Raw genomic sequence first — 72,089 nt, forward strand, 5'->3', positions numbered from 1 at the left:
AGGGACCAAGTCATTCAATATGATTGGTCATATTGTAGGGTCCTCCAGCTCATCCCCACTTCTTTCTCTGTCTTGGGAAACACAGAGTGCCTTGACCACCCTTGTGGCCCAGCCAGCTGCATGTTTCCCCTGGCAGCCTGAACCCAAGCCGGGCCTTGAACATTCCCAGGCACTGTTAAAGTCATTTAGGTTGTTGTCCAAAACAGTAAAAATCACCCATGTTGCTGCACGTAGATACTAGCCCTGGCCCTGAGTCAAAGTTCTTAAAGCCTCATGTAAACTCTTATAACCTGACGCACAAATGTTAAAAGCAACAAGACAACTGCTACAGTGGAGATGTGTGCAAAGTGCTCTGGGAGGAGCTCAACATGAGGTAGTTGAATGACCTTTCAGCTGAGTCCTGACATGTGAGTTCATCCAGGAAAGGAATAGCAGAAGAGGATTTGACCAAGAAAACTACCTACAAAGCTTGAAGGATGGCTGGAGCTTGGGGTTTGTGAGAGAGAACATCAGGAAGTGAGCCTAGAAAGGTAAATTGGCACCAGGTTAGGGAAGGTCATATTTGCCAAAGTAGAAAGTCTGCACTCCAGAAGTGGAAAGTGACAAAAAACAGGTTTGTATTTTAAGAAAATGATTATAGGTGGATGTTGTAAGATAAGAGCATATTATTATACAAAATAAACTACCATGTTATTCTTTTATTTTTTTAATCATGGCCTTTCATGATGTCTGTTTCTTTTTCTCTATTCCCAATGTTCCTTTCATCTGATGATAATGTGTTATAGAAATTGTCATGGGTGATTAGCGACTATCTGGGGCTGGTGGCATGGGGGTAAGAAAAATTTATCAAGATAGTTGTAGGTAATGAAGGGCAGATTTATTCGATAAAGTATGAAAATAGGTTGCAAGAGAGCAACAGGCAGCACAGCAGAGAAGGAGCTGTCTTTAAGGAGACAAAGGCGTGCTGGAGATTTTACAGGATGGTGCTCGCGCTGTGTGCTGAAGAGGGTTTGTGCAGTACTGATAACGCTAAGGCTGCAGTGAGCTAACTTGCATTTTTCTATCAGCTGAAAGTCTGGTGATAGCTGGGTGAAGGAAGATTGTGAGTTAATTGTGCAGGAGGGCTATGTGTCCTGGACCAGGAAGAAGGTAGGTCAGTCTTATAGCTTATCTGCTTCCTTTCTTTCTTTTTTTTTTTTTTTTGCTTTCCTGTGGTCCTGCCAGCCTGACTTCTTTTCCCTAAGGAGAACGCCACAGAAATGAATTCTGGGCAATTTCCATACTCTACAAAGGAGACTACAGCTATAGATCATTATACAACATTACCTAATTCATCAAGACCAACATAAATAGTCCTACCCTGCAGGACAATAACCAGTAACCACACTTTACAATTAGAATTAGTTCAAGACAAAAGGAAATATTTTCCATTTTACCTGCAGTTACATGACTGCATTTTAGCTAACCGGAACCTGTGACGGACAACCAAAACATGGGTTTTCTTCAAAGATATTTTTCTTTTGACTCATTAGTTTACTGTGAAAAGATAACTTTTTCTTTCAGAGATTGTGATTTTTCAAAAGTGTTTTTGAATCCTTGGACTCATATTTGTTGCAAAGCAGCATCAACATACCATGAAGCACTCTAAAAACTTTTCGCATATGTGTTGATGTGTAAAGAGAATCACTAAATTCAAACTCAACTCTGCCCAGGTAGTAATAATTCCTAAGAGACTATTTTAACTCACTTACATATGTTCTTCTGGTTTGGTCTGGTTTGGTTTCTGTTATCAGCTACCTGGGAAGCAGCACTCAAGATTAGGGGAAGAAGTAGGTTTATTCTGGATCATAAATTTTTTAACTTTTTCAGATTAATGTGTTTTTTTCCTATAATATTCTTAAAAATTCCAGAGGCGATTTTCTCTGTACACCTTTGAAAATGAAATACATGTCACGACTAAAGCCAAGCAAAGTGGAATAGATTATACTTCATAACGGAGGTGAAATTCAAGAGAGAATCCAAAAAAGTCACACATCTTAAGTTTTCCTATCTGTCAGATTTGGCATCAGAGAGTCCATCCAGTGGAATTACTCATTTGGAACCTGAATAGACTTTTATTTCCCAAGTTCCGGTATTTTTATACATCTCAGAAGCAAAGACTCCTGTGGGTTCCTTGCCTCTTTTCTGAAGTATAATCACTGAGGAATTCCCAAGGGACTAAAAGATGAAACTTAGAATTTATATTTCACTTTTATCAGTTATGTAAAGAGACTTTTCCATTTGTATGCAGGTAGACATGGTTTGTATACACACACACACACACACACACACACACACTCTTTAAACCCAGTATATACCTCAATCCTCCAGTCCTGTCAGCACATGCTCTAAGATCACAAAAAGCACTGAAAGATTGCTAATCACACTGACCATTTTTATGGTGGTGGCACAAACAAATGAATGTCCTTTTATGAGCTGTAATAGTAATTTTAAAAGAAGACACAAGCAATCAACACACAGATTCAAAATCTGTGGGGATATTAATTTCCTGATTTGTAATGAGTTGTATCTATAATTACTGATTGGCCAAATTTTCTCTTTCTTTTCTTATTCTGTCAAAAGGACAATGCTTCCTATGACGGTTTTCTGAAATAAGTGTTTTGTCTTGTACATGGAAATGGTGTGGGTCCTGCTTTGGTAACCTAAGGTTATCCCTCTTTTATGAGGCATACAACTCTTCGTCAGTAAATAAACAACCCTAATGAGATGTTTGTATAAAAACTGGCACCATCAATGATAAAGAAAACATCCCGTGCAGTCTATAAACACCCATTTTGAGGGGGGGCTATATAAAACTCTCAGGAGGGAAGGAGCATTTTGGAGTCAAGGCAACTGGTGTTTTGCAGCCAGTCTCTGTCTTTGCTTCTAGAAGGATGACTTCTGACTGCTCCTCCACGCCCTGCTCTCCTGAGTCCTGTACCAGGGCTTCCTGTTGTGCACCTGCCTCAAGCTGTTCCATGGACACAGCTTGTCTCCCCGGTTCCTGTGCTGCATCCCGATGTCAGACCCCTAGCTTCCTATCCAGGTCTCTCGGGCTGACCGGTTGCCTCCTGCCATGCTACTTTACTGGGAGTTGTAGTAGTCCCTGCTTGGTGGGGAACGGTGCCTGGTGTGAGGATGGAGTGTTCACTAGTAATGAGAAGGAGACGATGCAGTTCCTGAATGACAGACTCGCCAACTATCTGGAGAAGGTGCGCAGCCTGGAGGAGACCAATGCAGAGCTGGAATCCAGGATCCAAGAGCAATGTGAACAGGATATCCCACTGGTGTGCCCTGATTATCAGTGTTACTTCAACACCATTGAAGATCTCCAACAAAAGGTGTGTGTCCTGCTGCCCTAGTGCTCCAGCTTCCCGATCTATGGTTTGCTTTATCTTTCTACTAGAAGGGGCTGTTTTACAGAAGGAAACCGAGAGAAAGGAGAGTTCTAAGGTTAAGGATACATAGGGAAGAGCACTGTACTGGAAGTCAGGAAACCTCAGCCCCAGCCCCAGAGCTACCCCTGATTACTGAGTAACTGTAACAAAGTAACTTGTCTGTAGACTTTTCCTTCATCATCTATAGAATGCAAAAAGACTGTATTATCCAAAATCGCATTTGTATGTGACACTGAACATTTATATTATCTGAACTCAGATTGTGAAATGCCATCTTTTTAACTCTCTAGTCATTTTCTTCTCTCCCTGATGAATTTCCATTATTATGGGAGAGGATATTGCATAATACAAACTACTGATGAAGAAAAACGTTAATGGCTTCAACTGCCTAGTGCAAAATGTCTTACGTTACGAAAAAAAGTAAACCTTTTTATTTCTCTATTTTGTTTCTAAATTGGCACTGCTTGTTTTCTTCATGAAGTGACACGGTTAATAAGGAAAGCAGGCTGAAGGCGATTTTATATTTTATTATAAAGACTTTCAAAAGATAACTGATGGCATAGCTCTTGGATAGAAGTTTATTTAGGTTTCTCTCAAAGAATAATTTATTAAATAAGGACTTTCTTCCCAGATCTTATGCACGAAGGCAGAGAATTCTAGACTTGCTGTACAGCTTGACAACTGCAAACTGGCCACTGAGGATTTTAAGTCAAAGTAAGTTTAATTTAATTTATTTTGAGATGGAGTTTCACTCTTGTTGCCCAGGCTGGAGTGCAGTGGCACTATCTTGGCTCACTGCAACCTCCTCCTCCTGGGTTCGAGCAAGTCTCCTGCCTCAGTCTCCCAGGTAGCTGAGATTACAGGCAGGCGTGTGCTGCCATGCCCAGCTAATTTTTGTATTTTTAGTAGAGAAGAGATTTCACCATGTTGGCCAGATAGTCTCAAACTCCTGACCTCAGGTGATCTGCCCGCCTTGGCCTCCCAAAGTGCTGGGATTACAGGCATGAGCCACCACACCCAGGCTTAATTTTATTTTGAAAATAATTTATGGCGCTCTCTCTCTCTCTCTCTCTCTCTCTTTCTCTCTCTCTCCCTCTCTCTCTCTCTCACACACACACAAATATTCTCTATATAATATCTTAAAGTTAAGAATGTCTTAAAAGCTTGAATTTATCATTTCTCAGGAATTAAGAGAAATTCTGCATGTGGCTTCCTGAAGTCCGTATGTCAGTCCTCCATGTATCCCCACACATTGCACAGTATTCAACAGAGTAAGCGTTGGATTTCTTTTTTGCTGTGAAAGGTACGACAGTGAACTGTCCCTTCGCCAGCTGTTAGAGGCCGACATCAGCGGCCTGCGTGGGATCCTGGATGAGCTGACCTTGTGCAAATCAGACCTGGAGGCCCATGTGGAGTCTCTGAAGGAAGATCTCCTTTGCCTTAAGAAAAACCATGAAGAGGTAAGGAAAGTGGCAACTCCGTTGAAGGACTCCAAGAGTGACGTAGTTACACTGACAGATGATCTGTTGATGTTTGTGAATTGAACTAGGCAGATGTTGCTTAAGCTGGACTAAAACTACTCAAGGCATTATTACTGTTCAGACTGATCATTCCAGTGTGTCTCTGAGTTAAGATGTGAAATAGCCCCTGGCCGGTGCCAGACAAAGAAATCAAACTCTTCTCCTGCCCTTGCTTTTGTGGAGAAGGTGAATAACTCCACAAATGGCTTTCCTTGGAGGCTTTATGCCACCCCTAACTCCAATCCACAGGGTATAAAAATAAGGCTGAGAAACAGACTGTGAAGTCCATTTCAAAAAGGGATAAAGACCCATTCACTACCTGGACCAGCGTTTTCAAATATTCCACATTTATAAACTTTTAAAACTCATAAAATATAAAGCAATTGATATATTAATAAAGCTAGAAAATGAAAAGCTGAATGAGGTAACAAATTACATTTGCTCTTTGAACATTTGTTGATGGCCATCATAGCTAACATTTATAGAGACCTTACTATGTGCCAAGACTTTTATAAGTTAATTATATGTAGATTAACTCTTCTAGATCTCATAGTAACCTTCTGGAGAAATGTCCACTTATTACGCCCATTTTACAGATGAAGAAACTGAGACCCTTGTAAGTGGTGAAAAGAGATTCAGCCCAGGCAATCTGAATCAAAATCTCACACTTTTACCCACTACTCCAAAAAACAGAAGTGGAACGCCATTGGATGTCAAATGGATTTTTCCTTCACCATTCTGTGACATTCTTTACGCCATTCCACTTTCAGGAGGTCAACTTGCTTCGCGGACAGCTTGGTGACCGCCTCAGTGTGGAGCTAGATACTGCCCCCACTCTTGACCTCAACAGGGTCCTGGATGAGATGCGCTGTCAGTATGAAACAGTGCTCGCCAACAATCGCAGAGAAGCAGAAGAATGGTTCGCTGTTCAGGTCAGCACCCAGATCAAAAAAATGGCAGGCTTACAGACATCTGCCTTTTTTCAATTCTCTAATGGTACCTGTGTTTCAGACAGAAGAGCTGAATCAGCAGCAACTGTCCAGCGTGGAGCAGCTGCAGGGCTGCCAGACAGAGATCTTGGAACTGAAACGCACAGCCAATGCTCTGGAAATTGAACTCCAAGCACAGCAAAGCCTGGTGCGTGAGGCAAAGGCAGTATCTGTTGTGTCACTGATAAGTCAGGCCCTGAGATGTTAAGCCCTCTTCCATATCCAGGGATCGTATTTCCTTGCCTTTCCCAAGTACTGCCATTTACCCAGCTATTAATAGAAGCAGAAGTGACAGAACGACAGCCTGTATTGCTCTCTATGATGCCTCGCCTTCACTCCTGGACTAGAGTCTGATGCTTCGGCAGCTTCCAGAGACAGGGAGGGAGAAGCAGAGCAAGAGAGAGACCTCCAGGCTAAGGTCACTTAAGCATTCCAGCAGGTTTTAATTCTCATTTGATTCAGGCCAGTTTTCCAGGCTCACTGTCATATCAAAAACAAAGAATCATTTTCAAACGTTTCATCCTACCGTTTCCCAGAATCTACACTTCAACCTAACACTTCACTGCCTCCCACCCCACTCAAGTAACAAGAACACCATGCGTTCAAGATTACATTCACCAGTTCTGATCAAGCACCACTGTGTGCATTTCATTAGGTCCTGTAGAGAGTACCTAGAAGAATGATAGCTGAGCATTCATCCTGTGAGAGGAACCATGCTCATTTAAGCCTCACAATAACTTTATGGGATAGATACCTTTATCCCATAACACAGATAAGGAAAACTGAGACTCAGATTAAGTAACTTGCAAAGGATGCAATTCTAAGAGGTAAACATGGAAGCTGAGTTCAGCCAGACGAATCCCAGAGTCTCTTCTCTCTCTTTTTAAATTTATTTTTTATTGATATACAATATTCATAAATATTTATGGAGTACATGTAATATTTTGTTAGATGCATAGAATGTGTAATGATCAAGATATTTAGGGCATCCATCACCTTCAGTATTAATTCTATGTGTTGGGAACACTTCAAGTCTTCTAGCTACTTTGAAATACACAGTGTATTGTTGTTAACTGTAGTCACCCTTCTCTGCTATCCAACATGAAAACGCATTCCTTCTATCTACCTCTATGTTTGTACCCATTAACCAACCTCTCTTCATCCCCTTACCACACATATACCCTTCCCAGCCTCTGGTACCGCGAGCCTCTTCTCGTAACAGCACTATACTACCCGTCTCTGCCAAGAGCACAAACTCAACATTTTCTTTCAAATGCTATTGATAGTCCTTAAGCTTCACAAATATGTCATGGATTGCTGTAGTCATAGCGGTGGTAGTAATAGCTGACATGTAGGACAGGGGTCGTATGGCTGGCACTGTCCTAAGTGCTTTACACATACTAACTCTTAATCTTCACAACCCTCTAATGAGACGAATACTTTGCATTCCCCAATATATAGAGAATAAAACTGAGGCTTGTAGAAGGCAAATAATTTGCCAGTAGTCACATAGCTAGAAAAGGGTAGAGCAAGGATTTGAAAGTAGGCACTCTGGTGGCTGGGCACGGTGGCTCACACCTGTAATCCTAGCACTTTGGGAGGCCAAGGAGGGAGGATTGCCTGAGCTCAGGGGTTCGAGACCAGCCTGGGCAACATGGTGAAACCCCCTAAAATACAAAAAATTAGCTGGGCGTGGTGGCAGGCGCCTGTAGTCCCAGCTACTCGGGAGGCTGAGGCAGGAGAATTGCTCGAATCTGGGAGGCGGAAGACTGGCCCCAGAGACTGCACATCACGGTCCTTTGGACAATGTTTCCTCCTGCAGACAGAATCTCTGGAGTGCACCGTGGCAGAAACCGAGGCCCAGTACAGCTCCCAGCTGGCCCAGATTCAGTGCCTGATCGATAATGTGGAGAACCAGCTGGCCGAGATCCGCTGCGACCTGGAGCGACAGAACCAGGAGTACCAGGTGCTGCTGGATGTGAAGGCCCGGCTGGAGGGCGAGATCAACACGTACCGGGGCCTGCTGGACAGTGAGGACAGCAGGCAAGTTCCACAGTCACTCATGAAACCCCCCAGAGTCTCAGAGACGCTGATGTAAGAGAATCCTGCTTCCCCAACGTCTGGCCCAGTTCAAACCTCCCTAATGTTCAGGGATCTTCTTAAAAGAGTGCTGAAAAGTAGCTGAGGCTAAGTGCATGACACGAGAAATATTTTTAAAATATTCTAAAGGCAGATTAATTATTAGTGTAACTTGTCATGCTGGCATCTCCCTTTGTTTCTGTTTTCCACTGACAGAAAATCAGGAATAGCCCTAAGATAACATTCGCAAAATCAAGAAAAAAGATAAAAGACTCTTCACCTGCCACTGCTGCAGTGAACATGAAGTGGCAGTTCTGGGTGCGAGGAAGAAATAGGCTTCGGTCGATGTGATTGTGCAGAGTTTTTTTCAGAACGTAATTTATAGGGCAAATTTTGACATGGTTTTTCTGAGTTGCCATTTTATCAAGATTCCCTTGTTAAGTTTAGTTTAAAATCGATTTTCCCCCAGGCTTTCCTGTAACACATGTTCAACCACATGCACACGGAGCAACACTTGTGAGCCATGCTCAGCCTATGTAATCTGCACAGTTGAAAACTGCTGTTTGTGAATGTGAAGGACAGCAGGTGGAGGAACCAAAGCCAGCAGCGTCCTAGAAAGGAGATGGGGCTTCAACCATGGACGCCCAAACTGGAAGCACAAGTCCAGGGGGCTTTCATATCCTGGAATTGACCTCCGGCCATCCTCAGTCTTTCTGCTTTACTATTTCCTCTCCTTCTGGCTTACTTGTGGTATGCTGGGAGCCCATAAAGCATTCTTGCAAATCTTCAAATAAAACGTGTTTTATTCCTTTAGCATGGTAAGTATAGCTCTGTGGCTGATTGCTGTTGATGGAATATTCATTTTATGGAAAGGAAATCATCTAAACCCATAACCATAGTTTCAATGTACATAAACCCAGGCTGAAAACATTTTTTAACTCCTCAAATCCAAATAAATTAATGAACCCATGCAACATGTCATATATCTTAGAAGATAGTTGTATGTATCTTTCTGAGAGAAAATTTAGGAATAAAATGTGATAAAATTTATTTTTTGATTATAAAAGTACTAGATTCTCTTTTTTAAAATGTTGGCTCATTAAAAGGGAAAAGGTCACTTATGATTTCATCTTCCAAACAGCCATTGTCAATATTTCGGGGTTTCCACATAGCTATAATCATACTTACATATGCACACAGTTGTGTAATCTTTCTTTCATTTATGTCATCTGAACATTTTTAATTTTAATAAAAATGTAATATTGTATTGTGGCCATCATTTTACTGGTTGCATAACATACCATAAGGTGCATTGGTCTGTTATTGGACATTTAGGTTATAAAAATAATTATTCTCATACATTTAAAAAACAAGGTAGAGGACTTCCAGAATGATGAAGTAGGTGTATATTTCCATATTCCTCCTTCTAAGTCTACCTAAAAATGCTGGAAACTACATACCAAATAAACGTAAGAAGACTCTGAAAGGTAGAAGAAGAAGCCAAACCACCTAAAGATGTTGAGACCCCAGGAGTGACACTGTAGTGGGCTCCCTGGATTATCTTTTTATCTCATATATCCCAAAGTGGGAGCTGGAGAAACCAATAACCAGAAACGCCAACAGGTGCAGACAAAACAAATAAACAAACAAGAAGAGCTTGCTCTGCTTAGCTAAAGAACCAGAAAAGAGGCAGCCTAGAAAGACAGAAAGCCTTTAGACAATAACCACTCAACTCAGCCAAACACCACAGAAAATGTCATTTCGCCCACCCCTATCCACACCAGGAAAGGCCAGGTAGTGAGTCCACACTTCTGTCCTTCCCAGGCTATCACAAGGCACTCAAACTTCCCACTGGGGTGGAGTCAGGGAAGGCTAAGTGAGAGATCCAGGACTTTCATTCCTACTATGAGATGTGGAAGCACCCCCCTCCCACCACCACCACCACCACGGTGTCAGTGGAGAGCAGCCTAGACTTACCTCTGCAGGCTGCAGTGAGGCTCTTCTCTTCTTCTCTAGGGTTCGTGTCACAGGAGGCCTGCTGGACAGCCAGGACTCTTTCCCTCCCCCAGCAGTACCAAGGCCACTCCCCATGCCGTGTCAGTGGAAGCTGCATGGAAGCAATATCAAGATATTTCTGCCCCTCCTGGCCAGGGTGGTATCTGCAGAGGCCAGGTAAGGTGTCTACAATCCCCGCTCCCAGCAGTGATGAGGAGCTCTCCCCTTGGGTGTCCACAGAGGCAAAGTGGAGAAAACCTGTATTTCCACTCCCACCTGTTAGGAATGAAGCAGCATCCCCTTCCCCTACCAAAACAGTGTCAGAGGAGACCAGCTAGAACAGAAGATTAAATAATAACCTGAATTTATAACATAATATCCCAACGTCTGGGTTTCAATCAAAAATTGCTCTTCATGCCAAGGACCATAAAATCTCAACTTACATGAGAAAAGACAATCGACAAATTCCAACATCAAGAGGAAAAAGATGTTAGAATTAACTGACAAGGGCTTTTAACTTTTTATTTTTTATTTTTCTGGGTACATAGTAGATGTATATATTTTGGGGGTACATGAGATGATTTGATTACGTCCACCTTTTTTTTAATTATCAAACTTTAATCGATAGACTAATCTTACAGGATAAACAATAAGACAGCTAGTCAAGGTTACACTTTAAAAAAAAAATCCAGCAGTGCAAATCTAATAGACTAAATACGTTCATCTCCTCCCAAACAGGCATTTGATTTAAAAACAGAAACCAGAACAGAGCGTACACCACAAGGAAACATGGTACTCACATATATTGTCAAATAATTCTGCAGAACTCTTTAAGGGAAAAAAAGTTTCTTAGAAATTGAGAAAGCGGTAGAACCACCCAGACTGGCAGGTCAGTCTACCAGATGTTCTGCATCTGAGAGGGCTCACGACCACCTGTAACTTCAGAAAGGCCTCCAGGCACTATTACAAAGGAAACAGGTGCTGATCCTAACTGGAGATGACTTTATCACAAAGCCTTAAGACAAAGGGACCATCCTTTTCCAAGACAACAGGTGTGAACAGAGGCAAGGAGTGAGAGGAAAGGGCTCCCTCAGCAGACGGGTGGAAAGCAAGCCTGCCCCTGCACGGCCCTTGGCACACTCAATCTACCCGCTTTCCCTTCTCTGCCCCTGGCAAAGAAAGGCTGGGGAAGTGCAAGAGCCCAGAACGGCTCTCACCCACTTATGAGTGAGAACATGCAGTGTTTGATTTTGTGTTCTTGTGTTGGTTTGCTGAGAATGATGGTTTCCAGATTTATCCATGTCCCTGCAAAGGACATGAACTCATCCTTTTTATGGCTGCATAGTATTCCATGTGTACATGTGCCACATTTTCTATACAGTCTATCATTGATAGGCATTTGGGTTGGTTCAAGTCTTTGCTATTATAAACACTGCTGCAATAAATATATGTGTGCATGTGTCTTTATAATTGAATGTTTTAGAATCCTTTGGGTATATATCCAGTAATGGGATTGCTGGGTCATATGGTATTTCTAGCTCTAGATCCTTGAGGAATCGCCACACTGTCTTCTGCAATGGTTGAATTAATTTACACTTTCACCAACAGTGTAAAAGCATTCCTATTTCTCCACATCCACTCCAGCATCTGTTGTCTCCTGATTTTTTTAATGATCGCCATTCTAACTGATGTGAGATGGTATCTCAATGTGATTTTGATTTGCATTTTTCTAATGACCAGTGATGATGAGTTTTTCTTCCGTATGTTTGTTGGCTGCATAAATGTCTTAAAGGACTTCATGACTAAAACACCAAAAGCAATGGCAACAAAAGCCAAAAGAGACAAATGGGATCTAATTAAATTTAAGAGCTTCTGCACAGCAAAAGAAACTATCATTAGAGTGAACCAGCAACCAACAGAATGGGCAAAAAAAATTTGCAATCTATCCGTCTGACAAAGGGATAATTTTCATAGAATAAAATGCATCAATTGAAAGTATGCAGGTCAGACCAGGCACAGTGGCTCACAATTGTAATCCTAGTGCTTTGGGAGGCCAAGGTGGGAGGATCACTTGAGGTTAGGTGTTTGAGACCAGCCTAGGCAACATAATGAGGCCCCATCTCTATAAAAATATTTTTTTTCAATTAGCCAGGCATAGTGGCATGTGCCTGTAGTCCCAGCTACTCAGGAAGCTGAGGTGGGAAGATCACTTGAGCCCAGGAGTTCAAGGTTGCAGTGAGCTATGATTATGCTACTGAACTCCAGCCTGAGCAATAGAGTGAGACCCTGTGTCTAAAAATAAAACTAAAAGTATGTCGCTTCACGGAGTTTGAAAGCACGTGAACTTGTGTAATCAACACCCAGATCAAGATGCAGAATAGCATTTCAAAATGTAGAACATCAACCTTAGAAATTCCTTCTTGCTGCTTTCCAGCCAACACATCTCTTCCACAGAGACAACCACTATTCTGATCTCTAACCGTGCCAAAAATGAGTTTTGCCTGTTTTTGAAGTTAATATAAATGTAGGCATACTGTTTGTACAGTTTTGTGCCTGACTTCTTCAGCTCAACATGTTTTTGAGATTTTTCCGTGGTGTCGTGAGTACCAGCAGTTCAAATACTTTTGTGTGTATGAAATAAATACATTCATCTCTCTATCTCTCTTGGACATATACCTAGCCATAAAATTGCTGGGTCCTTGGTCCTTGGGGAGGTCCTCTGTGTGTGTGTGTCTGTGTGTGTGTGTGTGTGTGTGCCTGTGTGTAAAGTGCATGACTATAGTACATATATATAGTGAATAAATACATGTTTGTTTATTTTTATACACTATTTATATAGTCATGCACCACATAATGACATTTCAGTCAACAATGGAATACACACACAAAAGTTGTCCCAAAAAATTATAATGCCATATTTTAATGACATTTCAGTGAACAATGGAATACACACACAAAAGTTGTCCCAGAAAACTATAATGTCATATTTTTATTGTACCTTTTTTATGTTTAAAATGTGTTTATGGATACACAAATACTTACCTATTGTGTTACAATTGCCTACTGTATTCAGTACAGTAAGATGCTGTGCAGGTTTATAGCCTATGAGCAATTGACTATACCATACAGCCTAAATGTGTTATAGACCATACCATCCAGGTTCATGAAGCCCACCATGATGTTCACACAACAACAAAATCACTGCAGGGGAAGTTCTCAGAATATATTCCCATTGTTACAAAACATACAACTGTGCGTATGTATGTGTTCTAACGTGTGGAGGGGGTGGTATATGAAGAGAGACAGAAAGAATGTTTTCACCCAGGCTGTGGCTTGCCTTTTCACTTTCTTAACTATTTATTTGATCAGCAAAAGGTTTTTATTTTGATGAAGTCTAATCTATTTATTACAATATCTTCCATGAGCCAAGAAGTCTTCGCATGGCACAAGGTTATAAATATAATCTTCTAAGTTTTCTTCTAAAACCTTTACACTTGAAATCTTCACATTTAAGCATTTAATCCAATCTGAATGAATTTTTATACATAGCGTGAGGTAGAAATCAGGATTGATTCATTTTTGCTATACAAGTAGCCACTTGATTCAGCAACAAGTATTGAAAAGCATTGAAAAACAGTACTTAAAAAGCTTTCCTTTTCTCACTGACTTGCGTTGGGATCTTTGTCAGAAATCAATTGACCACATATAAGTAAGTCTGTTTCTAAACTCTATATTCTTTCTCATTGATCTACTTTCCAATCCTTACACCAATATCACACTGTTTTCATTATGTACTAAAGTAACTTGCATGGATTTACATTTCATTGCCACAAGCAATGAGAGTGCTATAGGCAGCGCAATGTATCTGTTACCAAACTTTGATTTTTTTCAGTTTGATAGGTAGAAAACTGAAGTATCTCAGTATAATTTAAATTTACATTTCTCTTTTCATGAGTGACATTGAGTACTTTTTCTTATTTTAAGTGCCTTTTGTATTTTCCTTTTGGTCGCTGTCTATAGTGTGATTGTAATATTGTTTCCCAGTTTATCATCTTGTCTTCTGGTTTTACAGGTCGCATTTTTCATCCAAGCAAAAGTTCAAACACTGTTATTTTATGGAGTTGAAAGTGTAAGGTTTTTATGGCTTCTTAATTTTGAGTCATCATTGGAAAAGTCTTCTGACTCCAAATTTATAAAATAATTATCCTCTTTTAGCATATGTATTATTTATTTTTCATATTTGGATCTTTGATCTACTTGTAATTTGTCCCACTATAAAGAATGCGTATGGTTTCAACATTCCGTGCCCTCGACCAAAGGGAATACAGAATTGTCGCCAAAGTACATATAATGGTCTACCTTTTCCTCCATGGCTTTTATTTTTTATTTATTTTATTTTATTAAAAATGAAGTCTTGCTGTGTTGCCCAGGCTGAACTTGAACTCCTGGGTTCAAGTAATCCTTCAGCCTCAGCCTCCAGAGCAGCTGGAACTATAGGTGCAGGCCACCATACCCAGTTTCTCATTGATTTTAAATGTCATGTTTATCATGTATTAAATTCCAGTCCGTTTGGGAATCTATTTCTAGATTCTCTATATTCTGTTGGTCTGTCTGACTATGTATCAATGCCATGCTATTTTAATTACTGAAGTTTTAAAACACATTTTAGTATCTGGAAAGACTATTTTTCAGAATATTCTTGGATATTCCTATTTGTTTAATTTTACTCACAAAACTTCGGAATTGTCATACCTAGTTTATCAGGCTGTAAGTTAAATTAAAATAGAGACAATTAACATTTTTAATGATGAATACGATTTTTCTCTCCAAGAACATGAAATATCTTTCCATTTATTCTAGCTTTCTGTTTTTCAGTATGTTTTAACATTTTACTCGTGTAGATTTTGTACTTTTCTAACTTTATTCCTACATATTTTATATTTGTTGGGACTACTGTAAATTATGGTTTTTTCCCCTTCCATTGTATGATACACAGAATAATGAGCCCCAAAGAGGTTCATGTCCTAATCCCAGAACCTGTGAATATGTTAGGCTACAAGGCAAATGGGAAGAAAAGCAAATCAGCTGAGCTTAAAGTAGTCAGATTATCTTGGATTATCTGGGTGGACCCAGTGTGATCACAAGTGTCCTTAAATTTGGAAGAGGGAAGCAGAAGTCTGTATCAGAGACTTTTTTCTCACATATCATGAGATAGGTTCAAGTGGCTCTTGCTGGGTTTAAAGATGCTCAAGGAAATAAGAAAGGACAGAAACAAATGGAAAAACACTCCATGCTCATGGATAGGAAGAATCAATATCATGAAAATGGCCATAGGGCCCAAAGTAATTTATAGATTCAATGCTATCCCCACCAAGCTACCATTGACTTTATTCACAAAATTAGAAAAAAACTACTTTAAATTTCATATGGAACCAAAAAAAGAGCCCATATAACCAAGACAATCCTAGGCAAAAAGAACGAAGCTGGAGACATCATGCTACCTGACTTCAAACTATACTACAAGGCTACAGTAACCACAACAGCATGGTATTGGTACCAAAGCAGATATATAGGCCAATGGAACAGAACAGAGGCCTCAAAATAATGCCACACATCTACAACCATCTGATCTTTGACAAATCTGACAAAAACAAGCAATGGGGAAAGGATTTCCTATTTAATCACTGGTGTTGGGAAAACTAGCTAACCATATGCAGAAAACTGAAACTGGACCCCTTCCTTACACCTTATACTAAAATTAACTCAAGATGGACTAAAGACTTAAACATAAGACCTAAAACCATTAAAACTCTAAAAGAAAACCTAGGTAATACCATTCAGGTATTAGGTAAAACCTAGGTAATACCATTACCATAGGCATGGGCAAAGACTTCATGACTAAAACACCGAAAGCAATGGCAACAAAAGCCAAAATTGACAAATGGGATCTAATTAAACTAAAGAGCTTCTGCACAGCAAAAGAAACTGTCATCAGGGTGAACAGGCAACTTACAGAATAGGAGAAAACTTTTGCAATCTATCCATCTGACAAAGGGCTAATATCCAGAATTTAGAAGGAACTTAAACAAATTTACAAGAAAAAAAACAAATCTACAAAGGATATGAACAGACACTTCTAAAAGAAGACATTTATGTGGCCAAAAAACATGTGAAAAAAAGTTCATCATCACTAGTCATTAGAGAAATGCTAATCAAAACCACAATGAGATATCATCTCAGGCCAGTTAGAATGGTGATCATTAAAAAGTCAGGAAAAAACAGATGCTGGGGAGGACATGGAGAAACAGAAATTCTTTTACACTGTTGGTGGGAGTGTAAATTAATTCAACTATTGTGGAAGACAGTGTGGCAATTCCTCAAGGATCTAGAACTACCATTTGACCCAGCAATCCCATTACTGAGTATATTCCCAAAGAATTATAAATCATTCTACTATAAAGACACATGCACATGTATGTTTATTGCAGCACTATTCAGAATAGCAAAGACTTGGAACCAACCCAAATGCCCATCAGTGGTAAACTAGATAAAGAGAATGTGGCACATATACACCATGGAATACTACACAGCCATAAAAAAGGATGAGGTAATGTCTTTTGTTTGCAGGGACATAAATGAAGCTGGAAACCATCATTCTCGGCAAACTAACACAGGAACAGAAAACCTAACACCGCATGTTCTCATTCATAAGTGGGAGTTGAATAATGAGAACACATGGACACAGGGAGGGGAGCATCACATACATGGACCTGTTGTGGGGTGGAGGGGCTAGGGAGGGATAGCATTAGGAGAAATACCGAATGTAGATGACGGGTTGATGGGTGCTGCAAACCACCATGGCACGTGTATACCTATGTAACAAACCTGCGCGTTCTGCACATATATCCCAGAACTTAAAGTATAAACAAATCTCATAATTAAAAAAAAAAAAACGATGAAAAGAGGCAACTAGCTGAGGATATAGACAGCCCCTAGAAGCTGGAAAGGGCAAGAAAATGGTGTTCCCCTAGAGCCTCCATAAAGTATTAGGAACAAGTAACTTTCTTAAGAAAATGCTGAGTAAGTATTCCTCAGAAAGAATAAAGAATAAAAGAATTATTTTTGAGGAATACTTACTCAGAAAGAAAACACACCCCTTTCAATGGATCCTATTGAAACATCCAGTATAAACCAACACTGTGACAAATTTTTAGCTAAGGTAATACCACGAGCAAACACAAATGTGGGCTTTGGAAAACTGAAAGATAGCCAGTCTCTTTTCCAAGAAATTTCTTATCAGCAATCAAATCCTACCTTTTCCCCATGGCTTTCGTTTTATTTTATATTTTATTTTATTCCATTTTATCACATTTTATGGAAAGCTGAAACATAAATCTAGCAATTATCTTTAAAACAAGCCTTTTAAAAGACTAACATTTTAATTCATACTCATAGTGCCCTGACACTGAAAATGGGGAAATCATTTGGGCACAACAAACTAAAATATTGATTTCTGGTTTCTAAGTCTACCAATAATTATTTGACATTAATAGTTTCCCTTTTCTAGAGAAGAAAGGAAAAGAAGGATGTACTCATTCCTGCTTAAGCTCAGTGCCAAGTGAAGAGGTCAACAGGAACGTAATGAGCTTAATATACTCACACCTGCTTAATAATGGATGCTGTTAGGACGGTTCCTTTTGAAGACATAATTTGAAGCTCTGGGTCCAATAGACAAGTAGTAGTTGTGATGGGTAATAACTTAGTAACAGCCTAAATGCACATTTTTATGAGACAAGTAACTCTTCTTAAGCAAGTAAAAAGCAGACTAATAAGATGTTCCTACGGGATTTGATATAAACCTGAGAAAGGAAAACATCCCACCTGTGTGACACTGCGTAGAGGAGAGGCTATATAAGCACTTCAAAGAGGAAAACACCAAGAGCCTTGGAATTTAGACTCTGCGCAAGTGCCTTGAGCTTTTCATCCCGGTGACCACAGACTTGGAAACAAACTAAAGCCAGACACATACTATGGATGCCAAAGGCCGTACAACAACCAATTCTCCTTCAACCCCATGTCAAAGCTGCTCTAGGATTACAAATGTTAGTAACATCTCTTCTCACAACAGCTGCCAATGTGGCGGTCTTGAAGTCAACAATCGTCAACCAGCTGGCCACGTTCAGAGAATTTTCCAGGACCAGGGCTGCCAACCCGCCCCTTGCTCTTGTTGCGTGCCCATCTACCTAGTTAACAACTTCAATGCTCACTCCTCTCTGGATGACTGCAACTGGTATAGCGAAGGCATCAACAGTAATGAGAAGGAGACCATGCAAATCTTGAACAATCGCCTTGCTAACTACATGGAAAAGGTGCGGATGCTAGAACGAGAGAATGCTGAACTGGAGTCTAAAATCCAGGAAGAGAGTAACAAAGAGCTCCCTGTTCTATGTCCTGATTACCTGTCTTACTACACTACCATCGAGGAGCTCCAGCAGAAGGTAAGATTCCTAGGAACTGTTTAATCATGTTGTGAATTGATGGTTTCCAAGCAACAGCTATTTGCTAAACATTAATATTTTTGTTCATTTGATGCTAAAAAATTTTTTGAAGCATAAAAAAAAAATCTCGAGTGAAATTGTCATCTTGAGGCAACATTCAGAGTCTGATAGTATTTCCAGCCAGGTGTAGTGGGCACACACCTGTAATCCTAACACTTTGGGAGGCTGAGGCAGACAGATCGCTTGAGTCCAGGAGTTCTAGACCAGCCTGGGCAACAAGATGAAACTCTATCTCTACAAAAAAAATACAAAAATTAGATGGGCATGGTGGCGCATGCCTGTGGCCCTGGCTACTTGGGAGGCTGAGGTGGGAGAATCACTTGAGCATAAGAACTCGAGGCTGCCATGAGCTGAGATCCTGCCACTGCACTACAGTCTGGGCAAAAGCAAGACTCTGTCTCAAAAAAATAAATAAATAAATAAATAAGAGTCTGTTAGTGTTTCTTTTCTCCAGAAATATACTCTACCATTATAACTAGATAACTCAGGACCAAAAAAATGTTAACATCAAGTTGTGACCATTTCTAAAATAAAAATGAGAAAACAGAGATCAGAGAAAATAAATTTTGTTTTAATGAGTTCCTAAACAGTTTAGTTTTTATCCGTTCGGCAACCATCACCGCCTTTTTCACCTTTTATGCTTGTGTTATCATCTCCACATTGCTTGGTTTGTTTCTACACCAAAACTAAGTTTGTTATGCACAGAGATATTCTGCTACTGCACATCTGGATTCATTCAGTTTTATTCATTCGACAAATATTTACTGAGTAGCAACAACAATGGACCAAACATTGTTCTAGATTCTGGGAAAATATTGGTGGACTTTAGAAAGTCCCTGCCTTCAGGGAGTTGACATTCTAGTAGATCGTGGTATTTATATAAATTTAGGATGGATTTTATTTTATTTTATTTATTTTTTGAGATGAAGTCTCACTGCTGTCAGGCTGGAGTGCAGTGGTATAATCTCGGCTCACTGCAACCTCTGCCTCCCAGGTTCAAGCGATTCTCTTGCCTCAACCTCCTTAGTAGCTGGGACTACAGGCATGTGCTACCATGCCCACCTAATTTTTGTATTTTTGGTAGAGACAGAGTTTCACCATGTTGGCCAGGATGGTCTTGATCTCTCGACCTCGTGATCCACCCACCTCAGCCTCCCAAAGTGTTGGGATTACAAGCATGAGCCACTGCGCCTGGTCTGGATTTTATATTTTAACAACAACAAAAATACTTAAAAGTTTCTAGTTAGCCAGGCGCGGTGGCTCACGCCTGTAATCCGAGCACTTTGGGAGGCCGAGACGGGTGGATCATGAGGTCAAGAGATCAAGACCATCCTGGTCAACATGGTGAAACCCCGTCTCTACTAAAAATACAAAAAATTAGCTGGGCATGGTGGCGCGTGCCTGTAATCCCAGCTACTCAGGAGACTGAGGCAGGAGAATTGCCTGAACCCAGGAGGCGGAGGTTGCGGTGAGCCGAGATAGCACCATTGCACTCCAGCCTGGGTAACAAGAGCGAAACTCCGTCTCAAAAAAAAAAAAAAAGTTTCTAGTTAAGTAATCTTTACTGATCTTTTGGGAAAATAACAGAAAATCTGACTTTCCAAAGTTTTCCAAGTTTCCTGAGCATAGCTCTGAAGATTAATCAAAAGTCTACTTCATCTTCCCCTGTTACTTGACACACACACACACAAGCCCCTTGGTTCTTAAAGGAGATCCTGGTGTGTGTTTCATTTGTGTGTATGATTTCTTAATTCTAGATTTTGTGTACCAAGGCTGAGAATTCCAGACTGGTCTCGCAAATTGACAACACCAAACTGGCTGCAGATGACTTGAGAGCCAAGTAAGCCCACCCAACTCTGTCATCCATAACATTGCTCACCCTGAGTCTGACCAAGATGCCCTCAACAAAATTATCCCCACACCTACTAACCTTCTTACCCCAGACCATGTTGGCACAAGCCCAGAAAAGACTTTCAAATTAAATGAATAATTAAGATTAATAACTGCTCACAAGTATACAGTACCTATACTTTCTAACTTGTGAACCCATCTGATTACCTACACAATAGTTTCTAACACTAAAGTTTCTAACTTGTGAACCCATCTGATTACCTACACAATAGTTTAGTAAAATGGGTAGGTTGTTGTTCCCTTTAAGGTGAGAAAGCTGTGGCTTAGTGAGGCTAAGTTGATTACCCAGAGGTAAGCACAGCTAGTACAAGTCAGAGCCAAATTTGGACCCAAGTTTTCCGAGCTCTAATTCGGAGCTTTTTTCACTTACACTGCATTGCCACTAGGGGCAGAGGAAGGACAATAAATTCCCACATCTCAAAGGGCAGCGATGCAGATGGCCCTAGCAAACTATTTTGGGAATAATAATTAAGCTATGATCTTTATCAAATGGTTTCACCTCTAAAGAGAATAAAACCTTCAATAGAAATACACCAAGTGAGATGCCCAGAGTAAAACACAGACAGGAGTTCTGCTTGGCTTAGTTTGCATCATCTCCTTTCAGATGTCTCTCTTTTCCCATCTGGTTTTTAAAGGTATGAAGCTGAGGTGTCTCTACGCCAGCTGGTGGAGGCAGATGCCAATGGCCTCAAGCAGATCCTGAATGTGCTGACCCTGGGCAAGGCAGACCTGGAGGTACAAGTTCAGTCTCTGAAGGAGGAGCTCCTTTGCCTCAAGAACAACCACAAAGAGGTGAGAAAAGAGCCAAGAGAGTAATCACAAGCTAAGCCCCTAAGAGTAGCATCAGTTCCTTTGAGTTGCACCTGACAAAGAGTGTCCCTGTTTGTATTAGGTCATTCTCACACTGCTATAAAAAAATACCTAGGAGTAGGCAATTTATAAAAGAAAGAGGTATAATTGAGTCACAGTTCTACATGGCTGGGGAGGCCTTAGGAAACTTACAATCATGGCTTAAGGGGAAGCAGGCATATTTCACTTGGCAGCAGGAGAGAGACCAAAGGGGAAAGAGCCCCTTATGAAATCATCAGATCTTGTGAGAACTCACTATCCTGAGAACGGCATGGTGGACACTGCCCCCATGATCTAACCACCTCCCACTGGGTCCCTCCCTTGACATGTGGAAATTATGGGAATTACAATTTGAGATGAGATTTGGGTGGGGACACAGAGCCAGACCGTATCACTGTTACACACTATTCTGCTTTAGCCCTGCAAATACCTACTGCTACCGCCACTGGTTCAATGTAGTATTTCAAATCCACTGGCTCCAACACAATATCTAGAGCCATAAGGGGAAGAAAGTCCTCCATCATCCCCTCCAGCTCTTCCACAAGAAGGAACCCAATTTTTCTGTCCTTACAGTCTTCCCATGTGTGTAGGCATCTCTGCACAGACTTCTGCCACCTGCCATTAGTACAAGTCAATATTGGTACAAGTCAACATTGGCACAATCCCATATATGCACCATACAGACTATGATCTCTTATGATCAGTTCCACCTTTATGCTGTTTCGCCCATTATCCAGCCCTGGAAATGATCGAAATTTTTTGGAACTCTGGTCTTGTTACTCATTTTTTTTAATTTTGCACATATTTAAACACACAGTCTTACTTGAAATAGCCTTAAATCATTTTATAGCCTCTTAATAACACCAGTAAAGCATGTATTCCTTTGTTGTGGGCTATAGTTTAGACACAATTATGCTAAATCACAGCAGTTGGACTGAAACAAGAACACAAGGGAGTCCTCTGTTCACCAAGTGACTTACATTCTTTTTCTTCACATAGGAAATCAATTCTTTACAGTGTCAGCTTGGGGAGAGACTTCACATTGAAGTGACTGCTGCTCCTTCTGTTGACCTAAACCAGGTCCTACAAGAAATGAGATGTCACTATGAGTCCATCATGGAGACAAACCGCAAAGATGCAGAACAATGGTTCAACACGCAGGTGGGGGAAATAGAAAAGTCAAAAACAATAAGCTGATGCTGCATTTCTAGGGCCCTTTACTCAAAGTCGTGTTTTCCTCCCATAATAGCCTCGGTCTCTGACTGTGTGTTTCAGATGGAGGAGCTGAATCAACAAGTGGTGACCAGCTCTCAACAGCAGCAATGCTGCCAAAAGGAGATCATAGAACTGAGACGCACTGTGAACACTCTGGAGGTTGACCTGCAGGCCCAGCATCGAATGGTACCGAGCAAGCTGACCAAGCCTACCACAGCAAAAGTGGCAGCAGTCCCTGACACCTGTGTGTTGCAGTATTTCCCAAACTGTGTCTCTTAGAGCAACAGTTCCTTGTTTGTTAAAGGGTCTATGGCTAAAAAGGGACTTTGTGGCCAAATAAGTCTGGGAAATGCTGGACTAAACCAAGGTTAAACGGGGTGCCTTTCTGTGAGCCTTTAATAAGCAAATATACACCATGAATCTCCAAGAAGGGGATATGGGTTATTCAGCATTCCAAAACTTATTTGACTATGGATCCCCTCTTTGTTTAGAGCATCTCATGGTATTAATGATTCATGAAATACACTTTGGGAAACACTGGGAGAGCATTTATTATATGCAAAGCATTTTTACAAGCTATCACATGAGATTTATAAAGTAATCCTATGGGGAGGTGGCATAATTATTAATTAATGTAACAGATGAGGTTCCAAGAGCTAAGGTGATTTTCCCCAGCAAACCCAAGGTAAGTTTCAGCCCAACTATTTTATAAATAGAGACACCGAGATCCTGAGACATTAAGAAACTTGTCCAGAGTCACAAGAGTCTGAGCCAGAGTTGAGATTCCAAAGCCAGTGCCATTCTGTCCCACGATAATGCCTCTCTGAAGCAGAGAACTGCTTAAATGCTCTGATGTGAAGGGTTTTTTTTTTTTTTTTTGAGACGGAGTTTCGCTCTTGTTACCCAGTCTGGAGTGCAATGGTGCAATCTTGGCTCACCGCAACCTCCGCCTCCTGGGTTCAGGCAATTCTCCTGCCTCAGCCTCCTGAGTAGCTGGGATTACAGGCATGCGCCACCATGCCCAGCTAATTTTTTGTATTAGTAGAGACGGGGTTTCACCATGTTGACCAGGATGGTCTCGATCTCTTGACCTCGTGATCCACCCGCCTCGGCCTCCCAAAGTGCTGGGATTACAGGCTTAAGCCACTGCGCCTGGCCTGATGTGAAGGGTTTTAGGAAGACCTTGCCCCACGCTGGTTTTTTCACCAGCTAGTCATGTGGGCTTGGACAACATATTGAACCTCTTGAACCTCAGTTTTCTCATCTATAGAAACTGGGATAATCATGCAAATAATAGGCTATTAAAACATAAAATCCCATCATTATCCATAGACTTACAGAATGATAGAGCAGGAATCAAATTTACTCATCAGTTTCAACTTTCATAGTTTATATATAAAGGAATTGATCTGGTGAAGAAATTGTGTATGGTTAAACACTGCCTGCTTTCTTTTTAAGACAGAAACACTCACTGAATGAAGTGCCATGGTAATGCATTTTTAATGCCTGTGTGTGCAAAAGTTAATTTTTTTCTCTCTCCTAAGTAGGAAAGTGTGGTGGGAGATTATCAGGTGGTCAAGAAAAAGGAAGCGAAACAAACACTTAAAGAGAGGCAAAAAAGAGAGAGAGAGAAAGAGGGAAGAGATCAAGGAAAGCAGATTTTAGCATAGTTGATCATTTGGGTTTTTGATTAGGAAGCAATAAATAAAGGGCTTGGAAATCTATTAGTAGTGTCACAAAAAAACCATTTTTTTTAAATGATACAGGTCACAGGTGACCTGGATTTATAATGACAGTCATCATTATAAATCCTACTTTCCTCCTCCATGGTAGAGAGATTCCCAGGAGTGCATCCTGACAGAGACAGAGGCTCGCTACACAGCCCTGCTGACCCAGATCCAGAGTCTGATTGATAACCTGGAGGCTCAGCTGGCAGAGATCCGGTGTGCCCTGGAAAGACAGAACCAAGAATACGAGATCCTGCTGGACGTCAAGTCCCGGCTGGAGTGTGAGATTACTACATACCGCAGCCTTCTGGAGAGCTTGGATGGCAAGTATGTAAAATAACAACGACTTCTATGACAAAGAAGTGCAAATGATGCATATATGTACTGCCACTGGCAATGGGGGACAAGTGCTTTGTTTGACCTTCTGGCCAGTGATGGGAAGCTTGGACAGAGGCACCCACACACCCTCTCAGGCTGTGCCATGGGGAAGACTTACAATTGTAACCTCATCCAAATTTGAGGCGTTGGTTCAGCTGAGCTGTTTTAAAGAGCCCATGTGCCGGGTTAATTTCTTACAGGTTGCTTAGCTTCTTAGAGTTTTAAAAATGACTAGAGAAAAAATGGTTTTCCCATAGATGTATATTCCTAGTGACCGTTACAGATGTTTCCCTACTGAGATGAACATCTGCTTTTCACGAGCTCGTACAAAACAACCCAGGCTCCTTTGGAGGACCATTCTGCTCAGGCTGAAACCCCTAACCCTATCTAGTCACTAGTTCTTGATGCCAACAGCAGCAGGTACACATGTGTGTTTTAACATCTTTTTAAAAAAATAAAAGTTGTTCACGTCTGTAATCCCAGCACTTCGGGAGGCTGAGGAGGGCAGATCATGAGGTCAAGAGATCAGGATCATTCTGGCCAACATGGTGAAAACCTGTCTCTATTAAAACTACAAAGAAATTAACTGGGTGTGGTGGCACAGGCCTGTAGATCCAGCTACTTGGGAGGCTGAGGCAGGAGAATTGCTTAAACCGGGGAGGCAGAGGTTGCAGTGAGCCAAGATCACACCCCTTCACTCCAGCCTGGGGACAGAGCGAGACTCCATCTCAAAAAGAAAAACTGAATTAAAAATTAAAGTTGTAATTTTTATAAACAATAAGAAGCTAAACAACCGATAAGAAACATACCCAGAGGATGAGTTCCTTGAGGTAACTCAGTCCAAACTAACACCCCAGAGACTTAGTTACAGTTGCAAAGGAGACCTACTTCCCCAAAGTAATCAGTGAACTCTTCATAGCATTCTTCCAATTGGCACAACCACATTATATGAGCACAATGGTAATCAATGCTGTCACCTTAGGGAGCTGTGATTGTATACCAAAGTGCCTCGAATCATCAAAGAAAGATTATGTTTATAGAAAGAGCGTTTACTATGAACTGCTTTTTACTCCAATTCTCTAAAAACTATATATAGACAGCTAGAAGCCACTTTGAAGCTTCCCGATGACACAGTGAGGACTCTTTCATAGCTGGGGTTTAGGCCACCACTATTAGTATGACTACGTGCCCAGTGAGAAAAATATCTGATTAATTTCCATTCCTCAGATAATAATCCCCTCAACTTGTTCCTTATCACTGTTGATCCTGTGGGTTTAGTTTCCATTATCTCCATTCTGCAGATGAAAAGCTAAAGCTTGAGAGAGTTAAATGACTTAGCTGAGGTCACCAGCCGGTAAAGGACAGAGCTGGTCTCTGCCCCAGTCTTTGACTACGAGTGCGGTATTCTTTCCACAGTGCAATGGTATTGACCAATGGAAACTTACATAATCGAATACTTCTAAACCTAGGATGCTGATTTCCAATCGATGTGATCTGATTCTTTTTCTTCCACTAACTACGGAATGAAATGAATGAATAAACATTCGGAAGTACGTACTTGTCTTGAGCAACAAGTGTTTAAAAAAAATTTAACCACAACCATTTTTCTCCATGACCATCACTGCCTTCCCTCTATCATGGCTAAAAGTCTGTTTTTTTCCTTAGGCTTCCCTGTTATACATGTGCCACGAAGTGTGAGCCTTCCCCTTGGACATCATGTAAGTCCAGAGCCATGGAATGCACGGCCCCAGCTTGCACATCCTCAGCCTCCTGTGGCTTACAGGAGCCCTGCAGTGCCTGTGGACCCCTGTCCAGGATACTGGTTAAAATCTGCACCATTACCAAGGAGATTAAGGATGGGAAGGTCATTTCTTCTTACGAGCATGTGCAGCCTTGCTTCATCATCAGACCTGCCAAAGTCTAACATCCCAAGGTGATGAAAATGACCCACATTTACGAAAGAGAGGCCAATACATGCTCCTGCCAGAGAGGTTTAAGGAAACTCCCCAGTCCCTTAAGGTACTTAGTTTCTTACTACTACAGCGGGTCCCCATTGCTAGGTAGAATGCCTTTTATTCTGCTCCTTCCTTAAGTCACCACTGCTAACAAAATAATAAATTACATTTTTCTGGAAGGACATTTTGCATTTATCTGAGGGATGGGAACTAATTTGTAAGCGCCCAGGAAGATGGCCTACATTGCTTGACTACACAGGTGATTGATGGGCAGGTCTCTCTCTTGTTTACTCAGGCCTTGTTTACTTACATTCCTCCTTAGAGCCAGTCAGACAAGTTTGGGGTTGTTTTTGGCCACCGGCACATGAAGGTGAAAAGCTACAACCTTCCCTTCTAAATTTCTTTGGATACAGAAAGAAACATACATGGGAACAGTATAAATAGGGGAAAAAATCTTTACTATTTAGTTCCCTTGAGTAGATAGTTACAAGTATGGATCCTATTAAACTCCACTGTCTTAATTATGATTTATCTATACTAACATACCTTACCTTTCCATAGATATTTTTTTTAAATGTCCATGTTCTCCAAAACTTTGTGACCCATTAGGCTCTCCAAATATTTTATTTGAGAATGAGATATAGTTGTGGGGAGTGAATCTAGAACACTTAGAAGAAATAGCATGGGTCTTTTCATTAAACGTTTGCAATTTCTCTTTCTATTCTTTAGGGAATGGGAGTTTGTTCTGATTGTTTGACAAGGAACATTTAGCTGGAACTCTCAAGAAATAACCCTTGCTTCTTCCCCTCCCTGTGAAGAGTGACAAAGAAAAACATAGCTTAGATTCCTGCTTCAATCTATCCATCAGAGTAAATGGACTTAATATCCACACATTTTGCAGAGAAGCAATAGTGAATAATTGCTGCTTGTAAGCGCAAGGCAGTCCCAGTGCGAGAAGGCATCATTTATATGCCAGCCATCATCATGGTTTCTTACAGGATAGTCACAGAATATGTAAGTCATCCCCAACAATAATCACTGGACATTGTCAGAGGTTTTGAGAAATAATTCAAAATCAAACACAGATGTGAGGTCAAAAGGCCTACACTTGCATTTCCCAGCTGTGACCCTGGGGAAAACATTTAGACTTCATCACATTTAATTTCTGTGTTTGTTAAATGATGATCATGCCTACTTCACAGGGTTGTTGTGAAGATCAAATGAAATGGCTTATGTGATACTGCTTTGAATGCTGAAAAGCACTACGCCAATGTTATTTTTATGTAAGTTTTGCTTTTAGCTACAGCCCTAGACCTATTTTTGTCATTATCTCATTTTAAAATTCTTTCTTCATGAATTTAGCTATCCAGTCATGATTTTGGAGTTTTAATAGTGTTTAACTGTTGGGAGAAAAAAAAAAAAGAAACATGATTTCCTGTGATCAAGCCCACAATTCTACTCAATAAAGCATTTTTCAATTCTCAGGGTATGTATCACATATCAGTCAATGCCTGATGCCCACATCAAAGACACACGCATTGTGTAACTTACAGCTCAATGATTTACTTCCTCCAGACAAGTAGCAACTTACACTAGCCAAGTGGAATGCAGAACTCCCAGAATGACCTCATTTTAATCAATAATTTCTCTCTCATCTGAGTGGGCAGAGTATCTCCGGTCAGTAGTTATCTAAGCACCATCTCAGGCTGCAGGATGAAAATGTGGAAACAGCATGGAACTGGGATTCAGAAACTTTGAGAGGGAGTCTCAATCCAGCCCGTGCACATATGACCCTGAGCAAATGGAATATAGCAACATAAGCCCTACCTGTCACACGGTTGTAAGGATAAAGTGGAATTGTGATGGTGAAAGTGTCTCATAAACCATAAGGTGCTTTGCAGAAGAGCATTCCTATTCCCTAAATTGAAAACTAGACAGATCGTTTTCATCCACATCTTCTTCCTTTCTTTCTAGTTCAGTGCTGGGCCCAGGTGGACCCTAATACACGTCCTGAGCTACAAAATTAGGGTTTAGGAATCTCACTGGACTCAAGTTAATCTTGAGCTGACGCAGCAGTGCCATTTTCAATTTATCCTAGAAATAGAATGCCTTCCTCCCTCGCAGAGCAAAATATCCCCCATGCCATTCACGATTTAAAAAAAAAAATACATGATTATGGCCAGGCACAGTGGCTCACGCCTATAATCCCAGCACTTTGGGAGGCCAAGGTGGGTGGATCACCTGAGGTCAGAAGTTTGAGACCAGCCTGACCAACATGGAGAAACCCCATCTCTACTAAAAATACAAAATTGGCCGGGCATAGTGGTGTATTCCTGTAATCCCAGGCACTCGGGAGACTGAGGCAGGAGAATCGCTTGAACCCAGGAGGCAGAGGTTGCGGTGAGCTAAGATCTTGCCATTGCATTCCAGTCTGGGCAACAAGAGCAAAACTCCATCTCAAAAAAAAAAGAAAATCATGATTATAAACTGCACAGTAAAAAGGGGAGTTAGCCACTCGAAGGTTTGCAGCTTTTTTTTAAAGTGTCTTCTTTGTATAAGAGAATGTAAAACCATTTTCTGGTTGTATGCATGTGGTCAAACCTTTTAAAGGCAATAGGAAATCTGGATTTTTAACTGGGAGGCTAAGTAAGTACCCTATACAGCCCCAAAGGGAGTTCAAGGTTTTATGACATAGTTCAGCATAAGTCAGCAGCTGGAGCAGAAAAGGGGCTTGTAGGGAGGGAAAGTATAATTTTAGCACAGCTCAAAAGACAAACATGAATCAGGAAACACAGCATGGTCTCTAGAGTCTGAGGTCAAATCTTATTTCTCTGCTTTTCACTCTGATGGTCCATAATTATATTTCTTAAACAGGGATGGGAACATCACACACCCAGGCCTATTGCGGGGTGGAAGGGCTAGGGGAGGGATAGCAGGCGGTGGGGGTTTGGGGAGGGATAACATTAGGAGAAATACTTAATGTAGATGATGGGGGCTGGATGCAGCAAACCCACCATGGCATGTGTATACCTAAGCAACAATCCTGCACGATCTGCACATGTACCCCAGAATTTTCTTTTAAAAGGGAGATATTTTAGATATATTTTTCTAGATTTTTTTTCCTTTCTTCTTGTTGACTCCACTTTATATCATAACTAGTTTAAACTTCCAAATATGGAGGTAACCACGCTACCCCCTTTCCCTTTGCTTTCACCCCTTAACTGTCCCCCATCACCTGCCCCCAGCACACAGCCCACACCCTCTATATCATTTGGATTATTGGGCCTTACCCTGGTCTCCTGCATTTGCATCTCCAGGTGTGGGACCAGGGAACCCAATTTTTAACAAAAGTCTCAAGTGTGTGCACTGCACTAAAAGTCACTGCTTTATCATTGACAAGGGGACTCTTGGCTTAAAGATCTGAATGACTTGATTCCTTATTTGAGGCTCTTAGATTCAGACATAGCTTGATAGACAACCACACTTACAGATTCCCCCTCTTCATGTCTATTTGCCTGTTTATAAAATGGAGCTAATCAATCATGGTCAATAATTTAATAAATATCATCAACTCATTTAATCCTCACAACCCCAGCATGAAGTAGATACTATGAATAGCCCCATTTCACAGATGAGGAACCTGCTGGGCAGAAAACTTAACTGACTCATCCACACGACACAATAATGAGATTGAATTGTGAGTACTTTTATTTCCTCAGAAAGGTCAAATAGAACCTGATATATAAGAACAGAAATAATCTGCAGTAGCAAAAGCTTGCTTTTCAACTCTTCAGAGTGCCCTTCTCCAGCCTGCTCATCACAGCTTCCGGTGAGAAACCATCGAAGGAATTTTTACCCCTCAGCCAGAAATGCACAGAACATGTGAATTTTTGAATGAGGAAGGTATTGGATGGCAGCTAATAGTCTTTTTAATGTCAGAGATGGAGAATCTGGGCACGGAGGGAATGGTAACTTCTTCACGGCATGTGGTCAACAAGAAGACCAGTGCCCTTTCTTCTGCTCCTCACTCCCCTCGTTCCCTGGCACATCTGTAGTGAACAGCTGTGGACTGAGGCCTGATGCAAACAACACTAGACCCCAAGACAGCGACCCCAAGCTCTAACCCTCAGAAGTGCCTCTTGACTTCTCTGTGCTTAGACTCTAGGCACTCACCATGGACTCTTCAAAGCTTATGTCCTTAGTGTCTCTTAAAAGCTCTGACATTACTTATCATGTCTAGTTTTCTACCTCTGTAAAGAGGAATTGACACCAAAAAAAGTCTTTCAACCCCCTCCATCTCACCTTGCCAGCGTCTCTTAACGGCAAATAGATGGTATCAGTGAGATCTTTATGTTCTTTAGAAGATAATTACTCTATGTTGTTATTAATTCCCATAATTTCCATTTTTCAAACAATGAAGAAAAGTATCTTACTCTAGACAGAAATGAACCATTAGCTGAGTAAGTTTCTATTCTCTTTCTGTCCATTTTGATTTAAAATTAAAGTTTTAATAATAAAAACACATTTTAAAAGCAAACATACACTTTAAATGAGAGAAGGGGGAAAGATTAAATTTCAAGAGAAAAAGAAAGTGTCTCCAGAGAAGAGAATAGGTTCATGTTAGATTAGGAATGATTTCTAGGCTGAGGCAATCAGCACCCGTGACACAGCCATGGGTTAGTCTCGGGGCAAGCAAACCTGGAATGCACTGTTTCAACACTGTGATCAAATGTCTTTTATAGGAAATGAATCCTCTGGATATGGGGCTGGCTAGAAATATCTGGTCAGTGTGTTCAAGCATGATTCACAAGCTTCATGGGAACAACCCACGCACCCAGTTCAAATGGAAACAACCCTGTGTGGCAACATTGAAAGGTTTGCTGTAATTATCCTTTCAGGTTGAGCATCGTATCCGGAGAGTTTTCCTAGGTGATGCTTTTAAGCCACAGGCCACCACCTACATTCTAAACATCCTAAAAAGGCATCCCAGCAGCAAAATTTCTGAATATGTTTTCTCGATTCTCCTCTCTCTCTCCCCACTCCCCAGTACCCCCTTCTCTCTCTCTGGAACAACACAGCAGTCAAGGCCGACATACTAGTAGTACCTGGAGAAAACATCTCAGCCAGTAAGTTCTCTTACTCTTTTTCTTACTCTTTTCTAGAAGGTGAGCAGGGTTGGGACTCCCTTCTCTCTTTCCTTCTCCAAAAACAAAAAACAAAACAAGACAGAAGCAAAAAAAAGAATCAAGAAGGCCTTTCTTCTAATCCAGGAGCCAAAATCTCTGATATTATAGCTCATTATGGAGGGCCACTGGGCTCTCTAGTGCTCGAGAGTTACCTGGAAAGGGTGGTATCCACCCATTTGGTATCTGTATTTGGTACCTGTGGCCCTTAAAGAAACTGCCTAACTCGACTGACCCGGAAGACCTAGAGAGACACCACACTTTGGGATGAACATCTCTAAATGTGGGCAATTGGTCATAAAGAACTACCCATCAACTGTATGTAAGAGTAAAAAGATCTTCTCTCTGCACTTCTGTGGAAGATAAATGTCTGTCAGGTCAGTTTCCATTGACCAGAAAACAAACAAACAGACCTGTGTTCTCTTCCTTCTGCCACTTTCTAGGAAACACCCCCTTCCCCACTCCCAGCATAGACGCTGGTTGCAGGGAGAAGTCTCACAGTGGAAGGTAAATACAAGTACTACCCATGTAAGAGGACCCTGTAAGTTGAATGGGGAAAGGAGACTAGGATGAAAATTCAGAACAAGCACCCCCTAAAAAAGTAGAAAAACCTAGAAAAGAACGTTGGCCATCTCTGTTTAAAAAGCAGAAGCATGTACTGATTAAGAACACATACTTAAATCTAGACAACCTTGGTCTCTGATTCCCAGCCTTGCCACATACCGTGAGATCTCAGACAAGTTACTTAACCTCTCTATTTCTTCATCTTTAAAATGGGGCTATTAATAGCATCTTCACAGGGCTGAGATGACAACATTAATTAACGCATGCAAAGCTCCTAGAGCATGCCTGGCACCCAGGAACCTTGTTAGTAGGGTTGCATTATACTGCTTTGTGAAGCTTCAACTGGCAAAACAATCCCATGAGAGCTAATGAATTATTTCACCTGAGCCAACTGACAATGGCATGGTCATGCAAAGCCATTCTGATAACTGATGAAAGTGCTAGGTTAAGGATGGAACCTTTCTTTTTAAAAGAAAGCTGAGTCACACCTGACCCAAAGTAAAAAACACATACAGGTCCAGCTCTTCTGTTTTCCAGAATGTTGGGGAACTTAGTTGTAAAGGACCTCTCCATCACATAACAACCTTGACACTCTTTGCAAGCCAGTAGGAAGAAGATGGCCCAGGAGGAGGACAGAGAACAGTTTGAAGTCATCCCTGTAACAGGATTACTTTTGTGGACAACGGAAATGACAGGGCAACTCAGACAGGACTGATGGCCCTTCTCTTGGTACAATATCTGTTACCCTTGTCCTTTGTGGGCCTAATGTTTCCTGGAGTCAGGCTATGGGGTCAATGGAGAAAAATAGAGAAAACAGCTGGAAGGCTTCTCTAGAACTCTCAGAATGGACATAGTACCGTCAACACATGATCAAAGTAATCACAGATGCACAGAAGCCACAGTGTCTCCTAGGGCCAAAAAGTAGAAAGAGCAATGTTTCTTTCATTCAATTAAGAATAGATTAAGTATTATGTCTAGACATTTTGCTATATGCTTTACATGAATTATCTCACTCAATTCTCACAATGGCCCTATCATACTATTGTTAATACCACATTACTAACAAGTGAACCAAGGCTGACAGAAGTTAATTTGCTCAGTGTCAAGGCTAGTAAATGTTAAAGTCAAAATTTAAACAAACTCATATGCTTTTTATTCCAAATGCCCAATCAATTAAATGATTACTCAAGTTTGACAATGTCATACATGTAGCCTAACCAAAGCTATAAAGAATTAAAGAAATCATGCTTGTCTTGGAGGTCTAAAGAAGGTGAACCCTATCCCTGGTGGTCCAAGCAGTTAAGAAAATTTTTTAAAAAGAGAAAGTGAGCCCTAAAAACACAACTCCACAGTGTCCAGCCCAATCCAGGAAGGAGTAACTTGAACACATGAACACCATCACATAAGCACGTGTGGACTTGAGGCAGTTCTTCAACCTCATTCCTCAAGACCCCACATCTCTCTTCTAGTCCCATTTTTGACAAAAGCCTTCATATTACTATTTGATTTGTCTAATTCTTAAGTACAACAAAGAAGGTGCGTTGATTTGCAGTTGGGAACTCTGTGGCTGTAGAATGGATCAACTCTCAATGTTAAATTAATAAGTTTGCATTCTGTCTGATTCATCTGGCACTTAAAAGTCAGGTTACTGTGAGTCAGTCCTGAGAATCCCTTTGGTTCTGGTGCACTAATAACCCACCAGCCTAAGAACAGACGTAGACCACCATAACTTCACAAAAAAGTATCACCTTGTGAAGTTCCTCTTTGGAGACCAGATGACTTAACTCAACAGCATCTTCATCTCGTCTCCTTCTAACACAATAATTAGGTTATTGGGTTTGTGTGAGGTTTATTGCTAGAAGATTGGCACTGTATAGCTCTGCTCTACTAGATATAAAACTAAGAGGTCTTGAATGGAGAAGCACCAGGAAAGTGTAGGTCTCATTTCTAACACCATTCATATTCATGGCGAGCACAGGCTCAAAACAATGATGCCAGATACTCGTATTTCTAACAATTGGTGGCTTCTTCAGCAATGGTGGATTGCCAAAGCTGCAGGGGACTTCCTGGTTTTGACTCATCCCAAAAGTAACAGGACACAAGACTGATGGGATACCCAAAGTCCACCCCCAGGATTCCTTTCAAGAAAGGCTACAAATTGTAATTAGGGGGGATAGTAATCAGAAATGAAATCAAATGTGTTGGATTCAGACAGAAGCCAAAGATGTGACTTTTGTGTATTCAGGAAAGGCACCAGGAGGAATAGACAAAGTAAGAAAGAGGAAGGAGCAGAACAGGTGTACTTTTGTGGCTGCAGGATAAGAAGAACCAAGAGGTCATTTGGAATTCACTTACATGGAACAGAATGTAGAGTGGGACTAAGATTGCAGGGAGACCGTGCCTGCGTCCAGCTACAGCACCATCTCTTTGGAGTAATGACATGAAGACTATGTAGTAAATAATGATTAGTGATGAAAGGGGAGCTGTGGACAAAGGGTGAGATCAGGAGGGAGATAGGCTCAGGTCGTAAATAAAAGACACGGATTCATGTTTGCCCTAATGGTGGTACCCACGTGCCCTGGATCTTCAGGTGCAGCTTGGCTTTTATGTAATTTTATGCTTCTCCATAAAAATTATTTCTAAAATGTTTAATTAAATGTGATTTAAATTCTATAATTTTGTGAGTTATATCATGTATACTAATTTGCTAATTTAAAAATCCACCTGTAATTTGCCTTTTTAGGGTTTAGGAAACGTAGTAACTACAACCATCTTTGCTATTATGCTAATCATTAAAGATCTATCCTAAGTACGTGTATGGGAAATAAGTTCTATAAATGACATGGAAAAGATAGTCTATTCACCTTGATTTAGTCTTCAGCAAAAATAGATCACCAGAGTTCCTATGGGATGTTTCCCCCACGAACACGCACACTTTCGCTGTATTAATGTTCTACTGCCACTGAAACAAAGCGACATGAATTTCATGGCTCGAAACAACATAAATTTACTATCTTACGGTTCTCTATTTCAGAAGTCTGACTTGGGACTCAGTGTACTAAAATCAAAGCGTTGGAGGTTCGGGCAGTGGGGGGAATCTGTTTTCTTGCCAAACTTTTTCAACTTTCAGAGGCTGCCCACTTTGCTGGGTTTGTCCGCCGCTTCCATCTTCACCATCAGCACTCTCGTCAATTCTGCCTTCATCACATCTCCTTCGCCAACATTGACTGAATCTTCTACCTCCCTCTTCCACTTTTAAAGACATCTGATTACCTTCAGCCCACTCAAATAATTCAGGATACTCTCCCTATTTTAAAGCCAGCTGATTAGCAACCTTAAATCTATTTGTGACCTTAATTACCTTTTTCCAAGTAACATTGCCTATTCACAGGCTCTGGGTATTAGGACCTGGGCATCATTAGGGGGCCATTATTCTGCCTCCCACACCAAAGGAAATACAGAGATGGAGGAGAGAAAGAGACGGCCCATGTATTATCTCTCTAAAACCCCAAAACCAAAACTGGAGATTGAAGTGTAAGTCATAAAGTCACATGTGTTTAAATTCGCCAACCAATCAAGCTTCCCTGTTGCACTTCAAGCCTCAGGGAACACTGGCGCATAAAAGGAGAGTATATGTTTAAGGCTATATCTTAACTAATAGTTTGAAGATGTAAACATACTCCATAACCTTGTGGGGTCATCTTTTTATAGCAACAATAATAATAATTAGCATTTACTGAGTGCCTGCAATGTGCCAAAGCGTTAAGTGTTCTCTATGTACATTTGCTACACAACTACCCATTTTGCAGATGAAGAAGGTGAGGCATGAGAGGTTCATAGCCAGAGTCATACAGATAGTGCCAGAACCAGGATTCACACCCAGGACCATGGGACTCCAGATCCTCCACTTTTAACCATCATGAAAAACTGCCTCTTCCTCTTTTTTTTTAACCAATATACACTTTGCAATAATTTATTCCCTAATTGACAGAGAGAGTGATGAAAGGGGATGTGTGGACCCTTCATCACTATCTCTGTCAATTAGGGAATAAATTATTGCAAAGATAGAAGGAAAAGATCAGAGTGGGACCTAACCAAAGGCATTTGGAAATGGCTTTTACGTGCATTTGGAAACTCAAGTCTTCCTAGGGAAGAAATATGAGTTCACTGCTCCACTCTACCTTAAGTCCCAGTTATAACGCAATGTAACATACAGAATGCTCACATTCCATATGTCACATTCCATGATGTAGCATTCCTATGTTACATACTATTACCATAGTTCACTGTAGAACTCGTAGTTCACTGCTTCCTCCTTTCACTGCCTTAGTTCTTACATCCATAAGAAAAAGTCCATCATGGTAGTTACTTGTCCATAAAGCAAGTTGAGAATCTTGAACAAAAAAATATTTTGGCAAAACGTATGATTACTTCCTGTCAAAAAGCATACTGAACAAGATACATATCAAACAAGTACAATTTAAGATACCATAAAAGACACCATGTTTATTGTACAATCCTCTTGAATAATAAATGCAGCACATACACACCACAGGTGTCATAAAAGTCAATAATAAGTTGACTTTTATTATGCCTTCTTTCTCAAGGCAGAAAAGTGGTTATTGCCGTGCTCTTCCTCTGATATCCCTGAGTATCTTATTAAATCAATCATAATTAATAAGCAAACCTCCATTGTCTCTCTTCTGGACAGGATCAGTCACTTCCTAGCCATCCCCACCCCTTCATTCTCACCCTCATTCATTCTTCATAAGACAGCTAGGGTGATCTTTTAGAAGATCATGGCACAGTACTCCCCTGCTTAAATTCTTAATTTTCCACATCTCTTGTGTTGAAGATCAAAATACTCAGCAGAGCTGAGAAAGCCCGGAACAACCCCGTGTCCTGTGTGTCACCGCGTCCTCTCGCCCCGCTCTCCTCCTCACCCTCTCTATTCCACACAGGGTAGGCAGTCAATAAACATTTGTTTAATGAATGAAGAGACAAACAATGGAGTTTTTTGTGTGAACAAAGTATTAAGGTTTATTTTTGAATAAGAAGCAATATTGACCGGGGGTGGTGGCTCCCGCCTGTAATCCCAGCACTTTGGGAGGCTGAGGCAGGCGGATCACACAAGGTCAGGAGTTCGAGACCAACCTAGCCAACATAGTGAAACCCTGTCTCTACTAAAAATACAAAAAATAGCAGGGTGTGGCAGCGGGCGCCTGTAATGCCAGCTACTCAGGAACCTTCAACCTGGGAGGTGGAGGTTGCAATGAGCTTGACACTGCACTCCAGCATGGGCAACAAATCAAGACTCTATCTCAAAAAAAAAAAATTAAGAAGCAATATTTGGATGAACCAAACAAATACATGGCTGAATTTCAGGTGGCAACTACTGTCAAGTGGGGAAGAATGCTGGGAGCAAGGACCTTCCGGCAGCCTTGCGTACACTGGGCCCTGCCACAACGGGAACCACGCTGGGCTAAAGGTAAAACCTATCAGGACCAGACTTCAGCAAATTGCATGAGACGATGCTTCAGCAACCAATACCACAGTTAACTCAGAAGGTCTCCTTCTAAGGCAAAAGAAAGTAACGCCCAGTGAAAACTAAAGCTGATGTGCAGGTTAATTCCAGGATTACTCATGACAACGGTCTTTGTATAAAAGATTTATTTGATTATTTGATTACCTGTGATGTCCATTGGATTAAGATGATAATAAAGAGAAAAAGAAGAGTGAAACCATTTCAGCTTTGCAGCAGCACTTCCCACCCATTTGTGGGGATCTGTTTTTTCTGCTGTCGCCTTAAATAAATGAAATCACTGCACCAGGCCCGGCGGCATGTCAGAGGCTGTGCAAAAGGACTTAAGGATCTTCCTAAAACCAGGCTTAAGTCAGAGTGTTCTGGCAGTCCTTTCAAAGAAGTTATCTAGCTGAAATGTCACTTGCCTCCTCAGAAAGGCTTGGTGTCAGTTGGAAAAGGAAGCTGAAAGGAGGGAGGAGGTGGCCTCCTCCTTTGAAGGTGATAATGATAAATGAGGGCCAACTCCCAGTATGATGGACTAGGCAAATCCAGTCTTCTCAGGCTTACACCAAGGTACCGAATGATAAATATGTCACTCAGATGATGATGACTTCATCGCAGCCATGTGAGAAGATCTTGACAACCAGATTTTCTCTATTGCTGATGGCGCCAAATTGTGGTGTCTCCCTGAGCACTGATAACTCTGAATTCAAGGTATAAATGGGTAAAGATCAGTAACTGCTCCTAAGCACCCTGGAGCAGACCCTCACATAATAGGTTGTGTCATTTGACAGAATGCTGAAAGACCAAACAAAATAAAAAAACTGTTGGATCTAGAGGCTGAAGGATCCTTAAAGGTAGGAGTGGGAGGGAATGAGGGATAAAAGACTACATACTGGGTACAGTGTACACTACTTGGATGATGGGTGCACCAAAATCTCCAAAATCACCACTAAAGAATGTATCATATGAAAGAAAGCTCAACATCACTGAAAATTAGGGAAATGAAAATCAAAACCACAATGAGATACCATCTCACACCAGTCAGAATGGTGATTATTAAAAAGTCAAGAAACAACAGATGCTGGTGAGGTTGTGGAGAAATGGGAATGTTTTTACATTGTTGGTGGGAATGTAAATTAGTTCAACGATTGTGGTAGATAGTGTGGCAATTCCTCAAAGATTTAGAACTGTAAATACCATTTGACCCAGCAATCCCATTACTGGGTATCACCCCAACAGGCCTGGTAGTAAGCCAAAGAAATATAAATCATTCTATTATAAAGATATATGCCCAAGTATGTTCATTGCAGCACTATTCACAATAGCAAAGACAGAGGATCAACCCAAATGCCTACGAATGATATACTAGATTAAAAAAAAGGGCCGGGCGTGGTGGCTCACGCCTGTAATCCCAGCACTTTGGGAGGCCGCGGCGGGTGGATCACGAGGTCAAGAGATCGACACCATCCTGGTCAACATGGTGAAACCCCGTCTCTACTAAAAATACAAAAAATTAGCTGGGCATGGTGGCGCATGCCTGTAATCCCAGCTACTCAGGAGGCTGAGGCAGGAGAATTGCTTGAACCCAGGAGGTGGAGGTTGCAGTGAGCCGAGATTGCGCCATTGCACTCCAGACTGGGTAACAAGAGTGAAACTCCGTTTTAAAAAAAAAAAAGTGGTACATCTACACCATAGAATACTATGCAGCCATAAAAAGGAACAACTCATGCCCTTTGCAGGGACATGGATGAAGCTGGAAGCCATTATCTTCAGCAAGCTAACACAGGAACAGAAAACCAAACACTGCATGTTATCACTTATAAGTGGGAGCAGAACAATGAGAACACCTGGACACAGGGAGAGGAACAACACACACTGAGGCCTTTTTGGGGAGGGTGGGTGGGGAGAGCATTAGGGAGAAGAGCTAACGAGTGCTGGGCTTAATACCTAGGTGATGGGTTGGCAGATGCAGCAAACCACCATGGCACATGTTTGCCTATGTTAACAAACCTGCACATCCTGCATATGTACTCCAGAACTTAAAAAAGTAATAATTTTCTAAAAAGATTGCATCATCTGCAAACAAACAAAAAATGTATTAATGTAATCAGAAACCACCTGTTCCCCAAAAACTATTGAAATAAAAAGATAAATTTTTTAAAGTGGAAATTGTGTCATATTAGTCTGTTTATAAAACCAGAGTACCTCTAAAGGAAATCTTCAATAAAATTAATAACTAATTTAGAGGATTTTAAGTCAAATGATTTGCGGCTGTGGAATTCAACCAATAATGGAATTAGAGCTGAAATGCAGTTTGGGGGTAGGAGAAAAAAGCAGTAAAATCATTTTATCTATATTCAACCACTGTAAATGAACAGGTGCTTGAATCAATATCCCACAACTGCAAAAATTTTAGTGAACCTAAAGCATCATCATGACAAAGAAAAAAAGAAGAGGAGGAGGAAGAAGGAGGAGGAGGAAAAGGAGGAGGAAGAAGAAAAGACCAAGAGGAAGAAGAAAGAGGAGGAGGAGGAGAAGAGGAAGAGGAAGAAGGAAGAGGAGGAGGAGAAGAAGGAGAAGAACAAGAAGAGGAAGAGGAAGAAGAAGAAGAAGAAGGAGAAGGAGAAGAAAGAGGAGGAGGAAGAGGAGAGGGAGAGGAAGAAGGAAGAGGAGGAGGAGAAGAAGGAGAAGAACAAGAAGAGGAAGAGGAAGAAGAAGAAGAAGAAGGAGAAGGAGAAGAAGGAGGAGGAGGAGGAGGAAGAGGAGAGGGAGAGGAAGAAGAGGAGGAGGATGAGAAAGAGAAGAAGAAGAGGTGGAGGAAAAGGAAAAAGGAGGAGGAGAGCAAGTGAGAAAATAGGAGAATGAGGAGAGGAGGAGGAGAAGGAGGAGAAGAAGAGGAGGAGGAAGAATAAGAAGGAAGAGGGGGAGGAGAGGAGGAGGAGGAGGAGAAGAAGGAGCTCAATGACGCTAAAGACAACAGTTTTGCGGCTGGTCCTCGCTCTGCTGTTGATTTGTCATGGTGCCATGGGGCCTGACAGGTCGCACTTCCCCTCTTTGGTTACTGTTTGTCTGTCTGTAAAATGGGATAAATATCCTGTGTTTTAAAGTCCAATATTGTGTTCTAATAAAATATGAAAATTCTAAAAGTTTTATTGGTAACTAGAGACCAACAGAGGGAAGGAAACTAAAGTTTCCTCCAGCTCAGGCAACAGAGTGAGACCCTATCTCAAAAAATAATTATTAATATAACAATAAAATTTTGAGATGGAGTTTCACCCTTGTTTCGCCCCAGGCTGGAGTGCAATTGCACAATCTTGGCTCACTGCAACCTCTGCCTCCTGGGTTCAAGCAATTCTCCTGCCTCAGCCTCCATAGCAGCAGGGATTACAAGCACATGCCACCACGTCCGGCTAACTTTTTGTATTTTTAGTAGAGACAGGGTTTCCCCATGTTGGCCAAGCTGGTCTCGAATTCCTGACCTCAGGTGATCCACCCACCTCAGCCTCCCAAAGTGCTGGGATTACAGGCATGAGCCACCATGCCTGGCCTAATTAAAAATTTTTAAAAAGAACAGTTAATGAAAGCTCCTACTCCTCAGAAAAGTAAGCATATAAACACACAGAGAAAATTTTGCATACAGTTTTAGAGATTTTACTAACTTCTTAAAGTCTATCTATTGAATTTCGTGTTTAAAATTACAGCTGCAATTGAAGCACTGGATTGAGTTTTTTCAGCTGGGAACATTTTCCCAATGGATAAGATGCTACAAGGGCGTAAGCATGAGTGATCAAGTAAGACTGATTAAAAACCCTTTGTTACAGCATGATCCTCAGACCATTTTCTCATATTTCTGTGTATCCAGGAAAAGGCGCTAAGAGAGAGATGATGTGAATTAGGAAGTCCTGCTGCCGGTACTGCTGTATTCAATACAGTATTTCAAACAAGGAAGAAAACAACAGCCAACTTAAGAGTTGCTTGCAAATAGTATCTGTATATAGTGTCTGTTCATGTCCTTCGCCCATTTTTTAAATGGGTATATTTTATTTCTATAAATGTCTAATCTTCTTATGTAACCTTCCAAATCATAGGATAATAACATAGCAATTTTCCCTGAAGACCTGCTACTCATCTGTTCTGAAATGTCATGTGTAGTAAAAACACACTCGGGAGTCATTTTGGCCACTCTTCTCTACTATAAAGAGCGGGTGCCTATATAATGCTTCACTGATGGAATGGTTGTCTTTAAAAGGCACACAAACAGACTGTGCACCCCGTTCATGACAGCTACCTGCTGATAGGGCTCCCTTCCGACCCCAGCACACCTGCATGCAACCCCATGCATTCACTCACCAGCTGAGCTTGCACACAAAATACCCACTCCCTTTCAATGACGATATCTCAGTTCATCAGAAACATGAATCAAATGTGAAAACTACAAATGCTTCAGCCAGAAAGTTAGGCAAAGGAGAATAATTTTGAATCTGAATAATTTGAACTCTACAGAAATACCAAAAGAAAGCAGGTGAAAAGCTTATGAACCGAAAGGTGGAGTAAAGGTTGGCCATCTACTGAGGAAGCATTTGGAGCCTTTATCCCTTGAGCTTTTTAAGAATAGTTCAAAAACAAGCTCAGCACTCTGCCGTCGTCCTCCCTAAAAGCAAAAATCTACAAGCAGCTCAGTATTGCACTTCATTAAACAGCCCTGCGATTCCACAAACACTGGCATTTACAGAACATTTTACCCTTCTTAAAAATGTAACATTTAAAAGAATGTGATGATAGTTTTTAAACTATAAAAACTATGTCACTAAAGTGAATTCACTTTTGTTTCTTATTTGCTAATTAAAATGTTTTAATTGACTTAAGGTTTTCTAAAATGGAATAAGTCATATGAGCCCATTTTTGCAATTATTCTAGCCATTTCTTCATCTTCCAATGCATACACATAGTATCTAAAAGGATGTTCACCAAATACCACCAAAGTTTGTGTATGTGCGGTAGAATTTGTAAATCTTTTCTTGTACTATCATGTATTACTTGATTTTGTATAATAACCATGTATCATTTTTACCCCCAAAAGGCATTATTTCTTTTAAAATCCAATGGAACTCTACACATTAGAAGTTATGGAAAATTGGCCAGGCGTAGTGGCTCACGCCTGTAATCCCAGCACTGTGAAAGGCTGAGGTGGGCAGATCACGAGGTCAAGCATTCGAGACCAGCCTAGCCAACACAGTGAAACCCCATCTCTACTGAAAATACAAAAGATTAGCCAGGCATGGTGGTGCGTGCCTGTAATCCCAGCTACTTGGAAGACTGAGGCAGGAGAATCACTTGAACCCAGGAGGGAGAAGTTGCAATGAGCCAAGATAGCACCACTGAACTCCACCCTGGGCGACAGAGCTAGACTCCATCTCCAGGAGAAAAAAAAAAAAAAGGAAAGAAGTTATGGGAACTCTTCAGATAACAGTACTGGAAGAGGAGACTATTTCTCCCCAGTGCTCTCAGGTCTCATCACCAGTTTTTCCCTATCCTGGTCCTGTTATGATACAAGAAATCTTTTGCTCAAGGTTAACCCCTATAAATCAAAACTCCCACACACGGGCATAAAATGAGACAGGAGCCAAATTTATGGGGTTCATAAGTTACTGCCACCCAGACATGCCTAAAATGAGTACAGAAGCACTGTAGATTCCGGTGAGAGAATTTAGAGAAAGGGCATGCAGCCCAGGCCTTGCACATGCTAAAGGTGAATGTTCTCTTCCTTGGTAAGGCTGGGTCCAGGTGAACAGGAACCAGAGCCGACCACAGCCTTGATGACCGGGAACCGTCCACATCCGCAGAACACTGCTTGCCACCACTCGCCCCAACAAGTCTCTCTAGTTCCCTCATTTGCTTTACTTTTATTACGTGTCTCTTTTGTCTTTTTCTCATATCTGAAATGTAAGTGAATGTAGGCACTCTTTGTAGGCACTCTCCAATCTTCCCTGAAGTTCGGCTACATTTTTCCAGCTCGTCCACAGTGAAATGAAAACTATTCAGAGAATCTTCCCTGATAAGGTTTTGTGGTAAGGCCAGGAGGAGCAGAGCTGGTGTGCTTTTGGGTGGCTTTATCTGTAATTGGAAAGGATTGGCCTTCGTGGATGTCTAATCCATTCCCAGGAGAGGCATTTTCCTACTTTCTGGTTCTAAAACTAACAGTCCTAAAAGGAGCAGGAGGTGATGGTATCAGGGGACCTGTTAAAATCCTGACTCTAAAAAATTTATGATTGAATTAATACACATTTACAAAATACGTTCAAGAAGCCAGACTTTGGTGCTCAAAACTGAAAAAAGCCTGAGACTGCAGGCTTTTTGAAAGCAGAGTTTATGTCTTTAAGTGTAAGATGGTGGAAGCTGGGAGCCCCCAGTCAGGCCGAGCCACCTCCTGTGCCTGGGATGAAGTCCGCCCCATTCTTTCACACCATTGTACTGCATTTGCCTCCGCTTTCCATATTCATCACTTACATCTTTGTCACTTACATCTCAGATACGGGAAACAGACAAAAGAGACACGTGATGAAAACAGACGCAAAGCAGAGACAAATGCAGTATAACAGGGTGAAAGAATGGTGTGCACTTTTTGAATATGCAAAGCAGAGAAAAATGCAGTGTAATGGGGTGAAAGAATGGGGTGGACTTCATCCCAGGCACAGGGGGTGGCTGGGCCTGACTGGGGCTCCCAGCTCCCACCACGAGGTGGGATACCAAGGTGTCTGCCCCTTGGAGGACCTCGGCATCCAGAAGAGGCAGTTTCCTCCTAGAGGGTCACCCAACTCATGCAGGAGAATTCAGAAAATGATTGTTGAAGGAGGTCATCCTTGAACTACAGGAAAGGTGGGGTGGTGACTTTCCAGGCAAGGAGGACAGCACAGACTCGGGCAGTGACACTTGTGAATTCATGTGCTCAATTACACTGTGCATGCAAATCAGCGCTGGGTCCTTCACCCCTATGAAACCCTGATTCTCTGTCAGCAGAATGAAGACAACAACTCTTTCCTGGCTGTGTAAAGAGTTGCGAGGATTCAATAAAGAATATCAAAGAGCTACGCCAACTGGCGAGTCCCATTATTATGAAAGAGGGCTGTTGCACAGGACCTGTTAAGATCCAATTCAAGATAACAGTGCTATGTAGAGAAAGAATCCAGCCCCAGCTCTGCCACTAACCTCCCCACTCCACCATAGGCCTCAGTTTCCCTCATCTGTCAAATTAGTGGCTTGGAACCAGAAAGGCTAGAAGCCCTTCCTGCACTGACATTTTATTTGTAAGTCCCCTTTAAATCTAGCTGCCAGTAACTAGCACGTGGCTCCCGCCCCCAGACTGCTTCTTTATTCATTCCTAACCTTTACCTTGGCAGATGAAATGTAAGATTCATCAACCACATTTGACAGCCCATGGCAGGTTTCCTGTTTTCCATCGTCCCTCTGCAGGTCACAGACACACAGAACCCAGCGGTGGCAGGCTGAGCCAGGGTCCGGGGCTGTTAACAACTGCTGCATTCCTCCCCCAGGGGTCAAGGGAAGTCCTGAGCACAGTCCAGGGTTGTTTGGTTTTGAGGTGTGCTGGGATGAAAGGCACCTGGAAGTGGAAGGTTCGGTCATTCATTAATAAATTATATCTATAATTGAGGGTTTGTTTTCAAGAGCAAGTCCTTTGAAAGTACTTTCCTTCAAACAGTGACTGCCACAAAGGCATCAGATATTCAGCACCTTCTCTACTGCCTCAGCACAGCTAGCTTCATTTCAGGATCGGAGATCCTGTTCTGAGCTGGCTCTCCCTCCTCAAGGCTCGCTCACCCTCCCTTTAGAGGTGGGGCTTATTGGGGGTGGAGAAAGGTGTGTGTATCTCTGCTGTTTAATGTCTGTTTTTTTAAAAAGGAAATCTATACTACACCAAATATGCTTTCTTTTTGGTGGACTTTGACCTGACCCTTTCCAGATAAACGAACCATGGAAAAACTTCACTGCAAGATTAGAAAGACACCTGAGCCTAATACCCACCTGATGTCGTGGGCCACACCTCTGGGTTACCAGGAGAAGGGAGGAAGCAAACTGTCATATTGATGTCGCTCTAAACAACAACAGTGTGCGGAGGCCCAGGGGCACTTCGGGATTGACCAAGAGGAAACTCACGTTGCACAATGATACGATCTTGTTGCTACAATTGTCAGAGAAGGGCACTCCCACAGCAAAGGGCATAAAACCATCCAGGGCAGTCTGCGGCGGCTCAGTTCTGCGGTGCCAGGGAGTGGAGCAGAGCCCAGCCCCATCCCAAACACAGATGGGACCATGAACTCCAGACACAGCTTCAGCCAGACCGCCTCGGCTTCCTTCCATGGCACCGGAGGGGGCTGGGGCCGGCCCAGGAGCTTCCCCAGGGCTCCCAGTGTCCATGGCGGTGCGGGGGGAGCCCGCATCTCCCTGTCCTTCACCACGCGGGGCTGCCCACCCACCTCAGGGTCTTGGGATTCTGGAAGAGGCAGCCCCCTCCTAGGCGGAAACGGGAAGGCCACCATGCAGAACCTTAACAACCGGCTGGCCTCCTACCTGGAGAAGGTGCGCGCCCTGGAGGAGGCCAACATGAAGCTGGAAAGCCGCATCCTGAAGTGGCATCAGCAGAGAGATCCTGGCAGTAAGAAAGATTATTCCCAATACGAGGAAAACATCACACACCTGCAGGAGCAGGTAAGATGCTGGGGACCCTGGATTTCCAGATGGGGCTGCTTTGCCGGGGGATCCTCAGGAGGAAAACTGAGTACAGAAGACGATTTTCAGGAAAATTGCAACGGGGATTGAAGTAATTGTACACAAAGGTTTTGAGCGATGTTTCCTTACTGTACCTTAAATTTGGACTTGGAAGCATCCGTTTTGTATAATTAATCTTCTATCCATGGGTAATGTAGAAAAAGAAGGTGGCAAAATGACAGAAGTGCCACAGACTTTCAAACACGAGGCTCTCCGATTTCTCTTTTCTTTTTTTTTTTTTTTTTTTTTTTTTGTTTTGAGACGGAGTTTCACTCTTGTTGCCCAGGCTGGAGTGAAATGGCTCTATCTCAGCTCACTGCAACCTCCGCCCCCAGGTTCAAGTGATTCTCCTGCCTCGGCCTCCCAAGTAGCTGAGATTACAGGCACGTGCCACCACGCCTGGCTAATTTTGTATTTTTAGTAGAGATGGGGTTTCTCCATGTTGGTCAGGCTGGTCTCGAACTCTGGACCTCAGGTGATCCACCCGCCTCGACCTCACAAAGTGCTGGGATTACAGGTGTGAGCCACTGCGCCGGCCGACTACCTGATTTCTTACACGCCAAAAACCCCTTAAAAATGTGAGGCAACCAGCTGCTGTTTAGTGTCACTTATGACCCAACGACGTCATAGAAATGATAAGGATGAGTATTCGCGCTGCATGCTCAGTGCACCAGGCATAAGAGAGTGTTTACTTTCTCATTACCTCAGTCCTGCTCCACCTCAAAGTTTTGTGAACAATGTGGTTATCCATCAACAAAAGGCTGAGTTACACTATTTTGAAGATTACACCTAAAAGTTGTCACCACACCAGCATATAGGTCACCATGACATCCCTAGGTATTTCTGTTTATGAGTTGCTTGCAGATAACGTTGCTCACAGTTCTGAGAATGGCATATTGCTAGAAACAATAAAACAAGCATAATTTTTAGAATCTGTGAGTTGGGATGGTTATAAAAATCTTCTTCAAAAAAAAAAAAAAAAAAAAACTCTTTAACCAAACCTCAAAAAACCTAAGCACATACCTTCTGGGATGTCTTCTAACATTAGCTAGAAGTAGAAGGAATCCAATCATCTCACAGGTTCTTTTTTTAAGCTATCTAACTCCCCTCTTAGATACAACCATCCCAGAAAATTCTAAGACCATGATTTAACCTCCCCTAGAAAGGGCATCACAAGTTTCCAATATTTATACCATATTATTTCACAATGCTCAGTCATTCTTGCTTGAATGTAGGAAGGACCAGTCAAGATAATATAAATCTGTCCTAGTAAGGAACCCTAATTATTGAATAATCAACCTAATAACTGACTGTGTAATTACCTTAACTATATAGTGCATGGTTGTCTTGATGAAAAAAAACAAGGTGACTCAACAGTCCTCATCATGTTTTTTTTGTTTAATAAACTTGCTTTGGTTGTAGAAAGGAGGGAATTGAGGATTTTTGCAAATGGAGAACTAAGGGAAACCAAGACTTTCAAAAGAAATACAAGGTTAGACCTGGTCAAATAACTTATGAGCTAGCAGAAGAAATTTTAAAAAGATAGGGAGAAAAGAGAGGGAATGTTTATTGAGCACTTATTATGTACCTAGGCATCATGCTGGATATTTACTACACATATCAACACCATCCAAGAGCCTTCTGCAATGATGGAAATATTCTATATTATTTTATTTGATTCTGCAACAACCTGTAAGGAAATGGAAGCTCGGGGAAAAAAGTGAACTAGCCATCCAAAGCCATCAGCAAGAAGCGGAGGTGGGATCTGTTTCCATTAGCCTCATAAATTTCACTAGAGTGTGGTGCTGCCTAGCCTACCTCATACAAAAATAACACTTATTATGAATAGAGATAGTGCGTTACACTTGAATCATTAATCATGCAACACATATTTCATACACATTATCTCATTTAATTCTCACAACTGTGTGGAGCAGGTATTTATATTCTCAATGTATAGATAAGGAGACTGAGACCTAGTCGTCGTCTAAATCCCTTGAAACAAAATTGAGAAAAGTGAGCAGGTGCAATGGCGGGTGTCAGGACCAACCTTCCCACCCTTCAAACGACCCGGAATTCTGGGTTCTGAGATTAAATAGGAAACTTCTTTGGCTTTGAATTCCACTCTTTTCTGGATTTTTACCTCTAACGTGTTTTTTCTACGTTTGAAAAAAGCAACTCTTTAAAGTTGAGGTTGTCTATCCACCCCTCATCTGAAGATGAGAAAACAGAGGTGCAAGGAGGTCCCACAATTACCTGGGGCTTATCCTTCCTGGATCTTGGTGAAATGCTCTGAGTGGACACAGCTCTCCTGCATCCTCACTTCAGGTATATTAAATGTCACTTAAAAAGTTGATAAGAAGTTGAGTTTAAAAATTAATTCAATCCCTTCAAAATCCAGAATTGGACATAGTCATAGGAGTATCATAAATAAAACACCTTGAGTGATTCTCAATAGGACTATATTTGGCATTTTGTTTTACTTTCTATTTTTCTCTCCCTGGGAGGAGATCAAACATCCTGAAGCAAAAATGCTGCACAAATATAGCAACTTGCTTCTAAAACAATGAACTCAGGGCCTTCAGGAGAATCCGGGTGATCAATTACAACACTCAGTGAAAAAACTATGCCTCATATATCATTTCTCAACCCATCTTCATCCACTTATTACCATGAAGGTTGTCTCAGAAATGATGGTTGTATCATAATACTGTACTAAGTAAGTCTGCATAATGGGAGATGGTTCCAAATGTGCTCTATAACAAGTACACTTCTGAATTCACATTTGTGTGCTATGAGAATGATAGCTAGGGTAATCAGACACTTGGGGTGGACTTCGCAATGGATAAATTACAAGTTTAACTCAGAATAGCTAAATAAGCCCATAGACAGTATTTTTGATTTTCTGATTCTCTGGATGGAGATTAACACCTCATAGTATGTGTCAAATAGAAAAACTCAGTGCACGAGTAAGTAAGGTCTACCCCAATGGTCCCCAGGCTCTTTGGGATAGAGCTACTTTTCACTTTCCATGAGCTTAGAAAATAAAAAGAATAAGAAGCCTGGAGGAAAAACTATTGGTAAAATGCCCCTAAGCAGCACTGTGCAGAGAGGCAAGGAAATACCTGAAAGTATCCTTTCTTACAGCAAGGGAAGAGGCCATAGTACCATTTGGAATCCCACAAGGGGAAAAAAGAAAGGCAGGAGCGGCCAGCCTGGTTATGTCCCCACCATAGGAACAGCAAAAGTCTGAGGAGGCATCTCAGCATATAGAACCTGGGGATGCTTGCAGTGCAGTCACTGACTCTACAAATAGAACCTGGGGATGCTTGCAGTGCAGTCACTGACTCTACAAATAGAACCTAGGGATGCTTGCAGTGCAGTCATCGACTCTACAAATAGAACCTGGGGATGCTTGCAGTGCAGTCACTGACTCTACAAATAGAACCTGGGGATGCTTGCAGTGCAGTCATTGACTCTACAGAAGTGCTAAATTTTTAAAAAGAAAAGAATATTATTTACATTTTTCTGAACTAACTCAGTTTCGACCAATTTTTCACTGTCTATAATATGCCGAGAATATGCTATATGCCATTATTTGACTTAATCTCTTCTAATTCTCATAACTCTTTGATAAAGTAACTATCATTATTGCTATTTTATGGATGAAGAAACTGAGACTCAGCCAGTAAGTGTGGAGCAGGATCCCGGGCCCTGCTCTCTGCGTTCCAGACCCAGCATTCATGCCATCTCTGAATCCTGCTATTGTGCATTCATGATACCAAATTCCATGTGATCAGTGGAGCTTTAAATAGGACCAGATTCTTAAAAAGTTACCTTTGTATTGAAGTATAGCTTTGTCCTAAGAAAATACTTTCTAAATAAAGGAATGAACTATATAAATATAATGGGAATGACTGAGGAGTCTCTGACTCCAACTAAATTACAGAAATTTAGAGCTAAGACCTGAAAGGTCCTCGGTCTCTAGTATAGACTCCTTATTTGACAAAGGATGAAATTGAGGCCTGGAGAGTAGAGTGATGCATCCACGTGGATGGTCAAGAACAGAGCCAGAACCAAAGAAAAGCTGCAAGTCTCGGCCAGGCACAGTGGCTCGTGCCTGTAATCCCAGCACTTTGGAAGACCCAGGAGGGTGGATCAAAAGGTCAGGTGATGGAGACCATCCTGGCAAACACCATGAAACTCCGTCTTTACTAAAAATACAAAAAAATTAGCCAGGCGTGGTGGCGCGTGCCTGTAATCCCAGCTACTCGAGAGGCTGAGGCAGAGAATTGCTTGAACCCAGGAAGCACAGGTTGCAGCGAGCCGAGATCGCACCACTGCACTCCACCCTCAGTGACAGAGCATGACTCCAACCTAAAAAAAAAAAAGAAAGAAAATAAAAAGAAAACCTCCAGGTTTCTAGTGCAGCATAACACTTGGTATAAAAGCATTATGACGCTTTTGACAATGAGACATCTTCTACCCTAAAGACAGTGACATACATCAAATGAGCACTATTTTTCTGACTATAACATACCTATAAGTATTCACAAATCATAAATGTATACACAATTGCTCAAGTAAGTGCTTTCAATAATATTTTTCTCTTTAAAGTAAAAAATATGTTTACAAACATCTAGTGAAACTCTTTAACTGGAGGCTGTACCACTACTAAGACTTATTAAGCATTTTCATTAGATGGTAAAGAATTACATCAGTAATATTTTAATAGCTACAATGAAAGCATTCTCATCATGGAATCAGTTGCAATCACATAAACATACCTACAAGTTATATGCATGGCTATGGTCATTTTGGGCAAAAAAAAATTGTGTTCTAAGATGATTATTACAAAATATATTTAATATTAGTGTGTTAGCTTTGCTCAGTAACACTGATTAGAAACACGAATGCTATCACAAGTAAGAATTATGTTCACCTAAAATAATAATTTTTGTACTTTTAGAGGGTTGAACTAACTAAAAGTAAGGGCAAAAATGACTTTTTAACCAACCTAATATAATAAGAATTAGAAAAGGATCAGAACCTAATATAATAAGAAAAGGATCAGAACCTAAAGTCCTTTTAACATCTTCACACGTGGATGAGCTTAATTAAGCAAAATGCTATGACATGTCCATAACATAAAAAGCTAGAAGGCATTCTGAACAATTACTATCCTTCCCCTCCCTATATCATTCTTTCAGCAGTTGCATCAGTCCAAGCCTGTTAAAACTCAATGTAAAAAGAAAAAAGGCAGTAACACTGACTACAGATCATGTTCTTACTATAAAATCATTCTGCTTTGCACCTAGTATGTGCTCACTAAACATTTACTGATTCGGTTATTCATTGATCCACTGCCAGAACAAGAAGTTGTCTGTACTAACAAGTCAAATATTCAGGAAACTAGAGGACAGACATGCAGAGGTCAAGCTGGGTGTGTCCAAGTGAGATAACTTCTGCTGCATGTTTTACAGATCGTGGATGGGAAGATGACCAATGCTCAGATTATTCTTCTCATTGACAATGCCAGGATGGCAGTGGATGACTTCAACCTCAAGTAAATTCCTTCTTCACAGTGTTGTTCAGGTTCTTTCTCATTTGCTTTACAAAAGGAAAACTCATCTTGCCATGACCCATGTCTAAAATCTTGTAATGAAAAGGCATAGCAATGGCAAATGCAATGTGTGTTACTTGAATGAACCTTAGTTTAAACAAACCAGATATAAAGCACATGTTATAGTGTGGGGAAATTTGAATATGAATCAAGAAGTAGATGATATTAAGGTGTTATTATTAAAGTTTAGGCGTAGTATTATGATTTTTAAGTATCTTTTTCTTAAAAGATGCATCCTGAAGTATTTAGTCTTAAAATGTCATCATGTCTATAATCTGCTTTAAAATACTTCAGCAATGAAATAGGTGAAACAAATATGGCAAAACTTCATGGTTGCTAAACATAGGTGATGAGTGTGTGGCTGTTTATTATCCTATACTCCCTGCTCAATTGAAAAATTGACATTGAGTCACCATCATGGAAAAATGTAGCATGAAACTGACATACAAAAGACATCCTGCATGTATTCATTTGCTCTCATTAAACCCAAAACGTAGAAGATTCACCTCTAAATGAAAATGAATCCTTTCAAAAACCATGGCCTTCCAACAACAGGTGCATTCTTCTCTTCCTTCTCACGAAAGGTATGAAAATGAACATTCCTTTAAGAAAGACTTGGAAATTGAAGTTGAGGGCCTCCGAAGGACCTTGGACAACCTGACCATTGTCACAACAGACCTAGAACAGGAGGTGGAGGGAATGAGGAAAGAGCTCATTCTCATGAAGAAGCGCCATGAACAGGTAGGACTCCCCCGAACTCCTGGCAATGAGCACAGCTCTCAGCCTGCACACCTCAGGCTGATTCGACAGCTATAGTGGAAACCACTACCTGGATGCCAATCCCCTTGCCCTTCACCCTAAATAGTCATTAGAGAAATGTATAAATATCTAATGTTTCTAATTTCAAGGTTAGCTACTCACATGTCAAATACAGCAACCAAAATGCAATCATAATTAATGATGAATTGGTCAACAGTTTTGTTAACACACAATGTTTACCTAGATGTGCTTATTAATATGTTACTATAAGAATCAATGTGTGAGACTGGACTTCCATCATTGGCCCAATGTTCACCAAATTAGGGGACACTATAATGAAAAGAGTCTGCTACCAACTAAGATAAATGTGATGTGGGGCAAAAATAAAGAATCCTAATTCCCAGAAGCATTTAACTGACTTTTAAAGAGTTACCATCCATCTCACGTCCTCAAGACTCTGATAAAATGATAGAAAAACAATTCCCATTTTAGGAAAACAAAATTGCTTCTGAACATCAAAGAGCCCAGTTTCTGAATAGCTGGTTAGACAGTGATTGTTAATTAAACCTTTCCTGTGGCCGCATGGTTTTCATAAAATCCTATGGGCATCAGCCCTACAGGATCACAAGGCATTGACAAGATTTTGAAAGCCTCTACATCCTCTCTCTGCCTTTTGCTTCATGAACTGCTTCCCAAAAGCTTTGGCCTATAACCTGGAAGGTTCAGCTGCTTAACTATGTTGTCACTTCACCAATCCACATCTGCTGAACAGGACTTTGCACACTATGGAAGCGTAATTCTTTCTGAAATACTTTCAAGCAGGGATCAAGTCAGTAATCATGGAGGCCATTTGAGTACCTGTCTTGTGATACTCTTTTTTTTTTTTTTTGAGACAGGCTCTCTCACTCTGTCATCCAGGCTGGAGTGCAGTGGCATGATCTCGGCTCACTGCAACCTCCATCTCCCGGGTTTAAGCGTTTCTCTTGCCTCAGCCTCCCAAGTAGCTGGGATTACAGGCATGTGCCATCACACCTGCCTAATTTTTGTGTATTTTTAGTAGAGGCGGCGTTTCACCATGCTGGTCCGGCTGGTCTTGAAAATATTCTTTATTTTATAAAATTATTAGAGATAAAAGTATACACTGTTTTATCATCAACAAGTAATATTTGAGAAGCCAAACCAAACCAGTGGCAGTGGAGCAACCACATAACAGGAATGTTTAAAAGATCCATTTACTCCGGCCAATCAACACGGCAATCCAGCCTTCTGATTGTCAAAGCCGGTCCATTTCCTTTCTCTGTTATTAAATAGGAAATGGAGAAGCATCATGTGCCAAGTGACTTGAAGGTCAACGTGAAGGTGGATACAGGTCCCAGGGAAGATCTGATTAAGGTCCTGGAGGATATGAGACAAGAATATGAGCTGATAATAAAGAAGAAGCATCAAGACTTGGACACTTGGTATAAAGAACAGGTAAAAGAAAGGTGTACTAACTTCCCAAAGGTTGCATTTCCATGGAGTCCCAATGCTGATGCCTTTGCCTTGCTTGGTCCCACAGTCTGCAGCCATGTCCCAGGAGACAGCCAGTCCAGCCGCTGTGCAGAGCAGACAAGGTGACATCCACGAGTTGAAGCGCACATTCCAAGCCCTGGAGATTGACCTGCAGGCACAGTACAGCACGGTGAGTAGAGGCTAGGAACACGCTGGGTCCCAAACCACCTCCTCCATGAAGCCTTCCGAGATCTCTCTCCCGGGCCCCAACCCTCAACTTCTTTGGGATGCCTATCACTTTCCGCTTTCCACCCAAATTGTTTGTGATGAGAACCATAATACAGGGCTACCATGTATTGAGTGTCCAGATGCTGCCAAGTGTTGTGCTAGGTAGTTCATGATATTAAATGTCATTCATCCTTACAGTAACCTTTCCAGATAGTTCTTAGTGTCCCCACTTTAGAGATGAGGAAACCAAAACTCCAACAGTAAAACAGTAAAATAAATTGGCCAAGGTCACACGGCTAATAAATAACTGGTGGAGAAACCATGTGATTTATCTGGAGGAGGGGGTTCTAGACCTCCATGATTTCTATCAGTGCCACCTCCACTTAAACCAGGCTACCCCCCTCAAACCCCAAAATAGAGAATTCCAGTGCCAACATGGTAGGTGGTAAATCCAGGCCTGGCTAACTCCAAAGCACTTCCCTATTCATTTATGTATGTGTCTTATCACCCAGCAAACTCTAAATTCTTTTGTTCACGTCATTTTTATCATCTTCACAGTTTAGAAAAATGCTTGGTATGTGTCATAAGCATTCAGAATTCATTAAGGTGTATCATTTGATTCCCAGTATAGCCTACTGAGTGTTCTAATCATTCATCCACATAATTGCCAAGTGCTAGTCTACCCTCAGTCTTGAGAGGAAATGATTTGTTCATTTCTGTTGCAGGTGCACTTGGGCAAATGGCTGTTATGTTTTATGCATCTGTGATACAAACATTGTGAACAGACACTGAAAATGTGCACTGTAGAGATCATGAGTAAAAAAATAATTATAGTGTCTTACAGCTGCCAAAACATTTTAACATACAGTATTTCACAATGGCCCTGTGAGGCAGGCAAGGCATGTATACCCATTTTCATGCATCCTACTGTCTGACACCAATCCTTAGCACTGAGGATTTTTTAATGAAGGCGTTTATATTCTAGTAGGAGACAGACAATGATTGTGAAAATCATCAAAATATCTATGTTAGATGGAGAAAATTGCTACAGAGATGAAGCAGGGGAGGTCAGATGCACCAGGGTGAAGAGCAGCCATCTTAAACAAGGTAGTCAGGAAAGTTTTCCTAGTAGAGTGGCAATGAGCGAAGAGGTAAGGAGGTGCTTGATGTGGTGGTGGGCTGTGTTCCAGGAGGAGGGAACTGCAACGCAGAAGCAACGAGGATCAAGTGTGTCTGATGAGTTGTAGGAGCAGCAGAGAAGTCCATGTGGAAATGAGTGAACAAAGGGAAAAGAAAGGAGAGAAGAGGAGGGGAAGGGAGGGGAAAAAAGAGGAAGAGAGGGTGAAGCCATGGGGTCGCAACAGAGCCAGACTGTGTAGGGCTTTGCAGGCTGCTTTGGAGGGGGCTCAAGAGGAACAGCAGGTATAGACAACTCTTTGAGGAGCTTTGCTGTAGCTGAAGGAGAGCAGGAAATGGGATGATAGGTGAAGGTAGGTATGGGTTTAAGAGAGAGAAATTTTAAGGTAGGAGAAATTATTCTATTTGAAAGCTGAAAGCTGGTGGGAATAATCCAGTAGAGAGGAGAACATTGATGAGGCAGGAAGGCCAGCAACTGCCAAGATGACTGGAGCACAGACAGCTCACTCATAATAACACAGGCAAGCCAGCACCTGGTCGTAGATTCAAGCACATGCGTGGGAGCAATGGTGGGAGCAGTGGGCGGTCTCTCCTGATTGCTTTCATTTCATCAATAAAATTAGGAAGTGAGGCCATGGACTCAGAGGAAGGATGGGAAAGACACGGGAGAGGGAACAAAATAGTCCCCTGGGAGAGTAGAAGAATGACTGACCAGGGAAATGTGCTTTAACCCTCAGGCAACATGAACAGCCCCCTGAAAATTAGTAGCCACAATAAAGTGGGAGTATCCAGCACAGTTATGAGATTCTCTTTAAGGTTAAAATTATGCACATCAGAAAAGCAGGTGTTACATGCAAACAGAACAAGGACTTGAACCCGATCCTCCATCTCCTAGCCCAGAAACTTCATTTAGCAGCTGTTAGAATTTCCTCAAAAAATGACCAATTTTTTACCATCGTCATAATCAAAAAGCATTGTTTGAGACTAGGGTTGCCAGATTTACCAAATTAAAATATAGGACACTCAGTTTAGTTGGAATTTCATATAAAAAACAATTTTTTTTAGTATACACATGTCCCATGCAATACTGGAGCAATATTTTGGACACAGTCACACTAAAAAATTACTCATTGCTCATCTGAAATTCAAATTTAACTAGACGTTCTCTATTTTATCTGGCATCCCTAATAGAGACCCTTCTCCAAAGATACAAAGAGATAACAGTCCTAGTTGCTGTCTCTGAGAGTTTACCATTGGATCAAAAATATAATGTAAGGTATTAAAGAACAGTTCAGAGCAAGACAATGGACTTCAAAAGTCCCAGGCCAGGCACGGTGGCTCATGCCTGTAATCCCAGCACTTTGGGAGGCCAAGGCGGGCAGATCATGAGGTCAAGAGATCAAGGCCATCCTGGCCAACATGATGAAACCCCGTCTCTACTAAAAATACAAAAATTAGCTGGGCATGGTGGTGCACACCTGTAGTCCCAGCTACTTAGGAGGCTGAAGCAGGAGAATCGCTTGAACCTGGGAGGCAGAGGTTGCAGTGAGCCGAGATCATGCCACTACACTCCAGCCTGGGCAGCAGAGCGAGACTCTGTCTCAAAAAAAAAAAAAAAAAAGTCCCAATACTGCTCAACTCCCAAGTCCCAAACCTGTAAGTCAGCCTACTTCTCATCTTGGTGTCCTCAGCAGCTCTTGGTGTCCTCAGCAGCTACGAAGACACCTAGCCAACTGGTCAACATCTGCTAAGTACTCAACAAGAACCTGTCATTGACCCAATCAAGCCATCAGTCAATTAACAAAAGATCATTTCCTGTTTCAGAAATCTGCTTTGGAAAACATGTTATCTGAGACCCAGTCTCGGTACTCCTGCAAGCTCCAGGACATGCAAAACATCATCTCCCACTACGAGGAGGAACTGATGCAGCTACGCCACGACCTGGAGCGACAGAACAATGAGTACCAAGTGCTGCTGGGCATCAAAACCCACCTGGAGAAGGAAATCACCACGTACCGACAGCTCCTGGAGGGAGAGAGCGAAGGGTAAGAAGGCAAAGGCTGGCATGAGAGGAGCATGCCACGAGCATCCAGCTCCTGTGGGCGTATGTGTGCATCTCTGGGTTTAGTCACTCTAGCAAAAGAAAAGTTGTGTTGAGTTTCTCCAGAAGATACCTATAGCCGGTTGTATTTCACTAAGCAGCAAGTGTAATTAATCAACTAATACTCACAGGACACTAAGATTTGCAATCAGAAAAGCTAAGGTCTCTAGCAGGAAACGATTAAAAAGATTTTGGCCATGGTGTTTCCCAGTGGGAATGCACACAATTTTGGCTCCAAGAAAAAAAAAAAAAGCCAGGGGGAATGTGTTAGTCCACCAGCCAAAAAAAACACTGTGCATACAAGATTGAGGTGTCTGGACTTTCAATCTGATATTTCTGGCCACCCCAGGAAATAACAGCTGGCATATATATTCTATGACCCAAAAGGAAGTAATAGAAGTTTTATAAAAAATACATAAATAAAACATCACCAGACCAAACTTTGAACAGTCTGAGCAGCTCAGGGGTCTCAGGCTTAAGACTCAGACCCTGGCAGGGATCCTGGAGGAAACCAAGCTTGCAGCTGGCTGAAAGGAATGGATGGTTGGTGGACATTCCCTAACTCCAGGGTTAGTAGAAGGCGGTACCCAATGCCTTCTGCATCCAGATGGGTTCACCCATGAACTCATGACCTTGAGACTACTAAGCTCAGACAATTATCCTCATTAAAGAGCTGAGGATTTACAAGCAACCGAAGGAAGAAGTTAGTTCATTCTGAGAAGTTTTTTTGATTGTTGCTAGTACTAAAGTGAGTTTTAACCTTTATCACTTTTATAGGACAATGGAAGAATCAAAGTCGAGCATGAAAGGTAAAAAAAATTTCCTTCATTGTTTGAATCTCTATTTTTAAGGAATTAGCATGTTATCCATTCTGTAGTAGTCATAATCTTTAGCGTACTCCCAAATGTCCTGGGTTCAAAATTTATTTCACTCCCCAACGGTCAGGAATTTTCAATTAACAAATTAAGTAATACAAAATGAAGGGAGCTCTCATTATCTTCCTCAATGTATATAAAAGCAAGCAGTAAAGAAGATTAAAATGATAATTCATAGCATTATGTCTCTATTAAGTAATGGTGTCTGTTTACTAAACTAGAAAATTAAGAGGCAATGATTTCATGTCATTTCTCAGATTATTCTGTTGAATAACACTTGTGTTCCATGAGATCTGAATAGTGTATTATGGATGATGTATTCTATGGCCAGATAAGGTTAGAAATACTGTGTGCCATTATTCTCTCCTTGAATAGTCCTGCTGCATTTCAGTATGTTAAAGATGGAACAGGTACTGCTTTGAAGGAGAAAAGGAACAAGAAAGAGGAAGAAACAACAAAAGCTTAACTTTGTTTAGCCCAGTATTCCCAAACACCTTTGACCTGGAAAGCTTTCTCAGATTACCTTTAATATCTCACAGAAAAGTTCCAGGAGACCACAGTCTGGGACAAGTGGCACTTTCTGATTAGTTTATGATAAATCTATACTAAGGCATTCGAGATTCAAAGTTGAAGTAATCATCACAGAACAGCTGGTCTAACTTCTGCCCCTCTACAAAATAAGACAAGAGTCTTTGAGCCTCTCTTCACACGTGTCCTGGATGAGAAACCCATACTTGATGGGACAGATCCATTGGAGAGATTCTATTTTAACAAAATTCTCCCTTGTAATTTTATTATTGATTTCAATTCTTCCCTGTGGAATAGAATTGGTTTATTTATGTTTCAACAGGCATTTATGCAAGTAAGTTATATATTTGAAAACAGCCATGGTAAGCATCCCTGGCTTCTCACCCAGCCCTCGTGTGGCATGCTTTCTAGACCTTAAAATGAGGTACCCTGAATAGCCCTGAGTGCTCGGTAAGCTCAAGGAATCTGTGCAGCGCTACAAAGCCCACATGCAGAGAAAGAATTCCCCAAGTGCTTGTGGTCAGAGACTAGGTTCCACATGAGGCACACCTATGATGAAGGTCTTCACCTCCAGAAGGTGACACTCTTCAGAGATCCTCATCTCCTGGAGAGTGGGAGAAAATCCTTCCTTGAGGAAATCCCTTTTCCCTGCAGCAGAGCCCGCCGTATTGCTTAGTGGTCATTTTGGAAGGCACCGAGAGCCTTCAGGGGCTGACAGCAGGGAACTGAAAATGAGCACAGTTCAGATGGTGGAGGAAGCATGGCAGTGATGTCTTCTGTACTCTTTTTCTCAGCGTCTGCAACTCCAAAGATCAAGGCCATAACACAGGAGACCGTCAATGGAAGATTAGTTCTTTGTCAAGTGAATGAGATCCAAAAGCACGCATGAGACCAATAAACATTTCTGCCTGTTGTAAAATCTATTTCCCCCAAGGAAAGTCCTCACCCAGACACTAATGAGTGAGTTCTAAAAGATATCCTTGGAGTTATCAGACTCAGAAACTTTTATTTTTTTCCGCTGTAACGATCTCACCAGATTTCTTATAATGCTCTTAATATATTGCACTTTTCGAATCAGTGTGAGTTTATGAGTTAAAGCTCTCCTTTCCTACTGTAGCCTTCAGATTCTCATCATTGTGCATCTATTTTGTAGCCAATAAAACTCCACACTAGCTGCATCGTGTCTTTTTTTAATATCATGAGGCAAGACAGCACCTCGAGGTTTCATCTTAACAAGGGGTTCTCAGAACATTGTCCACGGAAGATCTAGAGAAATCTCGACATCAGGCACGTTCACAGCAGCCAGACACTGGGCAGAATTGTCACCCTGTAGCCAGGCAACCTGGGCATGAGGCTCTCCACAATCCACACCTCTGCCAGCAGGAAGAGGGGGAGGAAACAGAGAAAGGGAGGCCCAGAAAGCCTCACTGGGAGTGTGAGATGACCAAAAAGTATGCTATCTCACTTTTAAGAAGGAAAAATGCTGAAGGGCCTAAAAGAGTAACTCTCTTTTAGGTTATTGCAAGCTAAAAAAGGAAATTAAGGGGGAAAAAATTTCATTACAGGCAGATACTAAGGCTCTAAAAGGGGAAGTAACTCATCTAAGATCCAAATTGCAAATATTAGTATCCTGAGTGTCATGCTGTATTAGTCTGTTCTCATGCTGCTATAAAGACATACACAAGACTGGGTAAGTTATAAAAGAAAGATGTTAATTGACTCACATGTGGACATGGCTGGGAAGGCCTCATAATCATGGTCGAAGGCAGCAAGCAAGAGTGCTTGTACAGGGGAACTCCCCTTTATAAAACCATCAGATCTCAGCTGGGAGTGGCGGCTCACACCTGTAATCCCAGCTCATTGGGAAGCCGAGGCGGGCTGATCCCCTGTAGTTAGGAGTTCAAGACCAGCCCGGCCAACATGATGAAACCCCATCTCTACTGAAAATACAAAAATTACCTGGGCGTGGTGGCAGGCGCCTATAATGCCAGCTACTCAGGAGGCTGAGACAGGAGAATTGCTTGAACCCAGACGGCAGAGATTGCAGTGAGCCAAGATCGTGCCACTGAACTCCAGCCTGGGTGCCAAGAGTGAGACTCCGTCTCAAAAAAAAAAAAAAATCAGATCTCATAACCATCAGGAGAACAGCATGAGAAAGACCTGCCCTCATGATTCAATCACCTCCCACGGAGTCCCTCCCACAACACATGGGAATTATGGGAGCTGAATTCAAGATGAGAGTTGGGTGGGGACATGGCCAAACCCCATCACAGGCTGAACTGCAGCAGGTGGGTAAACCATGAGACTCCGTACCTCTGTCCTCTGAAGAAGATGCCATTTTCTCATTCTGGGAATGTGGGCCACTGTTCTGAGGCCAGTTCAGAGGAGCACTGCTGGAGAAAAGGAAGGGGAAATCCACATATCCGTTAAGACATCGTCAGAAAACAGAATTATAGGATATTAACAATTTAAGAGACTATAGACACAGGATAGTCCAAATCTTCCATTTTACAGACAAATCAACGGAGGCCCAGAGCAGTGAAAGCATTCGCCCAGACACTCACTGGATCGGAGCAGCTGCGTCTAGACCCCGGTCTCGACTTCTTTAACAGCTGTTAAACCAAAAATGAGTGTGATTTAGTCCCATTGTCACCTGATACATTGGCAATGTCCTACATAGTTTTTGTCTCTATGTTTAATACTGTTTTGTAAAGGGTTGCTTTTGATATTTTCTGAACTGAGCATCTGTTAAAATTGGATTCATCTTCTCTTTAAAGCTACAATTGGTGTTTCTGATCTTTAATGCCAAAGAATAGAAAACCAGCCCCTAACAATTTGAAATTAGGAAAAAAAAAAAAAGAAGAAGAAGAAGAACCACACCCTAGCAAAAGTGTACTATTGGTTTAACTAAAATACACTAACCGTCTGGTGTAAAATTAGTATTTATCATTACTCTTTCAAAGAGACTCAAGAGTAACCAGTACACAAACATCGTCACTAAGTTTTCTTCGTGCAGTGTTTGTATGTGGTGACTTGTTGTTATTTGGGTCAATAATGGATTCATATTAGTTTTCAGTACGTTCTCTTTTTCTATTTCAATTGACTAAGAGAACTTCTTTATGTTACTAGGTATTGTAGTCTCTAAGCAGATCTAAAAATGATTTTTTTCTCTATTTTAGCACCAATTCATTCTGCTCTTTTAGACATTATAATCTCTTTCCTGAAATCTAGCAAATGTGCATAAAACATACATATTTTTCTCAAGGTGAATTTTTGAATATTGCTAGAAAAATCTTTTGAGGAATGTCTAAAAATAACATGACAAGCTGAAAAGATAGTTATAATACCAGATCCAGAAAATAATCACAAAATCTTCCATTTACAATCATAGTTTACGTATGATTTGGTAATGTACATCATAACATACAAATAATTTTTCATCCAAGTACCTAAAATATCCTTAAAGTCTTATTAATTTTCACTGTATCAGTTAAGGTGACCAACTCATCCCAGTGTGCCTAGAAACTCATTAGTCCCAGGAAAACTGGGGTGGCTGATCACCCTACCAACAAATTGCCTCTATTTCACTAAGGAGAGGAAAAAAGAGAGAAACAAAACCATTTGCCTGAATAAAGAAACAATTGCATGATTTTTGGCTCCAGGTAACACAGAATAATCTCCCCCCACGCTTAAATCAGTGTAAAAACTTTTCAGAACGCCTGTTACAAATCAACCGGTGCTTATGTGTTCAGGTGAGTTTCCAAGCAAATACATTTTTGTTTGTATTTTGTTTGTATTTGAGCAAATACATTTTGTTTGTATTTGATTGACCAACACGGTCACATTCAAATACAAACAAAATGTATTTGCTTGGAAACTCTCCTGGCAATAAATTCTATTGTTTTCATTCCAGAAACGCTTTGAATAAATAGCAATTATCATTCTATAACCCAAAATCCAACTAAACAATAGGTGGCTAATCCAGAGAAGAATAACATATTACTTTGGAATTCAGTATTTATGTTAATATATTTGCCTACAGTGTCATAAAATGGCGGAGTGGATAGACAGATCCCTCTAATATTGTTTAATCCAATCAAATGCACACCTTTGTAGACTCATTTCTTCACTATTATTTTTACACACCTACCCTGCTGATGATGTATAAATTGGGAACTAAATATAAAAATTCATTATGCAGGAATAAATAGGTCATAAAGCCAAGCAGGGAGTAAGGACTCGAATTCTGGCAGCAAAAGGTGGGGAAGAGAAAGAGATCCAAGGAAGTTTCTTTAGGGTAGGGGTTCTCAAGCTTGGCTCACATCAGCATCACCTGGAGAGGTGAGAAAACTCTAATACCAAGGCCACATTCTAGAACAATTAAATCAGGACTTTTGGCCAGGCATGATGGCTCACACCTGTAATACCAACACTTTGGGAGGCTGAGGCAGGTGGATCACTTGAGATCAGGAGAACCAGAGCAGCCTGGCCAATATGATGAAACCCTATCTCTACCAAAAACACAAAAATTAGCCAGTGTGGTGGCAGGCACGTGTAATCCCTGCTACTCGGGAGGATGAGGCACAAAAATCACGGAACCCAGGAGGCAGAGGTTGCAGTGAGCAGAGATCACGAGATTGTGCCATGGCACTCCAGCCTGGGTGAAAGAGCCAGACTCTGTATCAAAAAAAAAAAAAGGACTTGTGGAGATTGGAACCCAGCCATCATTATGTTTCAGAGTCCCAAATAATTATAATGTACAGTCAAGTTTGAGAACCTACTTTAGTAGCTTCAGGTGAGTGCTTTTTTATCCATTTGTATGTTCCCCATATTACTAATTTTTCAATACCCCCAACAGAAATTAATGACAACTAATTAAAAAAAAGGGGGTGGGGAGCGTCATTCCCAAGTGCTTAGAGTTTCATTTCACAGAATTGTAGAGAACTGCTTCCAGGAAATACAGCTCAATTAAAACTTAGAATTGAGACAAATACTTAACTTAGAAAATACTTAACTTAGCACGTACCTGTGGTCCCAGCACTTTGGAAGTCTGAGGCAGGAGGTTCACTTGAGGCCAGGAGTTTGAGACCAGCCTAGGCAACATAATGAGACTGTGTCTATACAGAAAATCTAAAACTTAGCCGGTACAGAGGCATGCACCTACAGTCCCAGCTACTCGGGAGCCAAGGCAGGAGGATACCTTGAGCCCAGGAGTTCCAGGCTGCAGTGAGTTTTGATCACAACACTAAACTTCAGTTGAACAGCAGAGTGAGATCTGTCTGGGGGAAAAAAAGAAAAGAAAATCAGAAAAGTATTTTACAAAATTCTGCAAACATACTTTCACCTAGGTCTAGCAAAATTCTTCCAGGAACTTAATCAAATATTTTTCCAAAGTGTTAGGCTCCTATAGTAAGTTTCTATTATGAAAATTTGCTGTGTTCTTGTAGCCTCTTCATTTATGCTACTGAGATTTTTGTCACAGCAAAGTAAAATAGCAATGTTTGCAAGTAAGAGACTCATCAAGAAAACATCTCTAAGCCAAGTAACTGAAAAACTAATTTAAGGAACAAAGAAGGAATTCTTTTTTCCTTAAAGTGATATAAGATTATTTTAGTATTTCCCAAATGCACATTTTATATTTCTCTAAATAGTTAAGGCATTACATGTAATTTCAAATCAAAAATATCAGCATTAAAAGTAAACATAGAAATCAATTGATTGGAGCTTCTTATTTGAGAGATAAGGAAGCAAAAGACTAGAAAAGTTATCCAAGCCCTCCTGGGACTCAGGTCTCGTTCCTATTCATTCCGGTATCTTCGACATATGAAAACATCAGAATTGAAGAAAGCACACCGTATTTTTCAATTCATAGCAAATTAAAAATAACAATTATAATTGGATGAACTATTGAAAAGCCAAAATAACTTATGCACTCTCTAAGCTGGAACCAATGTATAAAAATGTCAATAATTGTAAGAAAAAAGTAAGCCGGATTTTTCTTTACAGATAGACGTAAGTGGATCATCTAACACAGACTACATTTAGCTTAGAGACTTTTTTTTTTTTTTTTTTTTAAACAGGGCCTTACTCTGTCACCCAGGCTAGAAGCCAGGGGCGTGATCTCAGCTCACTGCAGCCCCAACCTTCCAGGCTCAAGTCATCTTCCCACCTCAGCCTCCCAAGAAGCTGCGATTACAGGCACACACCACCATGCCTGGCTAATTTTTGTATTTTTTGCAGAGCCAGGGTTTCGCCGTGTTGCCCAGGCTGGTCTTGAACTCCTGGGCTCAAGCCATCCACCCACCTTGGCCTCCCAAAGTGCTGGGATTACAGAAGTGAGCCATCACACTTGGCCTAGCTTAGAGATTTTTTTAAGTTTACTTTGTGTGAAATAATAGAGCATGCCATTTATTTGGGATAAAATAACATATTTCTAACCACAGCTTTCATGGACATGAAGCAACTTGTACCATAGTTTCACATATACCTACTTGGTCTTTCACAGCAGAAAACTAATAGTAAATAATACTATTATTTTTTTCTAGCCACTAGATGACCAAGGATAAATAATACCATTTTTATAATGGTAAATTTAAAAATTTATAAATGGGTATTTAAATTTATCATTTAAATAACGGTATTATTTTCTGGGTATGCTGTAGATATCAGGCCCCAATGAATACATGCCTCCAGCACTCATGCCTTTCTGTAGGGTCTCCCACATGGATGCTGGGTTTGGTCATGAGACTTGATTTGGCCAATGGAATATCAGCAAGCTTGCCACAAGCAGAGGCTTACTAAATGCTTGCACATTGGGGGTTATCCTCTTGGAATGGCCTGTAGGAAGCCAGCTACCATGTTAGAAGCTAAATTACCCTGAGACATCATAGTGTGACGAAGTCTAAGCTAGCCTCTTGGAGTGCCACACCAAGCAAAGCTGAGGAATCCAGGCAACAGCCATAACTGAGGCTCCAGGCATATGACTGAGTCAAGCCATTCCAGCCAGTTCCCAGCCATTCAAGACAGTGCAGCTTCTCCCAGACATCACAGAGCAGACCATCCTCACTATTCTGAATCCAAAATTCTGGCCCACAAAAATAGTTGTGAACAAATAAAACGGTGGTTGTTTTAAGCCAGTAAGTTTTGGGATTGTTTTTCATGCAGCAATAGGCAAGTGAAATCGAGTATTTTAAATGGAAGACTCTGTTACTTGCTCAGTGACAACAGTTGATTTAAGGCAAGCGAGTTCATTTGCATGCTACCAAACTTTTGACCAGAGTATTAGTCATTTTAACACTCACATGGACCTCCAAGAAAGTCCTGGTCTAATAACAATAGATGAAGCACCAAACTCTCAAGAGAAAAGCCATGGTCTACCCTCTTCAAAGACAGTAGAGAGTAAAGCCATTGTCCATGAATGATATTCACAGCTCTCTCTGCTCCTTCCCAAGTGGGACCGGCAGGGTAGCTCCAACCTGGAGAGGGGCTTCCCCTGCTCCTCACTCTGACATGCTAGGATGCCCAAGTAAATTCCTTTTCTTATCTTCAAGTTTCAATTCCTTTTGACTCTCTGTTTTTGTTCCTCATTCCAGGGACATTAACAATTTCTCTACAAATATTTATGCCCACAAATCAACAGTTTCACTAAAGGTGACCTGTTTTCAACATAGGTAAGCAATGTTCTCCTTCACCAAGAAACTATAAGTCATTTACAAATTGAGGTGATTATAATTATTACATAGCTCCTAGTCATAATATTTAAAAGTCATTAAGAGTATAATTCATTTATTCCAGCCATGATTCTTCACAACACAATATTCACAATACTCTGAATGCTATACGTTTATACAGCCTTTAGTCAATAAACACTTCTAAGACTTTTGGTGCTTACCTATGACCTGAAGTATTTTGTTGGTTATTTCCGTATGGTAACAACATCGGTTTTCCGAATTACTGCATGCCTCCATTCATTCCAGCGCGTGTGACTCACTTCCATCTCCTCTATTCCATTGCAACATCTATGTGTCACAGCTCTCTGAAGAGGATTAGAGAGTTTCTAAAATATACTTGAGGTGAGATCATGTGAAAAGGAAAAGACAGTGTTTCTGACATACTCAACGATGACCTAGTGATACTCAGAAGTTTTACCTTAAAATTGTATGTGTGTGTGTGTGTGCACGCGCATAACTATTTCAGTACAGGGATTGTCCTACTCACCCAAACTTCTCTTTGAAATTTAAATGGGAATTTCTCTAATAAAATTATGAGTCATCTCATAAAAACTACAAGTCAATTTGTGCTAATTCCATGGTATGCCTACACAACATAGCACGTATGCATATGACGTACGTACACATATGCCAGGAGTGTTTTAAATAACAACTATCCATGACTGAGCTTTACATTCAGGATCTCATTTAACATTTGTCACAGCCCTGTGGCATATTACCTGTATTTTATGTTTGGGGAAACTGAGGCTCAAATGGACTGCATTAACTTGCCTGTGGTCATACAGCTATAAAACGGTGGAAACACCCGGTGTATTTGCTGTTTGTGCCACACGAGTCAACAATGCTTGCTAGAGAGTTAGGTGAAATCAGAACACGGGCAACACATTTTAATGAGTCCTTGCTGATGACTCTTACCTTCATCTAAGGTAAGAGTCCAGGGATGAGAAATCTGGATTTTCCTATTTGAAAATCAAAACTCATATTTTTCAGAGGCAGTTAGTAAGTAGTTTCACATCATTTGCCTGATACTAGAACAAGATCCATGAGTCAGAAATAGCCACTCAGGACCAGAGGACAGGTTTTTATGACCAAGAGCTACCTTCTCATTTCTCAAACCTCCAGGCATCCACTCCTTTGCACACAGAGGTTGTGCTCTTAACTTGTTTTAGCCTAAAACCAATCAGCATCAGGGGTGATGATTGCTTCCCTGAGAGCTTAGCAAGTTCCGAACCTGGACATCAAACCTTCGATATCTGTCCAGTTAGACTCCACACTCACTCCTGGTTTCTATCAAAATCGTCTTTCCCCACACACAGAATATGATAGGACAAGACAAAGAGAGGGTGGTAATAATGGACAGGCCACAAATACACCTAATACCATCAACAGTCATGAGCTGAAAAGATTTTATCTGGAGTCTCATCACAAAAAACATATTCTGAAAATGTTCGTGTATCATCTCCAGTGCCCTAGGAAGCAGTCATTTCAGGTCACCACCCAGTCCCAAGCCTTGTATGTCAGTACTTCTGAAATCTTAATGTGCATACTTATCATATGGGGATCTTGTTCTGATCTAATTGTTCTGGGTTGAGACCCAAGATTTTGCATATCTAACGAGCTCCCAGAGGATGCTGAGGCTGCTGACCCACGAGTCGCAAGATTATGGGTGATTTCGATCAATTGACGATTCAATGCATTCCCCACAGTAAATGTCATGTCTATAAACCAGTCTCCGGAGCGGCTTACATGAACAGGATGAAGGCAGCATCGTCAGAATCCCACTAGCACAGTCAGGCTCCACGCAAGCTAAACCTGCAAGAGCATCAAGTCAGGCCCGGAAGGGAGATGTTTCCTAGGTTCTCACCAAGAACAGAAGACAGAATGAGGTCTGGAAATTAAGATCGACCACTTCGCCCCACATTTTTCCTGGATTCCATGCATAGTGCAAGACATGAGAGGTTCACAAATCAGATTCATGGGAGAGGATGGAAAACACGTGTCCAAGGCTGTCTATTGTGTTAGCTAACATAACACTAAAAAGTGTGCCCCTATTTACATATAAGTGAGTATTTACTTATAAAAATCTTTCTAAATTCTCTTCAAGGGCCATTTCTTCCTTCAATGAACGGAACGATGGCTGAAGTTTTCATTGTTGTTGTTTTCTTCTGTTTTGAGACGGAGTCTCGCTCTGTCACCCAGGCTGGAGTGCAGTGGTGCCATCTCAGCTCACTGCAACTTCCGCCTCCTGGGATCAAGCGATTCTCCTGCCTCAGCCTCCAGAGTAGCTAGGATTACAGGTGCGCGCCACCATGCCCGGCTAATTTTTGTATTTTTAGTAGAGAGGGGGTTTTACTGTGTTAGCCAGGCTGGTCTCGATCTCCTGACCTCATGATCCACCCCGCTTGGCCTCCCAAAGTGCTGGGATTACAGGCGTGAGCCACCGCGCCCGGCCTGGCTGAACTTTTAAGAAAAAAACAACAACAACTCTAACTGAGAAATTGTGTCCTATTCCATACTAAAGTAAATCATCTTGGACAGGCTGCTTTCATTTGTGTTATGGATGTCATTACTCTTTGTTTTCAAGAAATTTGTATTGGAATGAGTGGAGCTGGAATAAAGAAGCCATGAAGAAGTGGTCATTCAATACGTGCTTCATGCCTACTGTGGTGTGAGTCACCATCAGGAAGACAAAATAAGGAAGCTAGAGCTTCAGACAAGGAAATTTAAATATACAAAAGAGTCCCTTTGCCCAACTGCAATTCCCGTCACCCATAATCATGGTAAGTGATCCTAATAATTATTACCTTTGCTTGTATTATGATAAGGAAACTGATTTGAGCTGGGAAACAAGAAGAAAACATGTTTCTTCAGTAAAGCTCTTTCCGCCCTCCCACACTCAACAAAAACTTCATAAAGCCACTTGTAACTCTTACGCCCCACTCCACCGAGTCGACTCCTGTGACTGGCCTCACACCCTTCTCAAGCATCCAGGGCCTTCCCCGGTGTGGCCTCAGCTTGTTTTTCCAGAGGGCAGCCGTCATTACCTGAATGGCAGGTTTGCTACGCAAGCGCCTTAACATAGGGCTTTGTAGACATCACACCTGGGCTGTCATTAGTGTCCTCTGAAAATAATAATCAGCCGGCAGACCAAAGAAGGGCATTCCAAGAAAATCCACTACTACCGGTGTGTGGGGAAACCAGGGAATACCTAACTTGTGTGTTTTTATTTCATCAAAGAAAGGGCTAACTTCCACACACCACACAAGGATAGGTCACCCCAGAGTTTATTTGTAACTATGCCCAGTACAGCGCTAAGAGCTGGGGGAGGCCATGCACTTGTAGTTGGCAGTCCTGGGGAAGCAGGTAGCATCTCCGATCATTCCCTTATGGACAGGAGGCTGAGCCAATGGGAGATCTTAGTGTGGGAACGTGGCTTTTTGCATCTCTCTCTCCATCTCCTGCTGTCCCCCTACAATGTTAGGTGCTTGGAAGTTTCCAGAAGAGGCCTTTCTACAAGAGACAAGCCATCATCTGTCTCCCTCCTCTGCCCAACCTCCAGTGTGGATCCACCAAAGGTCAATAGGGCCCTGGGGAGGAGATGACGGCATGCAAGTCTTCTCTTTTCCACCTACCCACACTGTCTCTCAGGCAGCCAGAGATCAGAGTGACAAAGACCAGGCTCTGTCTCAGACTACACTGTGGCTGTCTTAGCACAGCAGATAGCTAGAGTCAGTCCCTTCCCCGTAGCATGAAGCAGAAGGAAGAAATGAGTCCCCCTGTGACAAGCACCTGCCCACAGCAGGCAAAGGTTAAAACTACATCCTCCAGAGAGGTACCCCTGAGTCTTCAGGCAACTGGCAAAGGGGAGCTGGGAGCTTGTACCTCTGAGCAAGCCAGAGACCCATCCTAGGGGTTCAGAGACGGAGCAGGCTGGGCAAGAGGAACCCCCAGACACCTGCAGGTGGGGATCATGGTGGATAAAGTCTGGGGCTGGGAGTTCAAGGCTTTGATCTTCTTCCAGTATCTTGTGATATCTGATTCTCCCCATTTTTCCCCATCAGATGTGAGTAAGGAGGAGAATTCATAGCCAACCCCAATAATCCTTTATAATAAAACTTTTTAAGTGGCCTCTGCTACTCTATTTTTCTTCTTTTCTTTTTTGAGATGGAGTCTTGCTCTGTTGCCAGGCTGGAGTACAGGTGTGCGATCTTAGCTCACTGCAACCTCTGCCTCCCGGATTCAAGCGATTCTCCTGCCTCAGCCTCCTGAGTAGCAGGGACTACAGGTGTATGCCACCACGTCCATCGAACTTTTGTATTTTAGTAGAGACAGGGTTTCACCATGTTGGCCAGGATGGTCTCCATCTCTTGACCTCGTGATCCACTCGCCTCGGCCTCCTGAAGTACTGGGATTACAGGTGTGAGCCACCACGCCCGGCCTCTGCTACTCTTAAAGGATCCAAAGGATATCCAGAAGGGATTCATTGCTCATTTGGGTCCCACAGTAGATAAAGGTTTGAGGGCCTCTCAGATATTTGCTTCCTGTCCTCCGTTTTGTTTGGGTGCCTCCAGGAACCTCTGATATTTACATAAAACTATCTCACTGTAAAAGGGACAAAGACCTTGTCTTCTGCCTCTAGGGCTTCTCCTCTTGGTCATTTCTCGTGTCCTGGCCTCCGTGTCAGCGCCAGCTAAATGTTTCTTCTAGAGGAGGAAAAAGAGCATGTAACCTCTCACTCTCAAAAATGGAGAGGGGAAGAGGAAGTTTAGGTCAGGTAAAGAGAGACTAACACTGCAGGAGCAACCGTGTTTTCTCAGTCTCCCTAAACCCACTCCAAGCTGGAAGAAACAACCTGTTCACAGAAAAAGCATAAAGGAAAGAAGGGTTTCAGAAGGTCGGGCAGTAGACAAAAAAAGTTTCAGTTCCTACCCTTACAATTACTCCTT

The 72,089-nt window shown here is 41.5% G+C and overlaps 3 protein-coding genes across 4 annotated transcripts; all 3 read left to right on the plus strand.

Annotated features, from left to right (window-relative positions):
• The first annotated feature begins 324 nt into the window (after positions 1–324).
• KRT40 (keratin 40) lies at positions 325–9,075 on the plus strand. Of its 2 annotated transcripts, none has more exons than XM_064369251.1 (9): positions 325–407; positions 1,068–1,149; positions 2,933–3,380; positions 4,069–4,151; positions 4,741–4,897; positions 5,728–5,889; positions 5,969–6,094; positions 7,769–7,989; positions 8,495–9,075. In XM_064369251.1, exons 2-9 carry the CDS (start codon positions 1,127–1,129, stop codon positions 8,592–8,594), a joined length of 1,320 nt encoding a protein of 439 aa, XP_064225321.1. In that variant the 5' UTR covers positions 325–407; positions 1,068–1,126; the 3' UTR covers positions 8,595–9,075. The 2 variants fall into 2 exon arrangements, with proteins under 2 accessions (XP_064225321.1, XP_021526204.1); XM_021670529.2 differs by lacking the exon at positions 325–407 and adding an exon at positions 431–530.
• Positions 9,076–17,957: 8,882 nt separating this feature from the next.
• On the plus strand, positions 17,958–26,766 carry KRT39 (keratin 39). The gene is made up of 7 exons (XM_012452082.3): positions 17,958–18,518; positions 20,336–20,418; positions 21,125–21,281; positions 22,338–22,499; positions 22,614–22,739; positions 24,387–24,607; positions 26,324–26,766. Exons 1-7 carry the CDS (start codon positions 18,051–18,053, stop codon positions 26,580–26,582), a joined length of 1,476 nt encoding a protein of 491 aa, XP_012307505.1. The 5' UTR covers positions 17,958–18,050; the 3' UTR covers positions 26,583–26,766.
• Positions 26,767–45,808: 19,042 nt separating this feature from the next.
• Positions 45,809–60,587, plus strand: KRT23 (keratin 23). Its single transcript, XM_012452037.2, has 8 exons — positions 45,809–46,611; positions 52,155–52,237; positions 52,879–53,035; positions 54,365–54,526; positions 54,612–54,734; positions 57,734–57,954; positions 58,788–58,819; positions 60,208–60,587. The coding sequence occupies exons 1-8, from the start codon at positions 46,216–46,218 to the stop codon at positions 60,300–60,302; spliced, it is 1,269 nt and encodes a 422-aa protein (XP_012307460.1). The 5' UTR covers positions 45,809–46,215; the 3' UTR covers positions 60,303–60,587.
• Positions 60,588–72,089: the final 11,502 nt, after the last annotated feature.

This window comes from Aotus nancymaae, unplaced genomic scaffold, assembly GCF_030222135.1.
Source record: "Aotus nancymaae isolate 86718 unplaced genomic scaffold, 86718_ANA_hifiasm-v0.15.2.pri h1tg000089l, whole genome shotgun sequence".
NCBI lineage: Eukaryota > Metazoa > Chordata > Mammalia > Primates > Aotidae > Aotus > Aotus nancymaae.

Coding starts and splice junctions, on each gene's coding strand:
- KRT40 (XM_064369251.1), top strand. CDS start 1,127: ATGTGTCCTGGACCAGGAAGAAG. Junction 1,150..2,932: donor TGTCCTGGACCAGGAAGAAG/GTAGGTCAGTCT, acceptor TGCTTCTAGAAG/GATGACTTCTGACTGCTCCT. Junction 3,381..4,068: donor TTGAAGATCTCCAACAAAAG/GTGTGTGTCCTG, acceptor CTTTCTTCCCAG/ATCTTATGCACGAAGGCAGA.
- KRT23 (XM_012452037.2), top strand. CDS start 46,216: ATGAACTCCAGACACAGCTTCAGCCAGACCGCCTCGGCTTCCTTCCAT. Junction 46,612..52,154: donor TCACACACCTGCAGGAGCAG/GTAAGATGCTGG, acceptor CATGTTTTACAG/ATCGTGGATGGGAAGATGAC. Junction 54,735..57,733: donor TGCAGGCACAGTACAGCACG/GTGAGTAGAGGC, acceptor TTCCTGTTTCAG/AAATCTGCTTTGGAAAACAT.
- KRT39 (XM_012452082.3), top strand. CDS start 18,051: ATGGATGCCAAAGGCCGTACAACAACCAATTCTCCTTCAACCCCATGT. Junction 18,519..20,335: donor TCGAGGAGCTCCAGCAGAAG/GTAAGATTCCTA, acceptor TCTTAATTCTAG/ATTTTGTGTACCAAGGCTGA. Junction 20,419..21,124: donor GCAGATGACTTGAGAGCCAA/GTAAGCCCACCC, acceptor TGGTTTTTAAAG/GTATGAAGCTGAGGTGTCTC.